Raw genomic sequence first — 72,089 nt, forward strand, 5'->3', positions numbered from 1 at the left:
CCCCCAAGCTCGTGGGAGACTCTCTTCTTTAATTTGCACAAAGTTAAATATTTCCTGCAAGGCAGCTCGTTTCTTATGAGCAGGGAAATATTTTTCAGAGAAGTAATAGATCATATCCTGGGGAATACGCACACAACAAGGAGCAAGAGTATTGTACCAAGATTTAGCATCACCCTTTAATGAGAACAAAAATAACTTGAGAATATAGTAATAGCGAATCTTCTCATCATGAGAAAAAAGGGTAGCTATATCATTCAACTTAGTAAGATGTGCCACAACAGTTTCAGTTTCATAACCATGGAAAGGATCAGATTCAACCAAAGTGATTAACTCTGGGTCGACAGAGAATTCATAATCCCTATTAGCAATAACAATAGGTGAAGTAGCAAACTCAGGATCACATTTCATTTTAGCATTCAGAGATCTTTCTTTATACTTGCATAATAATTTCTCTAGATCATCTCTGTCCTTACAAGCAAGAATATCTCTAGTTGCCTCCTCACTCATAGTATAACCTTCCGGTACCTTCGGCAATTCATATCTAGGAGGAATAGTTCTAGTAGGTGTTTTAGTAGTTTCAGTTTCAAGTTCATCATCAGATTCAACAATATCATGTTGTCTTACTCTAGCATTTGTTCATCAAGAAATTCACCTGGTGGCACATCGTCAAGCAAGGTACTATCATCATCATGAGTAGTATTCATATCAGAAGTATCATCATCAATAACTTGCGACATATCAAAATTAATAGCATGTTGTGGAGTTGCAAGTTTACTTATAATAGAAGGTGAATCTAAAGCAGAACTGGATGGCAGTTCCTTACCTCCCTCGTCTTCGAGGGAAAAATCTTATACTTAGCATCCTTCAGATTCTTCACAGTGATACTGTGATAATAATCCCAAGTGGGTCAACAAATATGGCTATGCTCCCCGGCAAATGCGCCAGAAAATGGTCTTGATAACCCACAAGTATAGGGGATCACAACAGTTTTTTAGGGTAGAGTATTCAACCCAAATTTATAGATTCGACACAAGAGGAGACAAAGAATATCTGAAGGTATTAGCAGCTGAGTTGTCAATTCAACCACACCTGGAGATTAATTATCTACAGCAAAGTGATTAGTAGCATAGTAGTATGATAGTTTTGATGATAGCAGTAGTAGTAACGGTAACAGTAACAGTGATAGCAGTGATATTGTAGCAGTAACGATAGCAGTATCAACAATAGTAACTTGGCAAGAAAAATATATTATAAATTCGTAGGCATAGGATCGATGACTCGTTGGATGATATTCATCATGAGACAGTTATAACCTAGGGCGATACAGCACTAGCTCTAGTTCATAAATATAATGTAGGCATGTATTCCGTAAATAGTCATACATGCTTATGGAAAGAACTTGCATGACATCTTTTGTCCTACCCTCCCGTGACAGTGGGGTCCTATTGGAAACTAAGGGATATTAAGGCCTCTTTTTAATAGAGATCCGGAACAAAGCATTAACACACGGTGAATACATGAACTCCTCAAACTACGGTCATCACCGGGAGTGGTCCCGACTATTGTCACTCCGGGGTTACCGGATCATAACACGTAGTAGGTGACTATAACTTGCAAGATAAGATCTAGAACATGGATATAATGGTGATAACATAAACGGTTCAGATCTGAAATCATGGCATCGGACCCAAAGTGACAAGCATTAAGCATGACAAAGTCATAGCAACATCAATCTCAGAACATAGTGGATACTAGGTGTTGGGGATATAACTATTTGTGTAAGCCGCCCAGGAGGGGCTGGGTTATACAAAGAAGACTCATGAGAGAGAAGCCCAAGACCAAGCATGAAGATGGCGATTCAATAAAGGGCTTAAGGCCCACAGGAGACTTAAGGCCCGTTGTAGTAAACCGCCATGATAGCATGACTTGTAACATAAGGTAGATTTAACTAGTCTCTGAGCCGGACACTGTTTATAAGCCGGCCAGGACTCTGTAGGCCACAAGGTGTCAACCCGTGTATATAAGGGGACGACCTGTTGGCGGCTTAGGGTAAGAAACAACTCATCGAGAGCCGGTCATAGCGTATCTTGCTCCCTGGTCATCGAAACATCAATACCAACCCAACTAGACGTAGGCCTTACCTTCACCGTAAGGGGCCGAACTAGTATAAACTCTCTCGTGTCCCTTGTCCCGATTTAACCCCTTCAAGCTTCCTAGTTGCAATGGCTCCACAACTAAGTCCTTTCACGAGGACATCTGACGTGACTATTCCACGACAGTTGGCGCCCACCGTGGGTCCAGCGCACGATGGATTTGAGTTCTTGAAGGGCAACTTCGAAGGGCTCAAGGGGTACGTAGTGGGCCGGATGACCAAGAGTCGTCGCGGCAAGATCTACATCGACGACGAAGGCTGGGGTCCCGACGCCGGCTCAATTGAGTACGGGTACCGGGTCCCCTTCGGTGGAATCCACGTCTTCATCGGCCGGATCGGTGAGCCGGGCCCTGAGCCGGACAACTCCATCGACCTCGTCGAGACGGCTCAGCGTGCGAGGAAGACCTGGACTCAACCGGTCATGAGGCGTGACTTCATGGGTTGCATCCATGGAGAGGAACTTTCTGAAGGATCTGAAGATAGGGGTGAGACGGCCGTCCTCTCAGACGGTGATTCGTCCGCCGGTTCAACAGATTCGTTGTACCAAGTGCAAGACAGCATGCTCAGGGGCTGTTCCGATGGCATCAGTATTCCAGACCCCTTGAGTCACCAAGACGGGCCGGAGTCTTCATGGCTGGGACTCAGCCCGGCTCAAACTCTAAAGCTGCTGCAGCGGTAACGTTTGGGTTAGGAGCAGCCGGGGCAGGATCCCCGTGCGCCCACCGGCTCAAGTGCTGATAGATCTCATGGACAAGCTTACGGCCCTGTTAACCGCCATGGTTATTCCTGTAGTCAAAGATGAGCATGACGCAGCGGTAGCACAGGTGTGCGAGGAGATAGCTCAGCCCAAGGAGGCCTTGGCAGCTGAGGATACTAGACTAGCTACAGAGCGGGCAGCTCTCGACGCCCGGGCGCAGCACTTGCAGTCGGAAGCCTACCAGCTCACGATGAGCCTAAACGCATCCAATGAGGTAATGAGGAGGAGACATCAGAAGACTCAGTCCCGTTTACCTCCGAATTACGACCCTCGGGTTCTTTTTGCTACACCCGGAGCCGGCCCAAGTAACCCGCCAGAGGCCAATCAGCTTATGACAGCTGGAATAGGAGGACCAACTCAGCCTTGGGAGACGGTACCACCTCACGTGAGCATGCCACTGCCGCATTATGTGCCAGTTCCCCCGGGTCACTTTTCCAACCCCATGGAGAACTTAATTGCAGCTTCAACACGTTTGGCGGCTCTTCCCATGGACGGTGATGACCCGGCGACAGTGGAAACCCGGAGAGTCGGAGAACTTCTTTAGACGGCCTTAGCTCAGTAGGAGACCTATTCTTACAGCCGGGACAGAATTCACTCAACTCCCCCGCCTTGGTTAGCACCGCCTCGTCAGAACCGGAGCCCGAGTTACATCAGACACATGGAGTCCGAAGCTTTGTCAAGCAACGCCCAACGCCATAACCAGCCCGGTGGCTATCACCCGGTGCAAGACCGAATACGTCCGGAGAACGAATGGGTGGCTCAGGCAGCAGCTCAACAAGCGGCTTATCAGGACATCCCGGAGTATCCAACGACTTCTGTTGAGGCGGGAGTAGCCACGAGAACCAGTGGTGTTCCTTGTTTGGTACCGGCTCTACGCAATGTGCGTCTGCCCAAGGACTTCAAGGGACCTCGAAAGATACCAAATTACACGGCCGACTTGCAGCCCGGGGCATGGATCGAGAGTTATGAGATGGCCATGGAGCTATTGGAAGTCAGTGACGCGGCGATGGCTAAATATTTCACCATGATGCTAGATGGAACAGCCCGGTCTTGGTTAAAGGGTTTGCCACCCAACTCCATTGGCTCATGGGAGGAGTTAAAGGCCCAGTTCATCCAGAACTTCAAAGACACCTGTAAGCAATCTATGTTGACTGTGGACTTAACAAATTGTAAGCAGGGGGAGGGCGAGTCCACCACCCATTGGGTGCGCCGGGTCAAGGAGATAATTCATTCATCTGACAACATGGATGCCGGCTCTGCAGTCCTTATGTTGGAGAAGAATTGTAGCTTTGAGCCACTGAGGCAGAAGCTGGGGCGCCTTAAACGTGACTGCAAGGATATGGGCACACTGATGGCGGCTTTAGTTAAATATGCCGATTCTGATAGTACCAAGGATCCCGCGTCTGACGATGAGAAGACAGGGAAGGGAAGAAGGAACGACAATGGAAAGGGTCAACAGCATAATCCGGGGAATCAAAACGGCAATAAGCGTAAGGCGGATGGTAAACCAGAGTTCGTGGCCAATGCCAATGCGCAAGGTAACAATCAGAGACGTAAGGGCAAACCGCCTTGATCCGGCAGGTCAGGCCCATCTCTTGAACAACTACTCAATGAGCCCTGCCCGAGACACGACACCAGGGAGTGGCCTGCCACGCGCCTGTGGAAGGATTGCGCGATCATGAAGGCGTTTAAGAATTCCAACACCTATGATGGCCATAATGGGTCTGGTGGTGGTTCAGGAGCTGGCGGTTTCCATGGCCCAGGTGGCGGCTCAGGGTCCGGCTTTTAGGGGCGTCAAGGAGGAGGCTATAACCAACAGCAGTCTGGTCAAGGGGAGCAGTAGCAGTCGGGTTATCAGAGCAACTTGAAGCAATAGAATGGTGGGCAGTATCACGTATTTACCACTAGCTTATGCAAACGTGACCAGAAGGTTCATAAGAGGGTCGTCAATTCTGTTGAGCCGGCAATCCCTCGTTATTTGAGGTGGTCAGAGCAGCCCATCGTATGGAGCAGGGAAGATCATCCTTTGCGTGTCGATAATCCGGGTCAGTTGGCCTTGGTGGTGGCACCTCAGGTTGGAGGGTATAAGTTCAGTAAAGTGCTCATGGACGGGGGTAGTAGCATCAATATCCTCTATTATGAGACCTTTCAACGCATGGGATTAACTGATAAAAATTTGAGAACATCCAACACTGTTTTCCATGGAGTAGTCCCTGGTAAGTCGGCTTACCCAGTTGGCAAGATTGAGCTGGAGGTGGCCTTCAGAGACGAATATGACTGCAGAGCTGAGGAGTTGACGTTTGAGGTGGTCAAAATCAGGAGCCTATACCACGCTCTGTTCGGGCGGCCAGCTTATGCTAAGTTTATGGCCCGGCCATGTTACGTTTATTTGCAGCTCAAGATGCCGGGTCACAAGGGCACCATCACTGTACATGGCAGTCGGAAGATAGCACCGGAGTGTGAAGAAGGCGACGCGGCTTATGCTGAGTCGGCCTGCGTAGCAGAAGAGCTCAAATTTTATCAAGATAATGTTGACCTGGCGGATATGACATCCCTGAAGAAGCCAACTACAGAGCATGACCCGACGTTGAAGTTTAAATCGGCAGCTGAGACAAAGCTCGTTGACTTTACCCCGGGTGACCCTTCTAAGCAGTTCAGCATCAGCAGCAATTTGGATCCCAAATAGGAAAGCACGCTCATCGAGTTCATCCATGAGAACCGGGACATCTTTGCATGGAAACCTTCTGACATGCCGGGTGTACCGAGGGAACTCGCTGAGCACACTCTTAATATTGATCCGAAGTATAAGCCGGTCAGGCAGTTTCTTCGGTGTTTTAACAAAGAGAGACGGAAAGCTATTGGAGAGGAAGTCGCCCGGCTCTTGGCGGCGGGTTTATCATTGAAGTTTTTCACCCGGAGTGGTTGGCTAACCCGGTGCTTGTCCTCAAGAAGAACGACACCTGGCGGATGTGTGTGTACTACACGGACTTAAACAAGGCTTGTCCGGCTGATCCCTTTGCTCTTCCCCGTATTGATCAAATCATTGATGCTACGACGGGTTGTCAACGTTTGAGCTTTTTGGATGCTTACTCTGGTTATCATCAGATCAAAATGGCAGTTAAGGACCAGGAGAAGACGACTTTCATCACTCCGTTTGGAGCCTTCTGCTATGTATCTATGCCATTTGGACTCAAAAGTGCCCAGGCGACTTATCAGCGGTGTGTGCAGAACTGTTTGCACGATCAAATTGGGCGTAATGTTCATGCTTACGTGGATGACATTGTGGTGAAGTCCAAAGAAAAGGAGACCTTGATATCTAACTTGAAGGAGACCTTTGATAATCTCCGGGTTTACAAGATGATGCTTAACCCGGCCAAGTGTGTGTTTGGCGTTCCTGCAGGCAAGCTCTTGGGCTTTCTAGTATCCAACAGAGGCATCAAAGCTAACCCGGAGAAGATTAAGGCGATTACCTCTCTGGCTAAGCCGGTGTGCATCAATGATGTTCAGCGACTGGCGGGTCGTGTTGCCGCCTTAAGTCGGTTCATAAGTCGGCTAGGTGAGAAGGCCCTTCCATTGTATCAGATGATGAAGAAAACTGACACTTTTGTCTGGAGCGAGGCCGCTGATGCTGCTTTTGAAGACTTGAAGAGACAATTGTCTGAACCGCCGGTTCTCGCGGCTCCAATTGATAAAGAGCCTTTGCTGTTATATGTGGCTGCCAATTCACGAGCCATCAGCGTTGCCATCATGGTGGAGCGTAAGGAAGCTGGCAAGGAGCATCCGGTTCAACGGCCGGTTTACTACATCAGTGAGGTACTCATTGAATCTAAGCAAAGGTATCCACATTGGCAGAAGCTTGTTTACGGGGTGTTCATGGCCAACTGAAAGTTGAAGCAGTACTTTCAAAGCCACCCTATAACTGTGGTAAGTTCTGCCCCTTTGGGAGACATCATTCAAAACAGGGAGGCCACAGGACGAGTCGCCAAGTGGGCCATTGAGCTTGGGCCTCACGATCTGAAGTATATGCCACGTGCTGCTATTAAGTCTTAGGCCTTGGTGGACTTTATCAATGATTGGACAGAGTTACAGGCCCCTAAGGAGAAGCCGGATAACACATATTGGACGATTCACTTTGATGGGTCCAGGCAGCTAGAAGGCTCGGGGGCTGGAGTGGTGTTAACTTCCCCTCGAGGTGACAAATTTCGTTATGTACTCCGGCTTATGTTCCCATGTACTAACAATGCAGCTGAGTACGAGGCCTTACTCCATGGTCTCCGGATGGCTAAGGAGATGAACTTAAGCCGAGTAAGATGCTTGGGCGACTCAGATCTTGTGGCTCAACAAGTGTCAGGCAAGTGGGATTCCAAGGACCCCCTTATGGCGGCTTATCATCGTGAGGTAGATGCTATAGCTGGTCACTTCATGGGTTATCAAGTGGAGCACATCGATCGAAGGAAGAATGAGGCGGCTGATGCTTTAAGCCGGTTGGGATCCCAACATAAGCCGGTGCCGCCCAACACCTTTCTCGATGTTTTGCATAACCCTTCTGTCAAGGTGCCTATCGAGGAAGAGCTAGCAGTGCCAGACCCGGAGGCATAGCTGGTAGCGGCTCTTCACGTTATCCCGGATTGGACAGTGCCCTACTTGGCTTATATTACCCGGGGTGAGTTGCCTGAGGATGAGACCTTGGCGAGACAAATCATCAGGCGCTCCAAATCTATGACAATTGTGAACGGCGAGTTACATCACCTAAGTGTCATGGGGGCATTTCAGCATTGTGTGTCCACTACAGAAGGCCAAGAAATACTTCGTGAGATCCATGAATGGGATTGTGGCCATCATGCCGGGTCAAAATCTCTCGTAGCTAAAGCTTTTCGTCATGGTTTCTATTGGCTGATGGCTCATGCTGATGCGGAGGATCTGGTCAGTAAATGTGATGGTTGTCAAAAGTTCTCACGATGAGCTCATGTGTCGGCTCAAGAATTGAGGATGATCCCAATCACTTGGCCGTTTGCAGTCTGGGGGCTTGACATGGTTGGACTTTTCAAAAGGTATAAAGATAAAAAGACACATCTGCTGGTGGCAGTAGACAAGTTTACAAAGTGGGTTGAGGAAGAGCCGGCCAGTAAGTGTGATGCAGCCACGGCGGTTCAGTTCATGAAAAAGGTGATTTTTCATTTTGGTTTCCCACATAGCATCATAACTGATAATGGCACTAATCTCTCCAAGGGTGCCATGGAAGAGTTCTGTCAGAGAGAACATATCCGGCTTGATGTTTCGGCTGTTGCTCATCCTCAATCCAATGGCCAAGCAGAAAGAGCTAATCAAGAGATCCTGAAAGGTATCAAGCCCCGGCTCTTAGTCCCCTTACAGCAGACTCTGGGTTGTTGGGTGGAGGAGTTACCCTCCGTGCTATGGAGCATCAACACTACGCCTAACAGATCCACGGGATACACACCTTTCTTCATGGTCTATGGAGCAGAGGCAGTCCTGCCAAGTGACATCCGACACGACTCACCCCGTGTGGCGGCTTACGTTGAGGCGGATAACGAAAAGGCTCGTCAGGATGCACTTGACTTGTTGGATGAGGAGCGAGACTTGGCAATAGCCCGCTCGGCGATTTACCAGCAAGACCTGCGCCGCTATCATAGCCGATGGGTTAAGAGTAGAACCTTTCAGGAAGGCGACTTGGTGCTCTGGCTCATCCAAGATCAGTCTAACATGCACAAGCTATCCCCGCCTTGGGAAGGGCCCTTTGTGGTCAGCAAGAATCTGCACAACGGGTCATATTATCTCATCGATAATCGAGAGCACAAGGACTCACTTAAGTCGGAGGAGGAGACCCGCCGGGCGTGGAATATAGCTCATCTCCGGCCTTACTATACTTAAGTCACCAGTTCTTAAGATGTATATACTTTTGACGATGTACATATTTTATAAAGCAATAAATCAGGACCTCTGTCTTTTTTCCCATAAAGAATGTTTTATGTCTTCTTTATCAGGTGACGGACACTACCAACAGGGGACAGATCATATCTGAATCTGGCTTTCCCTTTGGTCCGGCTTATGATCATATTTGAATCTAGCCATGGTCACTTGGGGGCTTCCTGTTCAAACATAGGTCGTATTCGAACCAAAGAGAACATAGCTGTCGATATCCACTTGATCGGCATACTGCCAAACCCACTTGGGGGCTTCTTGATCATATTTGAATCACAGCTTAACCCCTTTGGGTCTGACGTGGATCGTATTCGAATCAGCGTCATTAAACAACTCTTATGTTCACTTGGGGGCTTCCTGTTCAAACATAGGTCGTATTCGAACCAAAGAGAACATAGCTGTCGATACCCACTTGATCGACATCGCCAAAACCACTGGGGGCTATATGATCGTATCCGAATCTTAGCTTAACCCCTTTGGGATGGTTCTCTGATCGTATTCGAATCAGGAGCCTGTGAACGTTGCTTATAAGTATAGTTACTTTAACTATCATTGAAACCTTCTTGAGGAGATGGTTCTTGATTCTTCCGGTTTACTATTGATTACCCCAGGCTCTAAAAATGCCAGGTAAAATATCCAATGGACCGGAAAGACTATCAAAAGGATCACAGGTATGCAGTTGTGATTATGTTTTAAATAATCATAAATCGGCCTATATATGAGGTCTTTGGATCATGTTCCGGGTGATCAATACTCTATACACCCCTGGGGTAGTGAACCGCCCAGAAAACTTTGCCTGTTTTTATGTGCAGGATAAAGCAAAGCAAGTTAAACATCAAGGAAATACATGGTTAACATAAGCCAGAGGAATATAGTGATGGCGGCTTACAAAAGTAATCAGCACCATAAAGCATGACAAGCATTAAGAAGTTTTCTCTATCCTATTACAAGACTCCCCGAGTCTAAACAAGTGAAGCATTGTTTTTGCAAAAGTTATAACACGCCTGGCGGCTCATTCCTCCGGCTGGCTTGACGACTCCGGGTTATCCTTCTCCGCCTCTCCTTTGGTTGTTTTGTCCTGGAAGGTGGACAAGGCCCAGTCAATGCCGCTCAAAGCTTCAAATTCAGCCTCATCATCTATTAAACTGGCCGGGTCCACTTTAGGGGCAAAGGTATGCTTACGCGTTGGAGGGATCAGGCTGAGTTGGTCATATGGGACGTTTGGGATTCTCCAGTTCTCGCTATCATAGCCCGGCGAATACTTAGTAAGATCAGTATCGTTCCCAATGAGAGTCGCCAAGGGACGTGCGACTTTGACACAGACAGTGAAGTCTTGGTCGTTAAAGGCAGTGCCGTCCTCCTTCAGGCTTGGATATCCGAGAGAGAGATCAGCAAGGTCAAGTTCTGGCACCCATGCTCTTGCCCGACTTAATGCGGCCACGGCTCCGGCTCTCACAGATGCTCGCCTTAAATCCTGAATTCGTTGAGGTAGCACCGAAAGATGCCTCAACACATCTTATAGAAGGTGAGGTGTGGTATTTGATAAGGCCACAACGGCCAAAGCACGTTGTGACCCGGAGTACAGCTGCTCCACTAAGGTGTACACCGCCTTAAGTTTGATCAACATATTTTCCTTCAGATTGGTACTCCTGGGGCCTATATGTTCACAGGTATAACAGTAAGCCGGAGGTGACTATTACAATAACCCTTGGAAGATTACAATATGTAAGGTTTTTTAGAGTGACTTACCGAAGATGGCTGAGACCATTTGGGATATCTGCCGTTTTAAGTCGGACAACTCGGTAAGAGATGCTTCTGCTGTTTCGGCCCGAGTCACCAGTGAAGCCCTCTCATCAACCCAAGTTTTCTTCTCTGATTCAAAAAATTTCTTCAGCTTCTCTTGTTCAGAGACACTGAATTCAAACTTGGAGTTGGCTTTTTGAGTTTCGAGCTCTTGGGTTTTCAACTGGCTCTTCAGATCAGCAATCTCCGACTCAAATTGACTTATGGTGGCCTGCATTGACATCAGGTTATGGTAAGAATCATGGTAAGATAACATTCAAGTCCCAAACACTTTACAAGTAAAGATACTTGGCACTTGGGTGCTAATGTATGCTTAAAGAATTTTTTAACCTATCCTATCGAGTCATACATATTAAGTCTCAAACACTTTACAAGTAAAGATACTTGACACTTGGGGGCTAATGTGTAATACAAATTCAAAGTCTCATGCTATCACCGGGTTAAATGTATTCACTTTGAACCAGACAAACTAACATTAAGTAGATTTCTAAGTCTACAGCATATTCATTCATAAGCAATAGACTTGGAGGCTGGTATAGTAAGTAAGGTTCAGGAAAAAGCATAAATTATACCTCAGATTTGTGCTGTATTTGCTTCACCATGTCAATTTCCAGGTCACGACTATTGTGTACTTGGTTCAGATAGCCCGAGACTATATCACCAATACTTAGGTGAGCATAATCAGTGATGTCCTGTTTGGCTTTCCGATGTTGAGCAAACTCCTCCTTGGCAGTGCATTGGGCAAGAACAGTAGGCCGGCCCGGTTCAACATATTAACTTTTCACAATTTCAACTTCCGGGTCAGTCGTCTTGACCAGACTAGGAACTTCCGGGTTATCAGAATTGTGGATAACATCTTCTGCAGGTGGGTCAGAGGTTGGCACCGAAATGTCAGAAGCCGGTTCAGGTGGTGGCTGATGAGTGGAGCTGTCAGGAATGGATGAGTCAAGTGCCGATTCAGTGACCACCGGGTCTCAGGACAGTTTATTCTTCTTTGCCCTCTTGATGGGTTTCACTTGCAGGCTTTCAATCAAAGTGGAAGGATAAGCATCAAAGTATAAGTATGGAAAAACTTAAAGTAAGAAAGGTCATATTACCCGGGAGCCGTTTTGAAAGCCGGCATGTTTGATTGCATCGACTCGTCAGAGGAAGGAGAGTTATCCTGATAATTGGAGTCAGTTGAGTTGAGAGGTTGGCAAATTAAACCCGCCAAAGGTAAAGCGGAATGTAAATCGGAGATAACCTCAGTCCGACGCTTCCTGGTTACATCCGGTAAGCCGGAGGAGAGTTCTGCGTCTTGGTTGGCCCGAGTCTGCCTCCGGTTCTCAAGCTGTTGTTGCTTCAAAAGAAATTGAGGATCTTGGTAAGCTAGAGGATGTGAAAATCTTACTTTTCGGGTCACCCTTCAGATTTTTTGCTTTGGCAAAGGCTTTGAGTTGGAGGAGATTATAGTTACCTCTTCGTCAATTGCTTGACTCTTCCCTGTGTCCTCCTGAAAGGATAGAATGTCAGTAAAATAACGACAAAGGAGTTAAGAAAATCAAAAGATTACCTCTTCCTCATCCGAAGAAGAGTCATCCAATTTAAGCATATCGGAGGCGCTGGGTTTCTTCTTCTTTGAGGTGCCCGTCCTGGCGGCTTTCCTTTCAGTCTTCTTGGCCGCCCTGGCTTGTTTGGCAGCCTCATGGTCATACTTGACCTTCCAGAAATTATCACCGGCCTGTGGGAAAAGATAAAGAATCATAAGTACAAGAAGGTAACATATTAAAGAGTATTTATGAAGATTGGTAACTTACAGCAGGGGCCGGGTTCTTCTTGCAGAAGGGAAGTAAGCCGAAGGCATTACCAGTTACAGTGCCCTCCTGCAACAGTGACTGGACTGTAGCATCTACCACATCATCTGGTAAGTCATCAGGACTATGACGCATTGGTTCCTCCTTCTCGCCTGTGTAAGTACACATTAATCTGGAGCGGCGGCTTAATGGTAGTATCCGCCAGGTGACCCAGACTCGGACCAAATCGATGCCACTTAACCCGTTGCCTAAAAGGGCTTTGATCTTTTTAATGGTGGGATTAAGAGGCAGGCACTCAACAGCAGTCAACTTGTCCGCCAGATGATGGTTGGATTCAAGGCGCAGGGCGCGAAAGCCGGGCAGAGGGCTCTCATCAGCCGGTGACGTGTCTTGACCATGGAACCACGTTTGGTTCCAATCCTTCGGGTGAATTGGCAGCTCAGCATAAGGAAAAAGACAATCTCTCCGTCGCTGGATTGAGATGCCGCCAAGTTCAAGGCTAGGCCCATTGGCACGTTCATTCTGGCGGTTCAAATAAAAAAGTTCTCTGAACAAAAGTAGACTTGGCTCCTGTCCCAGGTACACCTCGCAGAAGACTTGAAAATTGCAAAGATTTGACACGGAATTGGGTCCAATGTCTTGAGGTCTAAGGTCGAAGAAATTCAGAACTTCCCTGAAGAATTTTGAGCCGGGAGGTGCAAATCCCCGGTTCATGTGATCCGTGAACACTATTACCTCCCCATCTTTGGGTTGAGGTATCTCTTTAGATGGGTGAGGGGCACGATAAGACATGACCTCTTTCTTTGGCAGATGGCCAGACTTCACGAACTCGGCAAGTTTGCTTTTGGTCACTGTGGATGGAACCCAATTGCAAGTCACAGGGGCTTTGGTTGCCTTGGGAGCCATGACAACAGTTGGCCTACGACAAGATAAGAAAGCTCCGGTTCAACTTTAACCCGGGAGAAATATCTAAATTATTTAAAGTGGCGGCTTAAGAAAGGGGCCTAATGATATAAGGGTGATTGTGCAAATAAAATTTAAGCCGCTACCGGTGTCAAGAGCAATTCAAGAATTCTTAAAGGTCATGAGAAGAAGGCAAGGCTTACAGTTCAGTATCACTTATTTAAACCAGACACCTGGACAGTGGTGTTTAAAGGGCATTTTCCAGAAGAAGCTTTCCGGGTGATAGAAACAAGTTTCACAGACGACAGCTATTATTCTGGATCAAATTATTGATTTGAAAGAAAAATTTTCTAGACTTAAAAACAGGGCGGAGAAGTTCATACACTTGAAGAGGGTTTCTAAACGAGGAAAATGAGATCTATTTCTATGCAAGATCAACACAAACAACTACCGCAGCAGTTCTGCATAGTTTTACGATCTAAACGGAGCATTGGAGGTGAAAACTAGCGAGGGTTTGCGTCGGGCAGTGATGAACGCCGACGAACTTAGCGGAGTTCCAATGCAGATCTAAGAAAGGGGAGGAGAGAAACTCACGGATGAGGACGAACTGCGGAGGTTCGCCGTTGTTTTCTGGTCAGAGTCAGGTTGATGCAGCGGCCTGAGTCGATGAAGACGAGGGGTTTGACGGTGGCGGTGGCGGAGCTCGAGTGGCAGAGAGGAGAGGAAGAAGACGATTGGAGGGAGAAAAATGAAAGACCTAAGTCGCGTTATTTATAGGGAGAAGATAACTAAGACGGCGCGGGAAACGAGGAGATAAGAATGACTATCCAGCGGCCCCGATGCCTCGATTTTCAGAACAATCAATAAAAGAAGAGATCCGTTGAAGGATACGATGGAATAAAAAATGAATTAAAGGAAGGATGACGTCACGCCGGGTTAAGACGGAGCCAGACGATGACGCCATGGCGGGTTAACAAAAACCCTCTGCATGGTCAGAAGACTGAAGATTTAATTCTTTAAAAATATCTTTAAGATTAACATGAACAGGTTCAAATCAATGTGGGGCCTAATGTTGGGGATATAACTATTTGTGTAAGCCGCCCAGGAGGGGCCGGGTTATACAAAGAAGACTCATCAGAGAGAAGCCCAAGACCAAGCATGAAGATGGCAATTCAATAAAGGGCTTAAGGCCCACAGGCGACTTAAGGCCCGTTGTAGTAAACCGCCATGATGGCATGACTTGTAACATAAGGTAGATTTAACTAGTCTCCGAGCCGGACACTGTTTATGAGCCGGCCGGGACTCTATAGGCCACAGGGCGTCAACCCGTGTATATAAGGGGACGGCCTGTTGGCGGCTTAGGGTAAGAAACAACTCATCGAGAGCCGGGCATAGCGTATCTTGCTCCCTGGTCATCGAAACATCAATACCAACCCAACTAGACGTAGGCCTTACCTTCACCATAAGGGGCCGAACTAGTATAAACTCTCTCGTGTCCCTTGTCCCGATTTAACCCCTTCAAGCTTCCTAGTTGCGATGGCTCCACAACTAAGTCCTTTCACGAGGACATCTGACGTGACTATTCCACGACACTAGGGATCAGGCCCTAACAAAACTAACTCGATTACATGATGAATCTCATCCAACTCCTCACCGACCAGCGAGCCTACGAAGGAATTACTTATTCCCGGTGGGGAGCATCATGGAATTGGTGATGGATATGTGTTGGTGATGACGAAGATCGAAGATCCCCCTCTTTGGAGCCCCAAACGGACTCTAGATCTGCCCTCCCGAGGAAGAACAGGGCTTGGCGGCAGCTCCGTCTCGTGAAACGTGATAATTCTTTCTCCCTTATTTTTTTATGGAAATATGGGATTTTATAGCATCGGTTTGATGGTCAGCAGGGCAACTAGGTGGGCAGCACCCACCTGGGCATGCCTGGGGGGCTGGTGCACCCTGGTGGGTTGTGCCCACCCAGGTGCCTCCCTCAGGTCCATCCTGGCTCCAGAAATTCTCTTATTTGATATAAAAAATCCTCGCAAAGTTTCGTTCCATTCCTAGAACTTTTATTTCTGCACAAAAATAACACCATGGTAGTTCTATTGAAAATAGCGTCAGTCCAAGGTTAGTTTCATTCAAATCATGCAAATTAGAGTCCAAACCAAGAAGAAAGCGTTAGGAAAAGTAGATACGTTGGAGATGTATCATGCTCCTATTGATTTTAATGACGTTCCTTTGTCTATTTGATTGAGTAAAATACTGGTACCATAGATGTGAATTTTGTCTCGCGAAACAATTTCAATAACAATGCTTATAGAGGTAATTTTAATCCTAGGCCTTTTCCTAGTAATTCCTCTAATAACTATGGTAATTCCTATGGTAATCCAACCTATAATAACAATAGAAACACCTCTAATCTTGAGAGCAATATTAAAGAATTTATCAATACGCAAAAAGCTTTCAGCACTTCGATGGAAGAAAAGTTGAATAAAATTGATGATTTGTCTAGAAGTATTGATAGAATTTCTCATGATGTAGAAACTCTCAAGATGAAAAATTTTGTGCCTAAAGTTGAAGAATCAATTAAATCTCTTTATGTTTCTATGGACGAAAGTAAGAAAAGAACCGCTATGCTTAGAGCTAAAAGAGAATTTTTAGAAAGGGTGTTTTCTAGTGATTACTATCATAAAAGTGATGAAGATCTTAAAGTGATTGGTGTTTCTTCTATTGATTCTTTGTTTAGTAAAATTAAGATTGATGAAAAAGGGACTGGAGAAGAGTCAACTTTAGTTAGAAGGCGTCCCTATGATTCGGAGGGTGAAAATCTTGTTGAAAATTTTGATGAAAGTGGGTTTGAAGAGGTCAAGACTTTAACTAGTGATGTGCCCACTATTGTGGATTACAAAGACTTTAATTATGATAGTTGCTCTTTGGTTGATTGTATTTATTTGTTTCAATCCATGATAAATTCACCCCATGCTTATGAACAAAATAAATCTTTTGCTAAACATATTGTTGATGCTATGATGAAAGCTTTTGAAGAAAAGTTGGAACTAGAAGTTTCAATTCCTAGAAAATTGCATGATGAGTGGGAACCTACTATCAAAGTCAAGATTAAAAATTATGAGTGTTTTGCTTTATGTGACTTGGGTGCTAGTGTTTCTACAATTTCGAAATCTTTATGTGATGTGCTTGGTCTTACCAACATTGAAGAATGCTCTTTAAATTTGCACATAGCGGATTCCACTATAAAAAAGCCTATGGGAAGAATTAATGATGTTCTTATTCTTGCAAATAGAAATTATGTGCCCATAGATTTTATTGTTCTTGATATTGATTGCAATCTGTCTTGTCCAATTATTCTTGTTAGACCGTTTTGCGTACTATTGGTGCCGTGATTGATATGAAAGAAGGCAATATTAAATTTCTATTTCCACTAACGAAGGGTAGGTAACACTTCCCTAGAACAAGAATTAGGCCACCATATGAATCAATCATGAGGGCATCTTATGGATCTATAACCAAAGATCACAACACTTAGATCCTACGTGTTATGCCTAGCTAGGGGCGTAAAACGATATCGCTTGTTGGGAGGCAACCCAATGAATAAAATTTATTTTTACTTTTTGTTTTATGTCTTGTGTGTTAGCACAATTATGCTACTGTTATGCTTGTGTTTTTTGTGTTTTAGTTAATGTTTGTGCCAAGCAAGGCCTTTGGGTTGATTTGGGTGAAAGTTGATTTGATCTTGCTGAAAAAAAGAAACTTATGCACTCATGAAAATAGTTTTAATAAATCACAGAAATGTGATTTTGAGTTGATTGTTTTTGGAGAAGATTAACATACAAATTACCGAGGTTTTCCTAATTCCCAAGATTTTTGGAGTTACAGAATTATTCGAAATATTCAGATTGCTACAGGCTGTTCTGTTTTTGGCAGATTCTGTTTTCTTTGTGTTGTGTGCTTGTTTTGACGATTCTATGGTTTTCTTTGATGATTTTTTGCCATAGAAAAGTTGGAATACAGTAGATATAATGCAAAAACAAAATAAGAATAGGTTTGCAACAGTACTTATAGTAGTGGTTTGCTTTCTTATACTAACGGATCTCACGAAGATTTTGTTGGAGTTTTGTGTGATTGAAGTTTTCAAGTTTTGGATGATCTTACGGTGGATGAAGGAATAAGGATTAGCAAAAGGCTAAGCTTGGGGATGCCCGAGGCACCCCCAAGATAATATCCAAAGAAGTAGCAAGCAACTAAGCTTGGTCACTCCCCCGAGTGGCATCCCCGCTTTCTTCTAACAACCATCGGTATTTTACTTGAAACTATATTTTTATTCATCACATATTATGAGTTTTTCTTGGAGCGTCTTGTATCATATGATTCTTTGCTTGTTTTACTTTGTGTTCTAAGTGTTGAATCCTTGCTGAACACACCTTTTTGAGAGAGCCAAAAATTATGCTATGCTTGCTCCTATGCTTCACTTAAATTTTTAGAGCCATGGATTTGGTCTAGTACTTCACTTATATCTTTTTGAGCATGGTGTGCTTTGTTAATTTTGAAGAAATGCTCTCATGCTTCACTTAGCTTTATTTGGGAGTTAGTAAAATTTTAAGAAATTCTCTCTTTCTTCACTTAGATTATTTTGAGAGAAAGAAAACAAATTATGCTCATGTTCTTCACTTATATTTGTTTGAGCTTATCAAAAGCAACATATAAAAATAGTCCCAAAGTGATAGATATCCAAGGAGGATATAATAAAAACTTTCATGAAGATCTTTGGACAAAATAAACTTGATTCTTAGTAATGGTTTTGAGATATAATGATATGATATGTGAGTCGTGTAGATGAGTAATTGTGCTTTAGTAAGAATATTTATGTTAAGGTTTGTGATTCCCTATGCACGCACGAAAGTCAATAGTTATGCAATGAAATTTATATCCTACTTATGGTGCATTAGTCGGTGTTACTTATGTTAATGCTTGGGTACGAGATTTTTCGTTTCTTGGTTGGTCGCTTCTCAATCTTTTTGCTAGCCTTCATTTTGCACTAAGTATGATCACTACTTGTGCATCCAAAACCCTTTAAACCAGTTTTGCCATATGAGTCCACTATATCTACCTATATGTGGTATTTTCATGCCGTTCTAAGCAAATTTGCATGTGCATATCTAATTTTCAAAATAAATTTCTCTTTTGTGTGCTATACCGCTCGTGAGGCGGTGAAGGGTGATCGATATTTTCCATGCTAGATGTGTTATTCTCACGATGAGTGTTTATTCACTTGTCATTGCACGAGAGTACGACAAAGGTATTAGGGATGCCAAGTCCCGAAATGAAAAAATGAATTTACTTTATGAAAGGACATGCGGTGCCACCATGTGTGGTTTTGGTAATTGATGACATTCTCTATGGACTAATGGTTGCATCGAGTTATATTTGAAGGATTTTTCCATAGGCATTTCTTGAAGTCCATGTGTTGGTTTCAAGGAGTTTATGGGTTGACCAAGGTGCTATTAAGGAATTATCCAAAGATTGGTCATGTGAGTGTTGAGCTTATTGCAAGCATGTCTTGAAGAAGAAGATTGTGTGATCATTCATATTTACCTTCAAGACATCATCCAAATGAAGAGAGTTGGAAAGATTCAAGGTTGATCAAGACTAAGTCAAGAGTGAATCAAGTTGATCAACTCACAAAGCATAGAAGATGTACCGAGTGGGACCAAGTGTTCCCATGGTATGGTAAGTTAGGGAGTCCTGGACTAGGGGGTGTCCGGACAGCCGGACTATCATCGTCGGCCGGACTCCAAGACTATGAAGATACAAGATTGAAGACTTCGTCCCGTGTCCGGATGGGACTTTCCTTGGCATGGAAGGCAAGCTTGGCGATACGGATATGTAGATCTCCTACCATTGTAACCGACTCTGTATAACCCTAGCCCTCCCCGGTGTCTATATAAACCGGAGGGTTTTAGTCCGTAGGACAACACAACCATTACAACAATCAGACCATAGGCTAGCTTCTAGGGTTTATCCTCCTTGATCTTGTGGTAGATCCACTCTTGTACTACCCATATCATCAATATAAATCAAGCAGGAGTAGGGTTTTACCTCCATCGAGAGGGCCCGAACCTGGGTAAAAACATCGTGTCCCCTGTCTCCTGTTACCATCCGCCTAGACGCACAGTTCGGGACCCCCTACCCGAGATCCGCCGGTTTTGACACCGACATTGGTGCTTTCATTGAGAGTTCCTCTGTGCCGTCACCGATAGGAAGGATGCCTCCTCCCGTCTTCAAGGACGGTATTTTCGCCAAAGGAGCCTTGGCCGCCGGCCAAACTATCCGGCTAGGTGGTTTTCTTATGACCGCCTATCCGGCCACCGCTTCGACAATGACCTCTCAGGTCGTCAAAAGCAATCTTCACGTCAGCTCGGAATTCGCCGAGCGGCTGGATCCAATAGAGCTCTCGTCCGTAAACGAGCTCTTGGATCGCATCGCCGCCCTGGGAGTCGCTACAGACTACAGTCAGATTGGGCTTAAAACCGATCTGAGAGAGATTAACTCTCCCCAGGTCACCCACCACGTTGCAGTAGTAGAGGAACAACGCGGCGACTCTTCTCCTGTATTGAAAACTAGTCATGTCCGGGCTCCCGAACCCTCCATGCCGGATTCCCGCAGAGGGACGGACTTCGATCAAGCACTGAACCTAAAGTCAGGCATCGGACCGGACTCGCTGGACAACGTCCAGCAATCCAAGCTTCCAAATTTGGAAACTTCTTGGCCCTTGAGCCTCGAGATGGGTAGGGTTTCGGACTTAATTCCACCCACCCGCCCAGACATATGCGATCTATCTCTAATCCGGCAAGAGCCCACTGAAATAGTACATCACTACTGGGCCAGATTCCTCCTGGTTATGAACATGATAAAGGACTGTCGAGAGGAAAACGCAATCTCAATTTTTTGCAATAATTGCACGGACGAGGGAATCTTGAACACCGTCAGCCGTCGTGAAATTACACGCTTCGCCGACCTAGCGTCCATAGTACGAAAGTACTGTGCGATGGAGAGTTTCCAGAAAACCGAAAATAGGTTTTGGGACAATCCGGCCCCAAATACAACCCTAGTCCGCACCAAAAGGGTGCATTATACTCAGGCACCAAGTACAAAAACCAAAAAGCAAAAACCCCACAAAGGGCACGGAACCGTACTGGAGGGATGGCTTAGCGGACCCTGTAAGATTCACAGTATAGAGGGCGCCATCCCAACACATAGCCTTCGAGCATGTTGGATATTACGGCAGGTGGCCAAAAGTGGCGAGGAGCTTTTAGCCCCGGAAAACCACTCCAACAATACCGGTACGGTATCAACAGTCTTCGAGACTTTCGCATCCAATAATATGCGGAAACGAACAATCTGCAGCCTCGCCGAAGTCTACCAAGTAGCAACAACAAATCCATGGAGCGACACAGCCATCACCTTCAACGCCAGCGACGAACCTAAATTCCGAACAGCCCGAGCACCAGCCGCACTGGTACTTAGTCCAATAGTGGACGGCTTTCGACTTACCAAGGTCCTCATGGATGGCGGCAGCGGATTAAACCTCATCTACGAGGAAACTCTTCAAAAAATGGAAATAGACTGGAGCCGCATTGAGCGAAGCAGCACAACCTTCAGAGGAATAATCCCTAGCCGGGAAGCGCGCTGCACCGGAAAAATCACACTCGATGTGGTGTTCGGCTCGCCGGACAATTACAGGTCCGAAGAAGTCACGTTCCAAGTGGCCCCGTTCAACTGCGGATATCACGCTATATTAGGACGAGAGGCATTCACAATTTTTCAAGCCGTACCCCATTACGGGTACATGAAGCTCAAAATGCCTGGGCCCGGCGGAATAATCACTCTCGTTAGTGATCCGGACATAGCACTCTGCGCCGAAAACAAGACAGCTGCATTAGCCCTGGAGGCACTATCCGAAGCCCTAGCGGCAGAAGAACTCACCGCGCTGCGCTCTACGGTGAATAGGGACGATGTGATACTCGATAAGAGATCCAAGTCCACCTGCTTTAAACCAGCGAACGAAATAGTAAAATTCCAGGTCCATCCAACGGACCCGACAAAGACGGCTTCCATTGGGGCACAGTTGAACCCTGATGTAGACGCCGCACTACGAGAATTCCTTCGAGAAAATTGGGACATTTTCGCCTGGCACCCTTCGGACATGCCGGGAATCCCATGCAGATTGGCAGAGCATAGCCTCAATATCCTAAAAGTATTCAAGCCAGTCAAACAGGCTCTTCGACGATTTTCCGAACCTAAAAGACAGGCAATGGGAGAAGAACTAGCCAAGCTATTGGAAGCCGGATTCATCAGAGACATCAAACATCCGGATTGGCTAGCAAACCTGGTAATGGTACCAAACAAGGACAAATCCTGGCGCCTATGTGTCGATTTTAAAGACCTCAACAAGGCCTGCCCAAAGGATCCCTTCCCCCTCCCCCGCATCGACCAAATAATCGATGCTACCGCAGGACACGATTCATTGTGCTTCCTCGACGCATATTCTGGCTACCATCAAATCAAGATGGCATAAGCGGACCAAGACGCAACGGCATTCATCACTCCATATGGACCATTCTGCTTCAACACGATGCCCTTCGGACTTAAAAACGCCGGCGCAACATACCAGCGCATGATTCAAACATGTCTGGCCACCCAGATCGGCAAAACAGTAGAGGCATACGTAGACGACGTAGTCGTCAAAACCAAACACGTCGAAACTCTAGTAGACGACTTGAGGCTCACATTCGACAACCTCAGAGCATATGACATCAAGCTGAATCCGGAAAAATGCGTTTTCGGCGTACCAGCCGGAAAGCTCCTGGGCTTCATTGTATCCGGCAGAGGAATTGAAGCGAACCCAGCCAAGATCCGAGCTCTGTCATAGCTGGATATCCCAAAGGACCTCAAACAAATACAAAAATTGACTGGATGCGTGGCGGCTCTAAGCCGCTTTATCTCCCGCCTAGGAGAAAAGGCATTGCCCCTCTATCGCCTCCTTAGGCGCACCGAACACTTCGAGTGGACGGATGCTGCCACTGCCGGACTCAAAGAAATAAAAGCCATATTGGCAACAAATTTGGTCCTGGCTGCGCCCAACCTGGGCGAACCAATGTTGTTATACATCGCGGCAACACATCAAGTTGTAAGCGCGGTACTCGTCGTTGAACGAGAGACAGAAGGGCATAAATTCCCTCTTCAAAAACCAGTGTACTACGTATCCACTGTGTTAACCCCCTGCAAGTCCCGTTACCCACACTATCAAAAGATAGCGTATGCGGTTTCATGGCATCCCGGAAGCTCCGACACTACTTTCAAGAGTGTTCGATAACAGTGGCCTCCGAAGTACCCCTCAATGACATTATAAACAACCGCGACGCGACGGGCAGGATTGCAAAATGGGCCATTGAGCTCTTACCATTCGATATAACTTACAAAACCTGGCGAGCTATAAAGTCACAAGTTTTGGCTGACTTTGTCGCTGAATGGACCGAAGCCGAACTCCCTAAAGAGTACGGCGCATACTCCAATTGGATTATGCACTTCGACGGCTCTAAAATGTTGGCCGGCTTGGGGGCTGGTGTCGTATTGACGTCCCCAACCAGGGACACAGTCCAATACATACTTCAAATAATGTACACTGACTCCAACAACGCAGCCGAATACGAGGCCCTTCTACACGGCCTCCGGATGGCAATCTCCATGGGCATTCAACGCCTAGAGGTGCGCGGGGATTCAAACCTTGCAATATCCCAAGTAAATGGAGACTTTGATACCAAGGATCCGAAAATGGCAGCCTATCGTAACGCTGCCTCAAACTGTCAGCTCGGTTCGAAGGACTCGAATTCCACCACGTAGCCCGGGATAATAACCAAGCAGCCGACGTACTGGCACGCATCGGCGCAAAACGTGATGCTGTCCCTCCAAACATCTTCCTGGAACGGCTCTTTAAGCCATCCGTACTATGGGAAGAGGAGTCCGGAAATAACAAACCGGAAGCAGCAACACCAACCGACATAGAGCAATCTGACATAACCGGTGATTCAGCCGATGAAATAACACCTTCAGCCCACGACATAATGGCAGTAATCGCCCCGTGGACAGAACCATTCCTAGCCTACTTGCTTAGGCAGGAACTTCCCGAAGACCAAAATGAGGCCCGCTGCATAGTCCGGCGATCTAAAGCCTACAAGGTCCATGAGGGAGAACTCTATAAGAAAAGCACAACCGGAGTCCTTCAAAGGTGTATCTCCGAAGAGGAAGGGCGAAACCTTCTGGCTGAAATTCATGCCGGACTAGGCGGACACCACGCCGCAGCTCGGGCCCTTGTAGGAAAGGCATTCCGCACATGATTTTATTGGCCGACGGCCCGGGCAGATGCTCAGGACTTAGTCCAAAGATGCGTCGGTTGTCAGCTCTTTGCTAATCAGAGCCATATGCCACCCACCGCCCTCAAAACTATACCCATTACCTGGCCGTTCGCGGTCTGGGGGCTTGACATGGTTGGACCCCTTAAAGGGGGAACCCACAAGCAAAGGTACCTATTGGTCATGGTGGACAAATTCACCAAATGGATAGAGGCCAAGCCAGTTAAAACGGCAGAGTCCGGACCAGTGATAGACTTTATATCCGGGGTAGTACACCATTATGGTGTCCCCCACAGCATCATCATCGATAACGGCACAAACTTCACGGCCGACGAGGTTAAATCATGGTGCAAACATATGGGCATTAAGCTCGATTACGCTTCAGTCTATCATCCTCAAACCAACGGTCAAGTGGAACGAGCAAATGGTCTAATAATGAGCGGCATCAAACCCAGACTAGTGCGGTCACTTACGAAATCTGACACGCACTGGGTAGAGGAGCTCGACTCCGTACTCTGGGGGCTGCGGACAACGCCCAACCGTACTACCGGATTCACACCATTTTTTATGGTATACGGCGCAGAGGCAGTTCTGCCCGGCGACATCATTCATGACTCACCTCGAGTGCGCATGTACGAAGAAAGAGAAGCCGAGCTGGATCGGCAGGACAGCATGGACGCATTGGAGGAAGAATGCGACGTCGCCAAGGCTCGTTCCGCATTCTATCAGCAGCAGGCCCGAAGATATCAAAGGAGAGAAGTACGGGCCAAGACTTACAACGTTGGCGAACTAGTTCTACGCCTGCCGGAAAAGAAAAAGGACAAGCTCAAGCCCAAATGGGAGGGCCCTTTCATTATCAATCAAGTCCTGACCGGCGGAGCGTACCGTCTACGAAATGCGTCAGACAACCGACTCGAGCCGAACCCATGGAACGCAGCCCGCCTCCGAAGATTCTATGCCTAGCGCCGGACTAAGAGTTCGTCCCCTTCCCCGTCTAAATTTTTACACTTCAGCTGTCTTTTGTTTCTCTTTCTTCTATCACCCCTTTTCCTAAAAAGCCCTTAAAGGCCTACTTGCGCATTGTTCGCACACACTTGATGTGCCATCCGCACTCATTATACCTGGGGGCTCCTTTACCAGAAGCTTAATTATAGGGGCTTCATGCCCATCACGTGTGTCAAGCTTCCACATGTACCTTTTATTCACCATTATATGCATCGATATGACTTAAGTTTTGGCCAAGCTGGGTTGCCTGGCTCCTGTGCTTACCCCTACGTTCCCGATTGTTCGTCTAGGAGGTAAAGGGAGCACCTCTGCGATTGTTACTGCCGGGTCAGCCGGATGTGTACCTCAGACTGGGTGAAGCCGAAAGCTAGCGTTCTTAAGGGAATATTCGGTCGGTGACTTGAAAGATGATTTTTTACCTAATTATTTATCTGCCCCCAGATGTTTTTCTGCTCTTTTCGCAGACCGGACATGCACTTTAGGGCATTGCCTCCCAGGGAAAGGAACCCTTAACGGAACTATTCTCCCTGGAAGATGTTTCTTACTAACCATGCAATATAACATAACTAGTTGGGCACTTGTCTGATAAAGCACTAATGACCCCTACGCCTGGTCTCCATGCATGCCCCGGTTGTTTCTTAACCAAGAGGGTATTCGGACACACCCCGGACTCTAGGGTCCCGAGGTTGAAGCGAAAAGGTCGGCAAAGACAAACGATCTACAATCCGGCTAGAAGGCATTTTACATGTCATTTTAACATACATTGTCAAATCGACTGACTGTATTCCTCCTCAATCCCGTCTAACAGGCTGTCTAATTTATAGTCCCGTTGGGAAAATTTAGCGGCCAACTCTACTTGGCCGTACACTAAACTCACAGGGATCTCCTTCCCATCGGGCCCCACAGGTCCGACCTCGTCCATGTGGTTGGGATCCGCCTTCTTGTACCGCGTCTTCACCATGGCCCAGGCCTCCCTGGCACCTTGGCGGCGGGCCGAAATCTTCCATAAACGGAAGCGCTGCCGCACTCCCTGAAGCTTCTCCGCAAGCTCCCCAAGGCCCTCGGGTAGGGAGAGGGCTGGCCATAAAGCCTGGACGACGCCATTCATTGCCTGCCGAACTCATTCGAGCAGTTGCAACACTCGGGAAGTTGATCACCCGTTGATACGGGCATCTCCTCCTCAGGGCGACCTGTGAGTATACCTACAAGACATATTTTGTCAATTGACTTCCTCGCCGAACTCTTCTTTTCAAAGGAGTTCGCTCAAGCACTTACTATAGATGCCGCGACGAAGCCGCTGATTCTCCTTAACGGAGCCAGACAGCTTGGCCCGAACACCTTTCAGCTCTTCTCTGAGCTGGGCGTGGGCATCCTGGAGCTTTTTCCTTTCCTGCTGCACCTTATTCAGCACCCTCTCGCCGGCTTTCAGCCGGCGCAGTAGTTCTTGCCTGTCCGGATCTTGTCCGGTAGCACCTGCAACGTCATTATTAGACTTGCGCGCACGCCGCACACTGCTTATCTATTTAAAATAATGTGTTACCAGGAGGGTCTCTGTGTTTCCTCCTGCGGCAGCAAGTGCGGCCTCGAGTTGGGCCTTGCACTCTTGCAGCTCCTGAGACAGTTGGGTATTCTTCTCTGTAAGATCCTGCGTTTCAAATGATCCTTAAATCAGTTAATATAACTACTTTAAGTCTCGGGGGCTACTGGCATATACAACTATTAAAATCTCTTACCCGTATGTCTTTTACATACTGCTCCGTGGCTCTGGTCAAACCATCTTGAGCAGCACGGAGGTGCGCGTCCCCCGCATTAAAGGCATTCAACGCCTCAGGGGAGAAGCACGCGTCATGAAACACTGTCCGGCGGCACCTGTGGTTCATGGCACTCTCCACCTCAGACTGGGTGGCGGACAGTCTGTCGGCATCCTCCGTTGGAGGAGTATCCGGCTCGCGCCTTGCGCTCACCTCCCCCTCCAGACCAGGTGCTGGAGCCTGGCTGGTAGAGGTTGGATCGGCAACCTCTATGCCCGTAGTCCGGCGGGCGCTTTTTCTCCTACAAAAGTCATGAGCATTCAAACGCTTCCTAGGAACGTTGCTCTAAATAATGAACGGTGAGCTATACCTTTACGGTGATGTTTCAATCCACGCCGCGCTCCTCTTCCGCCTACTGGGCCGGACTGGCCCTTGTTGGTCAGCCGCTGCGGGCTCGGTTTCCCGCCTTGAAGGCGCTTCCTTCAAAACACCATCATACATGGGGGTCAGAATTGAGCGAGGAAGAAATGATGGCGTCAGGGACTTCGGTCACAATCACCTGGGAAGCCGGATATAGTCCGGGATAGTCAGCCGTAATGGCGACTAAAGCATTATCCATGCTGAGCTAGTGGAACACCCCGTCGATTAGCTCCACCTTTATGTCCGGGTCCTCTTCGGAGGCCGGATCCTGGGATCTTTCTGGATCCTCGGGTTGCAGAGCTGGGCTAAGCATGCCCTCCACAATCCGACGCAGTTCCTACGTCAAAAACATAATATAAGAAGCTTAAACTTCAAAAGCATGGGTCAGACACACAGAGTGTTCGCCTACCCAACGCCGGGGATTATTCATGAAGAACCCATTCAACGGGTTCGTCTGAAGGAAGTCCTCCTTCTCCCCCTTGTACAGGCCGGACGGGATCTTCGCTAGGTCCTCGGCCGAACCCGGCCCTTTGCGGCCATGACGGGTGGCATTGTCCTCCCCGTTGAAATCCCACATAGGGTGGCCCCTGTATTGCAGCGGCTGCACCCCCCGCATAATGCATGTTGCCATGACTCCAATCATGGTCAACCCGGAATGGGCCAGTAACCTTATCCAGCCCATCAAATAATGGACGCTCTTGTCTTCCTCCAGTTGGGGGCTCCGTGGGCGCCAACTAAGGCGTTTCTTCGGAGGAGCATTACTGAACTCCGGGAGGCCGATCCGAACAGGGTCCGGCAGTGGAGCGTCTTCTATGTAAAACCATTCCGAAGGCCAGTCTTCGGACGCCTTCTTAGGGGTTCCGGATGGATATCCGGTCCCGGCGATGCGCCATATTTCGGCACCGCCCACTTGATATATGGACCCCTCGTGAGAGCGGGGTACAAGGCAGAACAACCTCTTCCACAGCGCAAAATGGGGCTCGACGCCCAGAAATAACTCGCAAAGAGCTACGTAACCCGCGATATGCAGGATAGAGGCAGGCATGAGGTGATGGAGCTGGAGTCCGTAGAACTCCAGGAGTCCGCGGAGGAACGGATGTATAGGAAATCCGAGCCCCCTTATTAGATAGGGGACGAAGCATACCCGCTCCCCTTTGTTGGGACTTGGGGTAGCCTCCGCTTGCTTCCCACCTTGGTAGGTGGCCAGCCTGGCTCGAACCGGGACCATGAAGGCCAGAGGAAGATATCCCTCCGCTTGGAGCGTCACCAGCTCATTGTGCGGGACAGAACATCTCCGCCAATCTCCCGGCAGAGGGCTAGGAGCGCGAGAGGAGGAGCTGCGTCGACGGTCCATGATGGAATGGATTTTTGGTCGGAAGTGCTCCGATGAGTACTCGCGGAAGGAAGATGGTGTGATTTGGATCTGGATTCTTGCCTCTCTTATAGGTAGATTATTTGCGCAGCTAGGGGGTAAAACATAAAAGATACCCTGGCTTTTCGCATTCGTGCGACGCGTGGAAGAAGGCCATTATTGGGCATGGAAGCCAAGAAGCGCAACATTGATAAGGAAGCCAGACACTATTTGGCAGGTACATGGAACTTAAAGGAGAACCCACCTTGCAACGCCCAAGATTACATATGCGCTAGACTTATCGTCATTGAAGCCTGGTTTGGGGGCTACTGAGGGAGTCCTGGACTAGGGGGTGTCCGGACAGCCGGACTATCATTGTCAGTCGGACTATCATCGTCGGCCGGACTCCAAGACTATGAAGATACAAGATTGAAGACTTCGTCCCGTGTCCGGATGGGACTTTCCTTGGCGTGGAAGGCAAGCTTGGCGATATGGATATGTAGATCTCCTACCATTGTAACCGACTCTGTGTAACCCTAGCCCTCCCCAGTGTCTATATAAACCAGAGGGTTTTAGTCCGTAGGACAACACAACCATTACAACAATCATACCATAGGCTAGCTTCTAGGGTTTAGATTCCTTGATCTCGTGGTAGATCCACTCTTGTACTACCCATGTCATCAATATCAATCAAGCAGGAGTAGGGTTTTACCTCCATCGAGAGGGCCCGAACCTGGGTAAAAACATCGTGTCCCCTGTCTCCTATTACCATCCGCCATCGAGAGGAATACCATCTAGTATTGATATTACAAGATTATCTAGTCACTATGTGGTATGTCTTCAAATGAGAAATTCAAATTCTAAATTGTCCATTAATTATCTCTTGTTGGATCCTCTTATTGCCTCTTGTTAAGTTTTCTTCATTGGTATCACATTATGGGGGAGTAATATGCTATGTATATTACTAGCCTAGAAAATGTGTACATTTGAGATATTGTCACCTAGTGTTGATATTGTAGATTATCTTGTTCCTAGGTGGCATGTTAGCTCTACAAGTTGCAATCTGATTGTGTGTGGTGTGAAGATGATGTTGGATATCCTTGCTATCTACCACCGGGAATTCTTTCCATCTACTTCTTGTCTTTTGACAATTGGTAGTCATTTATGTGTGGTAGAATTTATTGATCATCTTTACATTGGCTTTTGTTTTACTTGCCTTTTCTCTTGCCAAGGATTGTGTCAACTCCCGTTGTCTTACATACCACTTGTGGATCTTGTTTATTTCTTGTTCTTGTCTAGTGTTTTCTAGATATAGTGAAAGCGGTGATCCCACCTTGTGCATTTTGTATTCAAATACAAATCCTATATAATGCAAAACTCGTGGGGGAGCTATTCTATTTTCTTTAGAACACTCTTCTTGTGATCCTTATCAAGTGTGTTTTGGTGGAAGGCAAGCCATTTCTTTTTGGTACTTTGTGCCATCATGAAACTTTGTTGAGGGCTTGGTTTGTTTGGAACCATCCTCTCTTTGGGAGTTTGACATCTTTAGTTTAGTGTGTATCAATGGATATCTCATTCCTTGATGTATCTTTAATGATATCTTCCAAGTGATGATTTCTCCATTTAGTATCCTTTTCACTTGGCATTTCTTTGTCTTTTGGTTTCGGGTTTTGAAAGTCTTGAGCATGCATGTTTACTTCATGTATTTCATTTGGATGCTTTCTTTCTTTGACTCAATATATAGGGGAAACTCCACCTAGTCTCAATTTGGATGAGATGTGCATGAAATTCATTTTCATATCTATATGCACATATTTATGTGGAGTTTGTCCTATGTATTGGTGTTTCTAACTATTTGGTCCTGATGAGTTTGGGTACCGTTTAGTTTGTTTTGTTCTTCTAGGAACATTTGGAGATGCATTAGATGCTCGGCTCACTCACAAGGAAGGTGTTGTCACCATGTGCATATTGGAGTCAAGCTAGGATGATCAATGAACTACTATCTACCTTCAATTGGTATCTACTACATCCTTCCATATATCTCGGTAACAAGTATCTATTCATGCTTTCCTCTCTTGCATTCAACCTTGTGTAGGTTGTATCTTGGCATGATATTCATTTCATATCTTGTGATACTTGTTTCCTTTCTCAAAGCATCCCAACGATGATCTCTGTTGCTAGTTGTGATGCCCTTGATGGATGTGTGTTTGGACTTCATTTATATACAATAAGACCATATCTAGCCAAGTGCTATGCTTTCAAGCAAATATCTTATTGGTATATTTATGACTTCCTTGTGGATATCTTGTCCTTTCATGGTGTAACTATTTCGGGTGTACATCCTTATTTGTAGATATATATATATCATCATGATTTCGTCTACATAGAACCTTATACACTTGAGAGAAATTACATCTCTAATTGATATCCTTTCTTTCACGTCCACCTTGTCTTTCTTATGTGATTTCTTTGGTGGCTCCGTGAAAGCTTTTGCCTTGAGTGCGTGTCCTCTATCGTTGCATCTTGATGCACTCTTGTGTGGTGAAGATTATTTTCCTCATGCTTATCTTTACAAGGCTTTTGCCATCTTAATTGGCATCCCTCGTCTTGATGAGGCTTTCATCTTCTATCTTCACCACGGGTTGTCACAAGCATAAGTTCTTTATATGCTTATTAGTAAGCTTGTGAATCCATTTGCTAGTTGTGTGTGGGAATGATAGGCCTTGCACCGTGTGCCTCATTCTTTCAAGACTATGTTGATGCTTAATGCTCATCCTAATTTTAGTCCTCTCAAGTGCTTCGCCATGACTCACACACATCATTTTGGTTGAGCCTATTCTTAAGTTGCCTCTTTTACATGTTGCTCAACCATGTGCTTGTTGCAAGCGCTAGGCTTTGTTTCCTATATTCTCACTTGCACTGGATGTGAGTTTCTATTGATTTTGGGGGAGCTATGATCCTATTTTGTGCACTTTGTATTCAAATACAAAAATTCTTATGTGTGCACAAATCATGGGGAGCTTCTCTAGTTTCTTTAGAACACTCCTTTGCGTTTATCATAATATCTTTATTCTTGTGGCATGTAGGATCATTGGTTTAGTTGGTTCAATTGATATCCGTTGATTGCTTGCTTCAATTGGTATCTTCTGATTGCTTGTGTCTCTCTTTGTTATGTCTTTGTGTCATATCTTTTTGTTGCAATCTTTGGGCCTCAATATAGTTTGTCTTCCTTCAAGTATTGGCAGTTGGATATGTGTATTGCATTCCACTCTCTTGTTGAGAAATACACAATTTATGGAGGAACACCTTTTATTTTGGCCTTCTCAGCTTTTCACCCATTTTGGCAATCGATGCCAATGGGGGAGGAGTTTCAGAGAGTTTTGTGGAGAAGTCTTCTGAGTTTTCTCCTTGCTTTGGTTTTGGTCCTAAGCATTTGCATCTCATTCTCCTGCATCATTGGTTGTTGCATTGCATTGTGATGCATAATTCCTTATATAAACTCTCTTGAAAGTGATTGTCATCAATTACCAAAATGGGGGAGATTGAAAGGACATGCGGTGCCCCCATGTGTGGTTTTGGTAATTGATGACATTCTCTATGGACTAATGGTTGCATCGAGTTATATTTTAAGGATTTTTCCATAGGCATTTCTTGAAGTCCATGTGTTGGTTTCAAGGAGTTTATGGGTTGACCAAGGTGCTATTAAGGAATTATCCAAAGATTGGTCATGTGAGTGTTGAGCTTATTGCAAGCATGTCTTGAAGAAGAAGATTGTGTGATCATTCATATTTACCTTCAAGACATCATCCAAATTAAGAGAGTTGGAAATATTCAAGGTTGATCAAGACTAAGTCAAGAGTGAATCAAATTGATCAACTCACAAAGCATAGAAGATGTACCGAGTGGGACCAAGTGTTCCCATGGTATGGTAAGCATTGTCCATTATGCTTTGTGTACTAACCCATGGTCTACGTGAGAGTTCTTTGTGGGGTTAGGTATGTTTCCATGGTCTTGCGTCAAGAGGAAGATCCCTACAACCCATGGAGGATGACATCAAGTGGTGATCGTCATCAAGTTTGCAGTGTGCAAGTTCAAGTGGAGCAACACAAAGAGTGGCTCACCCATAATGGAGTATGGGGGAGCAATCAAGTTTGAATCTTGCCATCCATTGTGGTGTCAATGGACTTGTGAAGATGTGCCGAAGAGTCGCTCACCCATAGTGGACTATGGGGGAGCAATCATCTAGTCTTCATCGAGCCAACGCAATCAAGAAAGGTGGTCCAACTTGAGGGAGTCAAGATCGTCATCATCTAGCTCAAGTGGACCATGTGCAAGGCAAAGGTTTGCCCTTGATAGGTTTTCTATTTTACCGTCTCATGGTGGTAGTTGGGAGACCGGGTTATAGGATCGATAGCCGTACTATCAAGGGGGGCTCTCAAGTGAGTAGCTTGATCGTATCGTTCATCGAGAGCTCAAACCATTGCATCCTTGCATCATGTTTCTTGGTTCTTGTTTGGTTCTCTTTGTGAGTCGTAGAGCTTATGGTCATCTTGATGACAAGCTTGAGTTCATCAAAAACGGAGTTTGCATGCATCTTCTATGATGTTTTCGGTGTTGGAGGTTTTACCGGTCTTCTCCGACGAAGGGTTCTCACCATTTTCTTTTGGGCCTTTTTTCATTTGCTTATTATTGGTATTTCTTTCAAGATTGTGTTAGCCCTTGTCGCTAGCTTTCCAACAAACTTGGTTTCATCGAATTCGGAGTCCGTTTGCAAAAGTTGTGGCAGTTTTGGTGTTCTGAAAAGGCTGCAGCGGTACTACTGCGAATTGGAGCGGATGTAATTTTTTACTACCGTTCCACAGCAGTACTACCGCGGCTCCTAGAGCGGTAGTACCGCTCCGGACCAAAAAACTCGTCCCAAGTCCTGCGGAGGTAGGTACGGAAGTATATTTTTTGTACCGCAGCGGAGGTGGGCCGCGGAGCCACTACCCACCAGCGCCCTAGTGCCTTGTGGGCACATGGCTGCCCTCCTTTGGTAGTTCTTCTCTCCAATATTTATTATATATTCCAAAATAATTCTCCGTAAAATTTCAGCTCATTTGGAGATGTGTATAATAGGCATCTCTGACATGGCTTTTTTAGGTCCAGAATTCCAGCTGTCGGTATTCTCCCTCTTTGTGTAAACCTTACATATTATGAGAGAAAAGGCATTAGAATTACTCTGGAAAGTGTTATAAAGCATAAAAACACAATAAATAACAGTAGGAAAACATGATGCAAAATGGACGTATCAATATCACACACATCTTGTTAAACTGAACCGTTTCTATTATGTTCCCTAATCGAACACAATTCGTCCAAGCGAACCATATGCTGTATATCGCACACACCTTGATCTGGCTTACCATTTCTATTGCATTCCCTAATACCAAACAGTTCATCCGAGCAAACTGTATGCCGTATATTGCACACACCTTGATATAGCTGCCCATTTCTGTTGTTCTGTCTCATCACAAACAGTCCATATGGATTAACTGTATGTCATGCATCGCACACGTAATTATAATATGAACCGTGTTTGATGTATCTGCCATCGCAAATGTTTTGCATCTTTTTTGATGGTTTTTTACATCACCGTTTACGATTAATGCATCGCACACAGTTTCGTCGAAGGGTCTCTGATTGTAGTGTCGCGTTAGCAGCATCCTGCAGTAGTGATGCAAAGCAATATGACAACGAATGCTCAAGTCATGTGAATAGTAATGATGGAAGTTGCATGACAATATACTCGGAATGGCCATGAAAATGCCATGATAGGTAGGTATCGTGGCCATTTTGAGGATATGGGGTGTTTTATGTGTAGGAGAACAAGAGAAGGTCCTCCCATGGGTTTGGATGTACCTGTGGAGTATGCGCCAAGTCTCATTGTGACACTGGGCAATGCACGGTGCTATAGAGGCTAGCAAAATAAGATGAAATGGAAGTGCAAAGGCTTCGAACTCGCATTAGTCATAAATAACTCAAACACTACACAAAAGCATCGTTGTGTCATACTCCCTCTGTTCCTAAATATAAGGTGTATTAGTTTTTTAAAAAGTCAACTGTTGTCTAGGTTTGACCAACTTTACAGCAAAATATATAAAGATTTATAATACTAAATATATAAAATGTAAAAATATAGTCCATGATGAATCTAGTGATAATGATTTGGTATTCTAGATATTGATATTTTTGTCTATAAACTTGGTCAAACTTAGAGAAGTTTGACTTTTTGAAAAAATAATACACCCTATATTGAGGAACGGAGGGAGTATTGCATAAGAATCAAAGGCTAAGTACACCAAGGGGATAGTCTAGCGAATATTAACCCCGTTGCGCGTCCCGGATCAGCCAAAGATGTTGGGTTCATTATCAAAAAGCCTCTATAATTACTCAACCTCTACTCCAGTCACCACTAGAGTCCCCAACTTAAGTTATTAGGTGAAAGAAAGGCAAAAGTTCAAAGTACTCCTTTATTGGTTTTAGATAAAAGAACATGGCAATGTATTTCATAGGATCACAAGATTTCATCATGCTAGGTGAAACTAAAGCAAAACAAGCATGTCAAAATAGCGAAATACACGATTGCACGAAAACCCTATGATAATGAACATTGCATAAGACCCTACTCATGCAAACATAACCTCCCCAAGCTTAGAACTTTGCAATACCAAACTCGAGAAAATTATGAAAGAAAAGAGAAAATGCAGTTTTTAAAGCAGAGTGCAAGAAGTGGTTGCCTCCCCAAGCTTAAGTTAAAGCAAGGCTTAGACACTTTTACCGTGGAGGTTTTTCACATAACCTCTCCTTTATTGGACATGAACCTTGCTTCGTACATTTCCTTGTTGTAGTCCGGTGGTTGTCCTCCAATAGAACCTGCTGAAAACAAAGTAAAAGGGAAACACAATATTTTTGTGCTTTTTGAAGTTTTTCATTTTGTTTGTAGCACAAGGGATTAGCAACAGAATTGGTAAAAAAACATTTTCCTTTTCATTTTGGTAGCGCCCTAGTGCCTTGTGGGCACATGGCTGCCCTCCTTTGGTAGTTCTTCTCTCCAATATTTATTATATATTCCAAAATAATTCTCCGTAAAATTTCAGCTCATTTGGAGATGTGTATAATAGGCATCTCTGACATGGCTTTTTTAGGTCCAGAATTCCAGCTGTCGGTATTCTCCCTCTTTGTGTAAACCTTACATATTATGAGAGAAAAGGCATTAGAATTACTCTGGAAAGTGTTATAAAGCATAAAAACACAATAAATAACAGTAGGAAAACATGATGCAAAATGGGCGTATCAATATCACACACATCTTGTTAAACTGAACCGTTTCTATTATGTTCCCTAATCGAACACAATTCGTCCAAGCGAACCATATGCTGTATATCGCACACACCTTGATCTGGCTTACCATTTCTATTGCATTCCCTAATACCAAACAGTTCATCCGAGCAAACTGTATGCCGTATATTGCACACACCTTGATATAGCTGCCCATTTCTGTTGTTCTGTCTCATCACAAACAGTCCATATGGATTAACTGTATGTCATGCATCGCACACGTAATTATAATATGAACCGTGTTTGATGTATCTGCCATCGCAAATGTTTTGCATCTTTTTTGATGGTTTTTTACATCACCGTTTACGATTAATGCATCGCACACAGTTTCGTCGAAGGGTCTCTGATTGTAGTGTCGCGTTAGCAGCATCCTGCAGTAGTGATGCAAAGCAATATGACAACGAATGCTCAAGTCATGTGAATAGTAATGATGGAAGTTGCATGACAATATACTCGGAATGGCCATGAAAATGCCATGATAGGTAGGTATCGTGGCCATTTTGAGGATATGGGGTGTTTTATGTGTAGGAGAACAAGAGAAGGTCCTCCCATGGGTTTGGATGTACCTGTGGAGTATGCGCCAAGTCTCATTGTGACACTGGGCAATGCACGGTGCTATAGAGGCTAGCAAAATAAGATGAAATGGAAGTGCAAAGGCTTCGAACTCGCATTAGTCATAAATAACTCAAACACTACACAAAAGCATCGTTGTGTCATACTCCCTCTGTTCCTAAATATAAGGTGTATTAGTTTTTTAAAAAGTCAACTGTTGTCTAGGTTTGACCAACTTTACAGCAAAATATATAAAGATTTATAATACTAAATATATAAAATGTAAAAATATAGTCCATGATGAATCTAGTGATAATGATTTGGTATTCTAGATATTGATATTTTTGTCTATAAACTTGGTCAAACTTAGAGAAGTTTGACTTTTTGAAAAAATAATACACCCTATATTGAGGAACGGAGGGAGTATTGCATAAGAATCAAAGGCTAAGTACACCAAGGGGATAGTCTAGCGAATATTAACCCCGTTGCGCGTCCCGGATCAGCCAAAGATGTTGGGTTCATTATCAAAAAGCCTCTATAATTACTCAACCTCTACTCCAGTCACCACTAGAGTCCCCAACTTAAGTTATTAGGTGAAAGAAAGGCAAAAGTTCAAAGTACTCCTTTATTGGTTTTAGATAAAAGAACATGGCAATGTATTTCATAGGATCACAAGATTTCATCATGCTAGGTGAAACTAAAGCAAAACAAGCATGTCAAAATAGCGAAATACACGATTGCACGAAAACCCTATGATAATGAACATTGCATAAGACCCTACTCATGCAAACATAACCTCCCCAAGCTTAGAACTTTGCAATACCAAACTCGAGAAAATTATGAAAGAAAAGAGAAAATGCAGTTTTTAAAGCAGAGTGCAAGAAGTGGTTGCCTCCCCAAGCTTAAGTTAAAGCAAGGCTTAGACACTTTTACCGTGGAGGTTTTTCACATAACCTCTCCTTTATTGGACATGAACCTTGCTTCGTAGATTTCCTTGTTGTAGTCCGGTGGTTGTCCTCCAATAGAACCTGCTGAAAACAAAGTAAAAGGGAAACACAATATTTTTGTGCTTTTTGAAGTTTTTCATTTTGTTTGTAGCACAAGGGATTAGCAACAGAATTGGTAAAAAAACATTTTCCTCATAAAGATCAGTTCATCTACCTAAGCACCTCGCTTAAGTCAATGAACTAAGTCTAAGAGTCTGTAGTGCTCCTAGATTATAAGTGAAGTGCAGGAGACACAAAATATAAAACACGAGTGTGCTACCCCTAAGTGCCTATTTTAAAAGAGGGTTCTCACTTAAGGTGAGACACTCACTACTAAACAACTTTTATTTGAGCAAGGCTCAAATTAGAAAACATTACGAGACATTCAGAGTTAAAACTTATCGAATAGAAGCAACCAAGTGGCTTGTGCGGATCTTCATACATTTGGCACCATACCATACACATCACGACATAAGGTTCAAGTCCCTACGAAAATAGCACACAAAATAAAAAAGCATTGACTCAGCATACGAGCAGAGTTCGTATACCCAATTAGAAAATAAAATTAAAAAAAGCATAGGTAGCTAAAGATTTCTTGGTCAAGGAGCTTCTAAGGTAATTAAATAAAAGAATGATACGTCTCCAATGTATCTATAATTTTTGATTGTTCCATGCTATTATAGTATAGATCGTGGATGTTTTAGATGCAATTATATGCTATTTTATATCATTTCTAAGACTAATCTATTAACCTAGTGTCAAGTGCCAGTTGCTATTTTTGCCTGTTTTTGGTATTCCAGGAAATCAGTACCAAACATAGTCCAAATGCTATGAAACTTTTTGGTGATTTTTTTCTGGACAAGAGAGACCCTAGAAGCTTCGGGGGGACCACAATGCAAACAAGGAGACAGCAAGGCGACAAGGTGCATCTAGGGGGGTAAGCATGCCCTGATGCCTTGTGGGCCCCTCGTGGCTCCGTCTGACCTAATTACACTTCCATAAATTATCAAATATTGAGAAACCAATAGAGAGCCACCAAAAATACTTTTTCCGTTGCCATAAGTCTTTGTTCTTTCGCGATCCCATCTGGAGGCCTTTTTCGGTACTCTGCCGGAGGTGGAATCGATCACGGAGGGATTCTACATCATCCTTGTTTCCCTACCGATGATGTGTGAGTAGTTCACCACAGACCTACGGGTTCATAGCTAGTAGCTAGATGACTTCTTCTCTCTCTTTGATCTTCAATACCACGTTCTCCTCGATCTTCTTGGAGTTCTATCCGATGTAATTCTCTTTTGTGGTGTGTTTGTTGGGATCCTATGAATTGTGGGTTTGTGATCATATTATTCATGAATATTAATTGAGTCTTCTATTAACCTTTATTATGAATGATTTTTATAGCTTTGTATTTCTCTCCAATCTATCCGTTTGTTTGACCAACTAGATTGATTTATCTTGCAATGGGAGAGGTGCTTTGTGATGGGTTCAATCTTGCGGTGCTCTATATCCCAGTGACAAAGTAGGGGACAAGACACGTATTTGTATTGTTTCCATTAAGGGGAAAACAGGGTTTATTCATATTGATTGGATTTACTTTGTCTACATCATGTCATCTTGCTTAAGGCATTACTCTGTATTATACTTAATACCCTAGATGCATGTTGGATAGCGGTCGATGGGTGGAGTAATAGTAGTAGATGCAGGTAGGAATCGGTCTACTTGTCTCCAACATGATGCCTATATACATGATCATTGCCTTGAATATCGCCATAACTATGTGCTTTTCTATCAATTGCCCAACAGTAATTTGTTCACCCACCGTATGCTATGTGTTCTAGAGAGAAGCTATGCCCCCCCCCCAGTCTAATTTTATCATATATAAAAACACAAAAATGCCTTGTTACAATTTTATTTATTTTATTTTGGTTTGTATTTATTTTATCTATCTACCACTATGAGATTTAAATCCTTGCAAATAACTGCCAAGGGGATTGACAACCCTCTTGTCCCCGTTGGGTGCAAGTATTTGCTTTTGTGTGTGTAGGTGCTGCTAACGAGGTTCTGTGTGGTTCTCCTACTGGTTTGGTAACCTTGGTTCTTAACTGAGGGAAATACTTATCTCTATTGTACTGCATCATCCTCTCGTCTTCGACGAAATCCCAACGCAGCTCAATGTAGCAGGAAGAATTTCTTGCGCCGTTGTGAGGGAGACATCTCCAAAACCTATCAAGTACCTTCGCATAAAATATCATATACTTGCTTTTATTTTCATTTGCCACTTTATTTGCATTTTCCTCTCATTTTCATCTCCCCCACTTCTCAAACAATTTTACAAAAAACACAAAAATGTTTTTTATGCTAGTTTGTTTGCTCTGCCATTATGGCCAGTTATTCACTTGTTGCTTGTACCCCCCGAGAATGAAGTACTAAATTTTAAACAACGAGGAGGTGAAAGTTTAAAATATGCATGGCATAGGATTTGCGATGCGCAGAATAGATCAACTCGTAAACAATCTACTTCTATTCTTCTTCGCAATTTTTAAGTGGGTGTTACTACTTGGTTTGGATTTGTGATAGACACTATTACCGGAGGGAGTTTCTTGAGTAGTCACCCTATGGATGCTTTCAATGCTATGGGAAATTTAGTGGGATCACCCCCTATTACTATTAATGAAGCGACATTGACTTTGGAACATGTTATGCAAAGGCTAGAAACTATTGAGATTAAAATGCCTACTATATAACATATTGAAATTCTAGATCAGAAGATCCATAATCATATCACCCAATTTGTATCAAAGGTAGGAACTACTTTGAAAGTGCTAAAAGAGAAGGAACCGGTAAATAATGAGAGGATAGAACAAAGTCCCGCTAGAATTGATAGGTTGGAAGAAGTTATTAATAATTTGGGTTCCGCCTTTTCTTCCTTTAGAACTATTGAAAGGACTCCTCCTAATAAGAATTGCAAGTTTATGTATGTTCCTAAGAATAAGCTTACCACTTCTCGCAATGGAAGTGAAGATCTTAAAATGATTAGTACACCCCGACTTTATTAATTTAATAAAGGAACCTATCTATGAAAATAAATTCCTCACTTCGTCCCTAGGAGTGTGATCGTTAAAAACATATATGCTAAGACTCCTAGGAAGCGTGGTTGTGTAATTGAGGAGATTGAAACCGAAGATGATAATACTTGCAACAATGCCTTACGCCTAGCTAGGGGCGTAAAAGAATAGCGTTTGTTGGGAGGCAACCAAATAGTTATATTATTTACCCTTTTTCTTTTCTATTTTGAGTGTTCACACAATTATGCTACTGTTATAATTGTGTTTTTATGTTTTAGTTAGTGTTGGTGCCAAGTAAAGCCTTCGGGATGATTTGGTTGATAGTTGACTTGATTCTATGAAAAAATAGAAACTTTTGCTCAGTACAGGAATTTCTAAAAACCACTAGAACATGCTTTTGATCTGAATATTTTACACATGATTGATATACAAATTTCCCACATTGTCCTAAGTTTTTAGAATTTTTAGATTTATAGAAGTATGATCATTATACAGATCTTTACGGATTGTTCTGTTTTAGACATGTTCTGTTTTCGTTGCATAGGTTGCTTGTTTTGATAAATCTATGGATCATATCAGGGGGTATAAGTCATGGAGAAATTAGAATAAAGTAGGTATTATGCAATATAAATATGAATGGGTTCATAACAGTACCTAAAGTCTATGATTTGCTTGTTATACTAGCGGATCTCACGAGGTTTCTGTTGAGTTTTGTGTGCTGAAGCATCACGGTGGATGAAGGAATAAGGAGTGGCAACACCCTAAGCTTGGGGATTCCCAAGGCACCCCAAGGTAATACTAAAGGATACCCAAGTTCCCAAGCTTGGGGATGCCCCAGAAGGCATCCCCTTTTTCATCTACAAACCATCGGTAAATTACTTGGAGCTATATTTTTAGTCATCACATGATATGAGTTTTGCTTGGAGTGTCGTGTATTATAGTGGTCTTTTCTTTGTTTGCTTTTTAGTTTGCCACAATCATGTTTTACTGGACACACCTTTTGAGAGGGACACACATTTATTCATGTTTTGTTAGAATACTCTTTGTCCTTCACTTACATCTTTTGAGCTAGGTAGTTGATCTAGTGCTTCACTTATATCTTTTAGAGCACGGCGGTGGTTATATTTAAAAAAGTAGTTGCACTCTCATGCTTCACTTATATAAGTTTGAGAGTTTGATAAATAGTAATGCCAATATGCACGGGTTATGAAATTTGTCCTAATATGATAGGTATTCAAGACAGATATAACAAAAACTTTCATGTAGATCACTGAATATGATAAGTTTGATTCCTTGCAATAGTTTTGCAATATTAAGATGGTAATATGTGGGAGGTACTAGTGCATAATTTTGATTTAGTAAGAATATTGGTGTTAAGGTTTGTGATTCCCGAAGCATGCACATATGGTCTCTAGTTATGCTAAGAATTTGGAGCATGATTTATTATAGATTGTCTTCCTTATGAGTGGCGGTCGGGGACGAGCGATGGTTTTTCCTACCAATCTATCCCCCTAGGGGCATGCATAGTAGTACTTTGTGTCGAGGGCTAATAAACATTTCGCAATAAGTATGTGAGTTATTTATGACTAATGTGAGTCTATGGAATATACACACTCTCACCTTTCCGCAATTTGCTAGCCTCTTTGATACCGTGCATTACCCTTTCTCACCTCGAGAGTTGCTGCAAACTTAGTCAGTGCATCCAAACCTCGTGATATGATACGCTTTATCACGCATAAGCCTCCTTATATCTTCCTCAAAACAGCCATCATACCTACCTATTATGGCATTTCCATAGCCATTCCGAGATATATTGCCATGCAACTTCCACCGTTTCGTTTATATGAAAGACATCATCATTGTCATATTGCTTTGCATGATCATATAGCTGACATAGTATTTGTGGCTAAACCACTGTTCATCAATTTTTTACATGTTACACTATCATCTTGCGCATCCTGGTACACTGCCAGAGGCATTCATATAGAGTCATATGCTTCAATTTTATCGAGTTGTAATATCAATTTGTAAGTAAATAGAAGTGTGATGATCATCATTATTAGAGCATTGTCCCAGTGAGGAAATAAAAAAGAAAAAAGAGGGCAAAAAGAGCCCAACAAAAAATGAGAGAAAAAGAGAGAAGGGGTAGTGTTACTATCCTTTCCACACTTGTGCTTCAAAGTAGCACCGTGTTTTTCATATAGAGAGTCTCCTATGTAGTAACTTTCATATAATAGTGGGAATTTTTAATTATAGCTTGGCTTGTACACTCTGATGATGGGCTGCCTCCAATGCCTGAGGTCTTCATGAGCAAGCAAGTTGGATGCACACCCACTTTGTTTTCATGTTGAGTTTTCATACACTAACAGCTCTTAGTGCATCCATTGAATGGCAATCCCTACTCCTTGCATTGACATCAACTGATGGAATCTCCATAGCCCGTTGATTAGCCGCGTCGATGTGAGACTATCTTCCTTTTTTTTACTTCCCCTTCTTAATCTCTACCACCGCATTATATTCCACCCTAGTGCTATAACCATGGCTTGCGCTCATGTATTGTGTGGGGGTTGAAAAAGTTGAAGCGCATTAAAAAGCATGAACCAATTGCTCGTCTTGTCATCGGGCTTGTGCATGACAAATACTTTGTGTTAAGAAGATGGAGCATGACAAGACTATATGATTTTGTAGGAAAAACTTTCTTTAGCATTTTTATTTTGAAAGGCATGATTAATTGTTGGTATGCCTTAGTATTGATGTCTTTATATCAAATTATAGACTATTGTTTTGAATCATTTTGATCTTAATATTAGTACCATAAAAGAAAGATTGCATGATGAACATGTTAGGTAGCATTCCACATCAAAAATTATGTTTTTATCATTTACCTACTCGTGGATGAGCAGGGATTAAGCTTGGGGATGCTTGATACGTCTCCAATGCATCTATAAATTTTTATTGTTCGATGCTATTATAGTATCAATCTTGGATGTTTTATATGCAATTATATGCTATTTTATATCATTTTCTGGGACTAACCTATTGACCTGGTGCCAAGTGCCACTTGTTGTTTTTTGTCTGTTTTTGCTTTTCCAGGAAATCAGTACCATACGGAGTCCAAACGCTACAAAACTTTTTGATGATATTTTTCTGGACAAGATAGACCCTAGAAGCTTTGAGAGGAGACCATAAGGAAAACGAGGAGACGACAATGCAACAGGGCGAACCCAGGGGGTTGGTGCGCCCTGATGCCTTGTGGGCCCCTCGTGGCTCCGTCTGATCTAATTCCACTTCTATAAATTCTCAAATATTGGGAAACCAACAGAGAGCCACCCAGAATATTTTTTCCGCCGCCGCAAGTCTGTGATCTTCTGCGATCCCATCTGGAGGTCTTTTTCGGTACTTTCCCAGAGGGGGAATCGATCACGGAGAGCTTCTACATCATCCTTGTTAGCCTACCGATGATACGTGAGTAGTTCACCACAGACCTACGGGTTGATAGCTACTAGCTAGATGGCTTCTTCTCTCTCCTTGATCTTCAATACCATGTTCTCATTGATCTTCTTGGAGTCCTATCCGATGTAATTCTCTTTTGTGGTGTGTCTGTTGGGATAAATTGAGGGTTTATGATTAGATTATTCACGAATATTAATTGAGTCTTCTCTTGAACTTTATTATGCATGATTGTTATAGCTTTGTATTTCTCTCCAATCTACCCGTTTGGTTTGGCCAACTAGATTTATTTATTTTGCAGTGGGAGAGGTGCCTTGTGATGGGTTCAATTTTGCGGTGCTCTATATCCCAGTGACAAAGTAGAGGACAAGACACATGTTTGTATTGTTGTCATTAAGGGGAAAATGATGGGGGTTATTCATATTGATTGGATTTACTTTGTCTACATCATGCCATCTTGTTTAAAGTGTTACTATGTTTTATACTTAATACCCTAGATGCATGTTGGATAGCTGTTGATGGGTGGAGTAATAGTAGTAGATGCATGCAGGAGTCGGTCTACTTGTCTCGGACGTGATGCCTATATACATGATCATTGCCTTGAATATCGTCATAACTATGCACTTTTCTATCAATTGCCCAACAGTAATTTGTTCACCCACCGTATGCTATATGTTCGAGAGAGAAGCCTAGCTCTAGTGAAAACTATGGCCCCTGGGTCTAATTTTATCATATATAAAAACACAAAAGTACCTTGCTGCAATTTTATTTCTTTTATTTTGGTTTGTATTTTTTTTATCTATCTACCACTACGAGATTTAATCCTTGCAAATATCCACCAAGGGGATTGACAACCCTCTTATTCATGTTCGGTGCAAGTATTTACTTTTGTGTGTGTAGGTGCTGCTAACGAGGTTCTGTGTGGTTCTCCTACTGGATTGATAACCTTGATTCTTAACAGAGGGAAATACTTATCTCTACTGTACTGCATCATCATCTCGTCGTAGAGGAAATCCAAACGTGGCTCACAATAATAGTTAGGAGGCTTTTATATTTAATTTAGTATGCACGGGCCTTAAAAGTCCAAGTGGTGGAAAGCATATTGGGCGGGCCCAATAGGAGGTGGCGCCCCTTCCGCCTTGTAGATGGAACGAGTAGGCTGAATAGGAGGGGGTTTCCCCTCCTCATGGCTGGCCAAGGAGGGGACTTTCCCTCCTTGTGTGGTGTCCCCTCCCCCTCCTCCAACCTATATGTACTAGAGGTTTTGGCACTTTTGGACACACAAGTTTTTGGAGCCTCCTCTAGTTCTCTAGTCTAGTTCTAGTTGTTACAATTACAGCTAGATCTAGATCCTCTAATCCTCATAATTAGAAGCCCAGTCTGGTTCTAATGTTCTCCCTCTAATTCTCGAGTGACGATTAGCTTTGGATGGTGAAGCGCTGCCGGATCACAAAGATCATTGATGTCCTGTAAGTGCACATGCTATGTAGCAATTTCGTGATAAGTAAGGTTTGTTGATCCCACAGGGAGCAAATAGGATGGCACCACAACCCCCACAGCTGTGTTGTCACTAACACAACCACACTCACACCCAAACCGGAGTTTGGAAATAGTTCACTTAAGTAGGTTGCTAGGGAACCGTAAAGAGAGAATTAAACTGAAGTACTAGAGAGAACGGAAATACTGAAATAAATAAAGGAAATAAACTAAGAGAAGTATGTGATGTTTTAGATGAGGTTGCTGCCATAACTGAGGGAAATACTTATCTCTACTATATTACATCATCCTATCCTCTTCGAGGAAATCCCAACACAGCTCACAAGTAGCAAAGAACAAAGGAAATAATCGGTTAGAAACTACCCCATCAACCCAAGACGTCGAAAATGAATCAAATGGGGGTATTTTTTCTCATATGACCGCTCGTATGACCAGGTGCGGTTGTTTGGTACGCCTTCTTTTGCTCTAGAAGTCCTTGCCCAGCGTAACCCTCTCATACTAGTTTGCTGCTACTTGTGAGATGCGTTGGGATTTCCTCGGAGAGGGGAGGATGATGCAGTACAGTAGAGATAAGTATTTCCTCAGTTAAGAGCCAAGGTTACCAATCTAGTAGGAGAACCACACAGAACCTCGTTAGCTGCACCTGCACACACAAAATCAAATACTTGCACCCAACGCAATCAAGGGGGTTGTCAATCACCTATGCTGTTCTCGTAGTGGTAGATAGATAAAATAAATTGCAAAACAAAATAATGGAAATAAAAATGCAGCGAGGTATTTTTGGATTTAAAATAGGATAAAAGTAGACTCGAGGGCCATAGTTTTCACTAGAGGCTTCTCTCTCGAACACAAAGCATACGGTGGGTAAACAATTTACTGTTGGGCAATTGATAGAAAAGCGCATAGTTATGACGATATTCAATGCAATGATCATGCATATAGGCATCATGTCCGTGACAAGTAGACCGACTCCTGCCTGTGTCTACTACTATTAGTCCACTAATCGACCGCTATCCAGCATGTATCTAGGGTATTAAGTTAATAAAAACAAAGTAACACCTTAATCAAGAAGACATGGTGTTCAAGGCAATGATAGACTTGCTGCTCTGGAATTCAGAATTCCTCCAACACTTGGTACAGATATTGTGCTTACTTCACTCCCCCCAATCTTACGATAGTTTTATCATGGATTACAACATGAATGGGATGGAGATAAGTGCAAACGAGTTATTTGCTATGCTCAAAATTGTGGAAGATGGAATACAGAAGGACAAACAAGTGTTGGTGGTCAATAAGACCAGTAGTTTCAAGAAGAAGGGAAAGTCCAAGAAGAAAACTTCAGGCGCCGGTAAGACCGTGTCACAGAAGAGGAACAAGGGCAGAAAGCGTGACTGCAAGAAATACATGGCGGGTAAGAAGAAAAATGGTTCTTCCGGTAAAGGTATAAAAGTTATAGAAAGTTAATGATATTTTACTTGTTAATTTCCTGGAAGTCATGAGTATTTGATATTGATCAGTTGCTCTCATTTGGGACACTGTTGGAAATATGTCCTAAAGGCAATAATGTTGCATTATTATATTTCCATACCTATAATTAAGAGTTTATATTCTATGATATAACTGCTATGACTGTAGAATATGTGATTCAGTGAAGTACTCATATGCACATGTGCAATGATAAATGATAAAATATAATTCATTGTCTCGCCTCTAAGACTGGCTCAGTGCTGTTGATGATCATGTTTTCTGGATCTTAGGATATCGTTAAGTTAAACAATAGTTCTAAAACAACTTTGAGAATCTGACGTTAGAAGAACGACCATATTGAATCGACCCAAGACTTATTTGTTATACTTTGAGATACAATAGTCAGAAGTCAATTGTTATTACACAGAGTCTTAATGTGTGAATTAGTTCCTTAGACCACGAGAGTATCGTAGTCATTTCTTATCGTGCGATAAACTTTGGGGTTGCTCCAACATCATGTCTAACATGGTGACCATAACGACAACTTATAGGCTCATCGGAAAGTTTGACAAGGGACTAGAGAACTCAGGATTGGGGTTTGCGCCTCCGACAGTGGATAGATATTCTTAGGCCCCTCTCGATGTGACGGCATCCATCATCGTCTAGCCAGACACTTAACTCTGTAGGATTTCAACTAACAAAAGATAGAGCATTTAACTACAGACATAGATGACAAACAGTGAAACACAAATGTTTTAAAGCAGGCTCATCAATGTCCCAAGATAACTCTTGAGAAACTAAATAACTATCTTTGGGGACCACTGGGTGGATATGACATCACGTAACCTCTCCTCTGCAATGGATGCATCTATTGATTTTCTCTGCCACCTTGTGATGTGACATTCAATCTAGTATGAAAGAGTCCTAGTACTGAATTTTGATGCACTCTTTATTTTATGAGTTGGTTAGGGTGATTGCGCCCGTCAATTCAAGTCATTTTGTTGTTATATTACCTTTCTCATGTGAGTGCTTTGCGGATTTGTATATTATGTACTATGTGATCACAGTGGTGCTCTTGAATGCCAGCAAGCTTGCAATAATTATTCATTCATAAATTTCTTATGATGGAAGACTGTTAAGGTCTCTCATTTTCCCAACTGGGTGTGTAATAGTATAAGTAGTAGTTGGAGTGATATCCATCAGCTTTACTTGAAAACTGACTCACATCATTTTTTTGACATGTGTTTGTCTGCAGCATTGATAGAACATGCCTGAGTGATGTGGTGATTGTCACGATGTACTATTAAACACATGTAGCACTGGTCTGCGGCATTGACAGAACATGACCAGACACATATGCAAGAAGAAACCTATGTAGGAATCGACATCAGACTATTTGCCAAATAAAAGGTAAATTTTGTGATGCACCAAGAATGAATAAAAATAACCCATGTATAGCAAATGTCATGTGTCCAATTGGCATGCCTCTAAGACCATCCTCATTTGTTCACTGCCACACGAAGATAGTAAATATTTGCAAGGTCCAACTATCTTTGCTTGTTCCTGCAACTTACCATCACAATTAATTTGGCAGCACTTAGTAAGTCAACTCTGTGGAGAAAATTTATGCCTCCTCCACTAAGCGCCAATAATATTTTCCATCTAAAACATGAACAAAGAAACCCTAATAACAACTTAATAAAAAATTTGGTACCCATGAATCAATCGCCAAGTTTGGGAGGTATAAATCTTTTATTGAAGAAAATAAACACTCTTCCACTAAACCAACAAACTAAGAAGAAATCGATATAATTGAAAGGTTAAAAAGGAGAATAGCTAACTTGGGTAGCGGCATGATGCATGCGAGGTGTAGCATGTATACGCATCTGTTCATATTATCCATGCAGCCCCCAGGCCGACTCTTTGCAGGCTCGTCGACACCGGGCATCGACACTCCTCATCCATGGTGAAACCTTCTCCAAGAGTCCAACACCGCGGCCACCTTCCACCCAAGATGGAGAGAAGAGGGGAGGGGTGCCCCTTTGGATCACATTGTCACAAGTGTGTGTGGGTCTGGTTCGGGGCCATCGACCACTGACTCCCATGTCCAGCGGGGAAGAGGAATGACATGTTGGTAGGAGAGATCAGGGAAGAGGACACAAAGAAAAGGTTGAAGGAGAGGGCATCGTGATGCTTCCCACAACTCCTGTTGCACCGCTCAACCGTTGTACCATCGATAGCTAGGAGAGATGAGGGATGAGGGAAGAAATTAGGGGAAGAGGTTGCATGGGAGGAGAAAATCAGCTGAGGAAGATTCGCAAAGGGTTACATACTCACTCGGGTCAAGCGGTGGAAGAAGAAGATCAAGGCCAGCCCGAGATATTTTGATGGCCTTGTGCATTAAATCCCATGGATCCATAAAATCAAAAGTTTTTCTCAGAAAAAGTAAAAACAAAACAAAAAAGCAACCAAAGCTTAGCTAACCAAATTGGAAAGAAAATACACGTGTCAAACATAGAGAAAGCATCCACCAAAGCTTCAAACACATAGGAGGCACTCTAGCTTAGCCACTATAATTCTTTTATATATTTAACATCACCAAAAAAAATTTCCACCTATATATTATTTATCAAAAATACCCGGTATTGCCTAATAAACTCCGAAGCCCTTTCGGTGACCCCGAAATGCTTCTGGTTCCTCTCGAAACAATTTCTAGTATTAGTGAAACTATTTCACAAATAATTTTTCATTACTCCTGTCCTACTAACACTCAGTACATCATGATTACCTTAAGCTTGTGACCCCGTAGGTTCAGTAAAACATAGACATGAACAAAACACTTTTTGTTCAATGACCGATAGCGGAACCGTGGACGTCCATATCGATCCCTATGAGTACACTAATGACATTCGAGTGAATGTTTGGTTATGATGTTCTATTCCCTTTGATTCACAATACTTTACAAAACCCGATGTGAGATGTATCAGTATCCTCTTGAGTCATACACATGCTCACTACATCGGTCTCCTCATTACTGATTTTGTTCTTCTTTCCCGTTGACATGTTTCAAATCCCCGTGAAGTAGTCACTGTGAACATTGGAAAAAATTGGAGCCAAATTTAGAGTGCGAGCCGTCTATGAACAATTTATACGGTAATATATAGATCCAAGTAAACTAGGTAAAATTGTGTCATTAAGTTAGTTGGCTTCAGTTATGTGAATTCAGTATTTAATAAGTCTCAGAGGAGCTCACGTAATTTAGGCGTGCTGATGAGTCTTTCAAGAAATCATTTCGTTGAAGATTCAATAGTTATAACAAACTATCTCTTAGGTTGAATGCAAAAAAATAGTTCCTTGCAATATTTTTGCACATGTAGTACAAAGTAGTAATTATTTTTCTATGGTTAATGACTAATGATGCTAACCATTAAGTGTCTCCATAGCTTTACTGTCTGTTTGTTTGCTTTGTCCTATCAGCCAGATCCTTATTTCTATGATTGACAATGAAACACTGCTAGATTTAAGTGTTTTTCCTGCTTCATTACTCTTCATTTTTCTAAAGTCCCTTTACCAACTTTGTCTTACTAACCATTTTTCTGATTCCATGTGTGCCATGATATTATTTGTTGTTTGTTGTGTCGGCAACTATACTGAAGGAATATCATTACACCGTTGCTTTACATTTTAAGCTTGATCCCAAGTTTTCTATATCATCGTACTTTATTTTGCTATGGGGATTAAGTAGTTCCTTCCAATCCATCTTAGTTACTTTTTGTCTATCTTCATGCCTAATTTCTTGCATTAAAATCCCCATCCTAATGTATGCTTAGCTTCTTTTTCATTATGTTTTTAACTTTAATAAAGTTCATAATTCTTATAGACAAGTACTACCCCCTATCAAGAGAGGAATATCGAATCTTCTAGCTTGAAGAAAATTAAATAACGCCAAGTGAAAGAAGAATATTAACACAACTCCAGGCAAAAAACCAGCCCCACAATTATGCTCTCATCCGAAGAAGAAGGCGACGAAAAATAATGTTGATCAAAAGCAAGTCATCCCAAGGACTTGCAAGTTTCAACCAAGTCCACAAAGCTCTTATTCTTATCTAGGTCTGTGAAGCTATAATTTGGCAAACAACGATCATAAAGGGATCTCTTTGCAATAGCTCGAACTCAATGTCGCCACCACTTCCTTCTCTTACTTAAGAAAAAATACACATTTACAAATAGGCTCACGATAGGCGAGGCATGCCGCCGTGCTTTCTGCCTGCTAGTTAATAATAAAAGGCTCTAATAATAGTTAGGAGGCTTTTATTTTTAATTTAATATCAATGGGTCTTAAAAGGCCAAGTGGTGGAAAGCATATTTGGCCAATTGGGCCCAATAGGAGGCGGCGCTCCCTTCCCCCTTGTAGATGGAAGGGGAGGCCGAATTGAAGGGGTTTCCCCTCCTCATGGTCGGCCAGGGGGACTTTCCCCCTTGTGTGGCGCCCCCTCCCCCTCCGCCAACCTATATACACACTAACTGTATTTTTTCTAGAATGGATTTCTTATGTGGAATACTAATGGATATGGCCTCGTTGCTAAGTGCTACAAGATCTAGTGCTCTAGAGGTTTGGCACTTTTGGACACACAAGCTTTTGAAGAGTTTTATAGTCTAGTTCTAGTTGTTCCAATTCGAGCTAGATCTAGATCCTCTAATCCTTATAATTAAAAGACCGGTGTGGTTCTAATATCCTCCCTCTAATTCTTCGGCGGCGATTAGCTTTGGACGGCGAAGCGCTGCCGGATCGCAAAGACCAAATGCTTGCAAACTGTGGAGAGGTCATGCTTTCGGTCATCTGTTTGAGGGATTATTCATGGGTGGTTGGAGGGATCATTCATCTATGGTTCAAGGAACTTCAAGAACGATTTACAACGACTCTTCTTCAGTTGCAACTCGGAGTTGGTAACGATGCAATCCAAACTACATTTTTATAGTGTTCCTGGTTGATCCTAGGGCGAATTATTTTTCTACTACGTAGACTTTGGTCGTCCACGAATGGTATGGTTAAAAAAGTAAATGATCCAATCAGTTTAGCAAGAAAATTTAGCAAAAATGGAGAAATAGAAGTGGCGCTCACCTCGACGACAAGCACGTCGGCCGAGAAGCCAGCATAGAAAAGTTCCATGGGAAACTCTGACATTTTCCACTTGAACATTATGGAGAGCATCTATTGAATGGGCTTTTATTCAAAGAAGGCTCCCCGAATCACCCGGGTAGGTTTCTTGATGTAGGGTGGAACCCTAATGGTCGATATTTTCACACTTAGGGGGGAAAGAGAGCAAATCAATGGGAAACACAAGATGAACACTCAAATAGACAAGATCCAATCACACATGTGCTAAATCCACATACACATAAAGGATATACAAGGATCCAAAGTCAACGCAAGAGGATACAAAGGTAATTAGTTGATCCCAACCCTTGAAGGAGAGAGGTCTTGAATCCTAGAAGGATCTTCGAATCCACTTGAGGGATCTTCTCACATGGAGGTGTTGAACTCCATGGGACTGGTAAGTGGATGAGCAAAGCTCTATCTCAAATGAGCTCTAACCGCTAACCCTAGAAGTAGGAGGGGTAGTCTATTTATAGTGCTAGTACAAGTTGGGATGAAAGGAAGTGATACATGGGCCTTTGGCCCGGTCTCTGTGCACAAGCAGGTGCCAGATGTCCGGGCCCTGTAGCACTTCGGTTGCTGGCCTGCTGCTGTGGTTGTGGCCTCCAGGCACAAATGTCCGGGCCAAGAGCTGGATGTCGGGCCGCTGTAGACTTGCAGCGATTCCTCTCGTCATTCTCCTTCATTCGTGTACTTGGAGACTTGTCCATGATCCCGAGCATCTCCGAGAGGGTCTTCTTGATACCTAAACACACATAGCATTCAGATTAAGGTAGTAGCTATGTCTCACATGGATCATACGAAAGCTCATTAAGGAGAGATGTCACTTTGGTCTCAATAGCTCTTGCATGTGCTCGTGTCATCGATCCACTTGGCACTTGAGGAGACGAAGGTAGGTCCATGGGGATGACCGTAGGATGCTCCACATCATCTCCCTCCCCCCTTGGGAAAGATCCAACCTTGGATCAAAAACCTCATCACCATGGAAGGGAGAGAGATCCTTGACATTGAAGATGTCGCTCATGTTGTACTTGTCATGTGGAATGTCGATCTTGTAAGCATTGTTGTTGTAGCATGCTAGCACCTTGAATGATCCATTGGCTCTAGGTAAAAACTTGGACTTGCGCTCGTTGGGGAAGCGGTCTTTGCAGAGGTGTAGCCAAACAAGATCTTTGGGGCTGAACACCATGGGGTGCTTGTTGATGTTGATCTTGGTTGCGAGGCATTGTACTTAGTGCTTGATCATGTGCCTTGTATCTTCATGCGCCTTCTTGAGATAGCTTGCTCGTGCACTCGGGTCCATGTTGATGCGCTCTTTTAGTGGTAGCGGTAGAATGTCCAATGGAGACAATGAGTTAAAGCCATAGACAACCTCGAAGGGGGACTTTCCGGTAGTAGAATGTCGTGTTATTGTATGTGTACTCGACGATGGGCAAGCATTCCTCCCACTCCTTGATGTTCTTCTTGATCAACACGTGGAGGAGAGTAGATAGCATCTAGTTTGTGACCTCTGTTTGGCCATCAGTTTGTGGATGGTATGCCGATGAGAAGGGTAGCTTGATTCTGAGCTTGGCGCATGGTGTCTTCCAAAAATAGCTAAGGAACTTGATGTCACGGTCCGACACAATCGTCTTGGGCACTCCATGCAATCTTAAGATTTCCCTACAAAAGAGATTTGCAACATGTGAAGCACCGTCTATTTTGTTGCAAGGAATAAAGTGTGCCATCTTAGAGAAACGGTCCACAACGACAAATAACGAATCTTTGCTGCCTTGAGTTCCTGGCAAACCAAGCACAAAATCCATACTAATGTCTTCCCATGGTGGGTATGGAATAGGAAGTGGCATATATATTCCATGGGATAGAGCTTTAGACTTAGCTTTGCGGCATGTAGAACATCGGTTGGTGTAGCGTGAGACGTCACAACACATCTTGGGCCAAAAGTAGTTCTTGGAGGGCATAGAGAACTTCTTGTCACGTCCAAAGTGTCTCATGAGTCCTCCACCATGAGCCTCTTGCAAAAGCAACAAAGAGAAGACTCGGGTATACAGAGCTTGTTAGCTTGCATTAGATAATCATCCTTGATGTAACATCGCTCCCAAGATGTATGCGTTAGGCATTTGGCATAAGGAATAGAAAATGAAACCTCATGCGCATACAAGTCTTTAATGTGCTCCAATCCTATAACATTCAATTCAAGTTGAGTTACTATCAAGCATTTGCGGGATAGAGCGTTCGCCACAACATTTTCCTTACCCTTGATGTCCTTGATCACATAAGGAAAAGACTCAGTGAACTCACTCCATTTGGCATGTCGCTTATTCAACTTTGTTTGACCCTTAAGGTATTTAAGTGTCTCATGGTCCGTATGGATGACAAATTCATGAAGACAAATATAATCTTCCCACACATGCAAGACTCTCACTAAAGCATATAACTCCTTGTCATAAATGGGGTAACTAAGTTGCACTCCAGAAAGTTTTTCGCTAAAGTATGCGATTGGGCACTTCTCTCATATTAACACGCCACCTATGCCATTACCATTAGCCCGCGATGCACTTCAAAAGTTTTATCAAAGTTTGGTAAGGCAAGTAATGGAGCAAGCGTAAGAAAGTTTTTAAGCTCATGGAATGTGGTGTCTTGGGAAGGTCCCCAAACAAATGGTGCAATCTTCTTACTCAGTGCATGCAATGGTGATGACATGGTGCTAAAGTCCTTAACAAATCGATGATAGAAATCAGGCTAGGCCAAGGAAATTATGCACTTGTTGCAAATTGGTTGGTTGTGGCCAAGTTTTAATTGCGTAAATTTTACACTCATCAACTTGAACACCCTTAGAGGACACAATAAATCCCAAGAAGACAAGCTTGTCAACACCAAAAGTGCATTGTTCCATGTTTGCATAAAGTTGCTTATTTCTTAGAACTTGCAAGATGTCCCTAAGATGGATGACATGATCTTCAAGAGATTGACTAAACACAAGTATATCATCAAAGTATACCACAACACATATGCCAATATATTTGTGAAGAACATAGTGCATCACACGCATAAAGGTGCTAGGTGCTTGAGATAAGCCCATAGGCATGACTAACCATTCATACAAACCGAATTTGGTTTTGAAAGTCGTTTTCCATCCATCACCCTCTTGCATGTGAATTTGATAGTAACCACTTTTAAGGTCAATTTTTGAGAAAATTGTGGCACCACTAAGTTCATCTAGCATGTCATCAAGGCGTGGAATGGGGTGTCGGTAGCGAACACTGATAGCATTTATGGATCGGCAATCGGAACACGTGGAAAAACTACCGGATTTCTTGGGCACAAGAATAACTGGAACAACACATGGACTTAAGCTCTCACATACATACCCATTTCCCATGAGATGTTGCTCTTGTTGCCAGATCTCTTTGGTCTTGCCAGGGTTGACGTGGTATGGTGCCCAGTGAAGGTGCATCGGGAATGAGCTCGATGTGATGTTCAATTCTGCGAAGTGGAGGAAGTCTGAGAGGTAGCTCATCAGGGAACACATCCACGAATTCCTGCAATAAATGAGACAACACCAAATGTAGATGTCGTGAAGTATTAGTCCTCACTGCCTCTTCTTTGCACACTAGTACAAAGTGAAGAACACTCGATGGGCTCTCACTCACATACCTCATGTCTCTTTTGGTGGCTAAAAGCACTAAGTTTTTCTTGTCTCTCATCATGGAGTCACTCAATTTTGGCTTGTGGCGCTCACTCTCTTTTTGGTTGTTCGCTCTCTCACTATTATATCCATGATGGATTGAAGCTTGCTTGTCAGCGATCACTTGACTTGGCAACATGGGTGGAAGCACGTACTCCTTGCCCTTCATCTTGAAGCTATAGTGATTGGTCTGTCTGTTGTGGATGACACCGCGGTCAAATTGCCAAGGCCTTCCTAAGAGGAGATGGCATACGGACATGGTAACCACATAAAACTCCAATGTGTCTTCATACGCACCAATCTTGAAGGACACTTGAATGGTTGTGGAGTCACTAAGCCATTGGACCTTGTAGGGGCGACGGTGCTTCTTCTTCGAACATAACTCATCGCTTATCAAATTGTGGCAACTTCCATCATCGGTGATGACCTTGACGGAACGTCCATCGATGCTCGCTTTGGTATGGAAGATATGGCATCATTGATCTTCATCTTGTTGGTATTGAAGTGTCAAGACCTTGGAGACAACGAGAGCGGGGCTTGAGTCATTGTCACAAAAGACTTGAGCGTCTTGATCTTCATTCACTTGATGGTGCATGGCCAAGTGCTCTAGTGCTTCCATTTCTTCTTCGCTCATGGAATCATAGGTGCCTGAAAGCACAAGTGCTCCCTGGGTGATTTTGGTAATTCATGACAACATATCTCTTGTTGGACTAATACTTCTACCTAGTGCATTTCAGATATGTTCAACACTAGAGTGGCATGGACATGGATAAGAGGATGTCGAACCCCTTCAAGATGATAAGGACAAATATTGGCAAAAGCTCAAGACTCTACATTTTCCATTTTAGTGATCCAAGATCACATTGAGTCCATAGGAAAGCCAATACTATTAAAAGGGGATGAGGTGTTGCTTAATGACTTGCTTGCTCAAAGTGCTTAGTGATATGCTCCAAAAACCTCAGCCACTTTCTCACATCCACATATGTCCCAAACCTAAATGTCAAACTCGGCCCCACCGATTTGATCTATCCGGCACCACCGAGTTTCATCTAATCCAGCCACTGCCAAACCCTAGTCACTTCGGTCTCACCGTTGGGATCTCGGTCTCACCGAGATGGGCTTGCAAACTCTCTGTGATCTATTGCAACATATTTGGTCTAATCGAGTTTGTTCAATCGGTCCACCGAGTTTGCTTGACCAATCCTCTGTTTACTTATTACCAAAATCGGTCTCACCGAGTTTGAGTAATCGGTCAAACCGAGTTGAGGTTTTACCCTAACCCCTGCACATCGGTCCCACCGGGATGACTATATCGGTCCCACCGAAAACTCTAACGTTCATATTTTTACCTGGATCGGTCTGACCGAGTTTGCTGATTCGGTCCCATCAAGTTTGGGAATCTGTGTGTAACAGTTAGATTTTGTGAGGAGGCTATATATACCCCTCCACCCATTCCTCATTCGAGAGGAGAGCCATCAGAACGTACCTACACTTCCACTACTCATTTTCTGAGAGAGAACCACCTACTCATGTGTTGAGACCAAGATATTCCAATCGTACCATATGAATCTTGATCTCTAGCCTTCCCCAAGTTGCTTTCCACTCAAATCATCTTTCCATCATAGCCAAATCTGTGAGAGAGAGTTGGGTGTTGAGGAGACTATCATTTGAAGCACAAGAGCAAGGAGTTCATCAACAACACAACATCTATTACCTTTTGGAGAGTGGTGTCTCCTATATTTGTTAGGTGTCACTTGGGAGCCTCCGTCAAGATTGTGGAGTTGAACCAAGGAGTTTGTAAGGCAAGGAGATCGCCTACTTCATGAAGATCTACCCTAGTGAGGCAAGTCCTTCGTGGGCGATGGCCATGATGGGATAGACAAGGTTGCTTCTTCATGGACCCTTCATGGGTGGAGCCCTCCGTGGACTTGCGCAACCGTTACCCTTCGTGGGTTGAAGTCTCCATCAACGTGGATGTACGATAGCACCACCTATCGGAACCACGCCAAAAATCTCCGTGTCTCCAATTGCGTTTGCACACTCCAATCCCATCCCTTTACTTTCTTGCAAGTTGCATGCTTTACTTTCCGTTGCTCATATACTCTTTGCATGCTTGCTTGAATTGTATAGTGTATGCTTGAAATTGTGTTAATCTACCACCTCAACTTGAAAAACTTAAAAATTGCCAACTTTGTTTGTTGAGGGTCTAATCACCACCCCCCCTCTAGACACCTCTTCTCGATCCTTTCAATGTCGTCATCATTGGAGATCACGATGCGCCTAGTGGGACATTGGTATGTCTTGTGGCCTTGTCCTTGACAAGTGAAACATTGAATGTAACTTGTCTTGGTGGTCTTATCTGTTGGAGTAGTCGATGATGAAGCCTTTGGCTTATAGTTGCTTGTAATACGAGTGCGACTCGAAGATGTTGAAGGCTTCTTGTAGCTTGACTTGTCACCGTTGCTTGGTGAAGCTTTAGTTGTTGTAGAAGGCGTTGTAATCCAAACTTGATTGTATGAACCATAGATCTTGCAAGAGTACTTGGCGTACTTGAGGTCATCTTGCACTTATCGCTTCGCCTTGGTGGCTTGGTGCACAAGCTCGAGGAGGTTGGTGTAAGGTTGGAAATCGGTGATTTTCTTGACGGGATGGTTGAGTCCATTCAAGAATCATACCATAGTTTGCTCCTCATCTTTCGTGACATTGGCTCGTATCTTGCAATTTCCATCTCTTTGTAGTAGTCTTCAATAGACTTGATGCCTTGCTTGAGGAGTTGCTTGAAGAGATCACGGCTATAGTGTGTAGGCACAAAATGCACTCTCATGATCTTCTTCATTTGATCCCATGTTGTGATGGAAGGATCGCCTTTCTCGCGGCGCCGCTCGAGGGATTCCATGGCGATCTTCGTTTCCTCTTCGTAATTCTGAAGACGAAATATCTTGTCGACCTTCAATGCCCATGAGAGGTAGTCTTTGGGATCACTGCTTCCAGAGAACTTAGGCATGTTGAACTTGAGTTTGCTATAGCATTGCTCTTCATTGTGTTGGGGGTGCTGACGATGTCGCTCTTGTCGTGGAGGTGGGTTTTCAAACACTTGGTCCTCGTGCTCCGCTTGATTATCTTGATGTTGAGGGCGTGGGATATGTGTCTGGTTCCTCACTTCTTAGCGCTCCTCAAGATGTGCGGCTTCCTGTTATTGCTCTCAGCGAAAGGCCTCTTCTTGTTCATGCACACAGTGGTCAAGCTCGTTGACGACATGAGTTGCTTTGCATGGAGCATGTTGAGCTTCAAGGGCTTGTTCCTCACGGTGTTGTTGTTCTTGTGGAGAGCATCGCAGTCTTGGTTTTCTTGTTCTTGGCATTGTGGAGCTTGCTCTTGGTGATGGTTGCGTTCATGCTCGTGAAGGCAGTCTTGTAAACCATTTCCATGGAATGGCTTTTATGGAGCTTGATGATCTTCATGGTCTTGGCGATGATGTGAATGAGCTCGGGGATACTTGCATCTGAAGATGTATCCAAAGAGTGTCGGCTTGAGTGGCGTCGTCTTGCTGATGACAATGTTGAGGAATCACGGTTGACCATCATGGTGCGAAAATCTTCCATTTGAGTTGTCATCTCGGTGTCCAGGTAGTCCTGTGTTCTTGCTTCGGATTGTCGCAAGTCGATGATGAGTTGCTTGATGTGGTCACCCAAAGCTTCATTCTCTTGATGCAATGCTTTGTGCATCCCAAACAATTGACTCTTGGTGATGTAGTTGTACGTCTCCTCTTCTTGCTCATCGAAGAGTGGGTTGGTAGAAGTGCTCGGCCTATCCATCATTCTTAATCAAATTGTGAGTGGAAGCAAGGAAAGAACTAAACCAAATGTACCTTAACCAATGTTGAAGATGGATCAATGATCACCAATATGGTATGATTGAAGTAGCACAATTGGTACCGGATATTGACAATCTCACACCTACACAAGTAAAGCTTTTGGAGTAGCTTGGTGAGTATGGTGGCACAAAATTTATGCAATTATTAGCAAGATTCAATATTGTTGAAAGAGATTCACAAATTCGCAAGTGAAACCTAGACCAGTGACAATGAGTGGCACACGGAAACACACACACGGATAGATAATTGGGGTTGTGCAATGAAAAAATGAGCACAAAATGTGGATTCCATGAAAAATGCTTGTGTTGCACAACTCTAGAGAGATGCTAGCACAATTGCTCAATAGGCGAGATACGACACTTGTGCACAAAACCTATGAGAACGAAACATAATGAATTTCTATCCAATTATTCCATTTATGTATGGTTCTCGGCGAACTCTCACGATGAGCAAAGATGATCAAGTATGGCAATTTAATATGCAATGCAGCGATGTTATGGCTATTGCTTACAAGCTCTTTGTTTGTCTTTTCTTTTGCTTAAAAGCTTTTCTAACTTTTGATATTTTCCTTTGGACACTTATGCAAAATGATCGCACCAAGATAGCAATGGTGTATATGCGGGAACAAATTATGACAATGATACAATGATCTATGCACGCTATGATAGCTATGCAGAATGTGTATCACTAAAGTGCACAAGTAACATTGTCCGACAACACTCAATGGCTAGTCTCAAGAGATAAGTGATGCAAAATTGGCTCGGGGGGTTAACAATGCAATGGTAAGGGAGATGTACAAGTGATGTCGGCGAGGTTACTGTCCTTACTTACGGTTGCAGTGTCAAAATGATGAAGTGGTCGTTGTCGATGTCAAATCTATGGTGAAGTTGAGCGGCAGCGGTGTCGATAGTGAACCGTTCCTAAGTAGTCGAAACATGTTAGGAAACTGAAACCATGAACTCAATTTCTTAAATGGCAAAACGTGGCATAAATGTGGTTTGTTGGGGAATTCCATGGTCGTATGCGGAAGAGATGGTGGAAAACCCGGTCAAACATTGCCAAAATTAGGTGGTGGTGGAGATGTTGGCTGCGAGGCACCGGATGTCTGAGTGTCGGGCCGGATGTCATGGGTGGCGATCCATGGATGAACGTGGGGAAAAGAAAAATTCAGGCAAAAGTTGTGAGAATTTCATGGATGGGAACTGGGGAAAAGTTGTGGGAAGCTAGATCCACTAGTAAATGACAAATTGATGGAAATCAACTAAACATCATCAAACCAGCAAATCACAAAAAATGGCATGGCTCTTTTTGTGGGGATTTTTTTAATTTGACAAAACACACAAAATTGGGGCTAGAAAGTGGAGGGGAAGACTCCTATGTGTGAATCAACCTTGGCTATGATCCAACATGTTGTAGGGTGGAACCCTAATGGTCGATATTTTCACACTTGGAGGGGAAAGAGAGAAAATCAAAGAGAAACACAAGATGAACACTCAAATAGACAAGATCCAATCACACATGTGCTAAATCCACATACACATAAAGGAGATACAAGGATCCAAAGTCAACACAAGAGGATACAAACGTAACTAGTTCATCCCAATCCTTGAAGGAGAGAGGTCTTGAATCCTAGAAGGATGTGACAGCTCGGATTTTGCCTTCTCTCTTTTTCCGGACTTGATTTGTCTTTGCTTTGGATTTGAGTTTTAGGAATCAATTCAAATGGACTTGTCACTTGGGCATGCCCTTGAATTTCACCCAAGTGACCCATCTACCTCTCGTTCAACCTCATTTCTCTGAAAACCCCTAAAATGCCCCAATGGATATTTTTCATAAAAGAAAAATATTCATTTTCCTTCTGAAAACTCATTTCAGAAACTAGTACTCCAAAGCAACCCCTATTTTTATTGCTCCAAAAATCTTGAGATAATTCCTGAATTTTCTTTGAACCTTGACCCACCTCCCTGAGCAAAAATATTACATGACTTTTTGTAATATTTTTGCTACAGAAAATCATTTCCCTTCTGGCACAAAAATGCACTTTGTACAGCAAGTGTATTTTTCCTTGATCCTTTGGAGATGGTTTTTCTTGAACCTCAACCCTCCTAAGTAACCCTTAACCCTAGGAGATCAGCCCTAATGACCTTCTAGAAGCCCCCCAAACTTGGCGACCAAGTTTCGGTCCAGAAACTTGCCAGCAAGCAAGAGTCACATCTGGTGGGCTTGGCATTGAGTCTTCACCTTTCCTAGACTAAACACTACATGGACTACAGCACAGACAAGGTTTGGCTGCGCATGGCTATTGTTTTGACCATGCCAGGGTGGTGACCGCATGTGGACACGGGGCTTGGCATGTGTTCGACGCGCTCTGCGTCGCGCCAGTTCCTCTGTTCAGGGCATGCTCGAACTAGAGCTCGCCGATGACTGCCACGCCGCGCCACCAGCTTCGTCTCTTCACCCTTGACCCCTCCTTGGTGCTCGTCGATGCAGGAGACGCTACAGCGAGCACGGGCACGTCGCGGCTGTCGGTGTCAAAACCGGCGAATCTCGGGTAGGGGGTCCCGATCTGTGCGTCTTAGGCTAATGGTAACAGGAGGCAGGGAACACAATGTTTACCCAGGTTCGGGCCCTCTCGATGGAGGTAAAACCCTACTTCCTGCTTGATTGATATTGATGATATGAGTAGTACAAGAGTTGATCTACCACGAGATCATAGAGGCTAAACCCTAGAAGCTAGCCTATGATGATTATGATTGTGATCGTCCCTCTAAGGACCAAACTCTCCGGTTTATATAGACACTGGAGAGGGCTAGGGTTTACATGGAGTCGGTTACAAGGAAGGAAATATAATATACGGATTGCTAAGCTTGTCTTCCACGCAAAGGATAGTCCCATCCAGACACGAGACGGAGTCTTGAGTCTTGTATCTTCATGCTCCAACAGTCCGGACAGAGTATACAGTTCGGCTATCCGGATACCCCCTTATCCAGGACTCCCTCAGTAGCCCCTGAACCAGGCTTCAATGACGATGAGTCCGGCGCGTAGTTTTGTTTTCGGCATTGCAAGGCGGGTTCCATCTCCGAATACTCCGAAGTATTTATTGAACACTCAGACCGTGTTCGGATCTGCAAGATGATCTTCACGTACCACTGTAGAGAGGATGGCGTTTAACAAATGTAATTTGCTGACAACTTTTTAGACAACATGACATGTCATTACGGTCGGGTCATTATTCAAACCATTTTCCCACAACCATCCACAACGCATATTGCGAGGCGGTTTCCTTGACACGTCTTGACAAAGCAGAGATCGTGTCCCCTTATTACGGGATTTCCATCAATACGGGTGTGGGTAACCCAACCGCGCAATCAATCGTGGCATTTGGGAAACAAGCAATTTTCAACGGGAAAGTGGGGAGGCGCATCGTCCGTCGCCTCTATAAAGAGATAAGGATTCCCCATTTTCACCCACGCCTTCTTCCTTCTCTGCTTATCCATTCCCACACCCTCGAGCTCCAGCGCCCTGGTTCACGCCTTCTCCGCACAGCCAAACATGTCCGGAGCAGGAGGCAAGTGGGTGACCTCTACCATGAAGGAGGTGCATATCACGAAGCTCCGGGCGGCCGGGTACTTGGCCGCAGACATCACGCACCGGCTGCCGAACAAACGGCAGGTCACTCCAACTCCGTAACCCCATGAGAGGGTTGTCTTCCTCGCCCACTTTATGCATGGACTGGGATTTCCACTTCATCCCTTCATCCGCGGACTCATGTTCTACTACGGGCTAGATTTCCACGATCTAGCCCCGGATTTCGTCCTCAACATTTCGGCGTTTATCGTCGTATGCGAGGCCTTCCTCCGCATCAGGCCTCACTTCGGCATGTGGCTACAAATCTTTTGCGTGAAGCCGAAGATCGTGAGTGGCCAGCAAGCGGAGTGTGGAGGCGCCATGGTGGGCAAGATGCCCCACGTCACCTGGCTTGACGGATCCTTCACGGAGACCATGAAAGGGTGGCAGTCAGTGTGGTTCTACATCACCGAGCCGCGCGACGCCAACTGGGCGGCGGCCCCCGAATTCCAATCCGGAGCCCCCATGCGGCTCACCTCCTGGGAAAGGAAGGGCCTGGCCTGGGGCGAACCTGCAGAGCTAATCGGACTCCAGAACTGCATCAAGAATATGAAGGACAAGAAAATCAAGGTTGTCAATGTGGTCCAGGTCATGCTTGTCCGCCGGATTCTTCCGTGCCAAAGACGGGCTTTTAATCTGTGGGAGTTCGTCCCGGCCGAACACCAGATGCTTCAAAAGCTTTACGGCATGACGCACAAGGGCGCCTGGAAGGCGCTGTTCAAGGCCTCCGAAGTACCTCCTCCTATATCCGAGGATCGCGGGCTCCACGCCGCCCCCCCCCCCCGTCCGGTGAGTTTTCTGACTTCCACCAGATTCAGTTCTTCCCAATGTATTCATGGGGGAATCTTAAGTCATCGTGCGCATTTGATCAGGAGTATGTGGAGACGGCGCAGTGGATCGACTGTCTAGCTCCACTGCCAGAAGGCCCGACGGATGCTCTCCTAACGGAGATGCTAGTCCCGGCGCCTTACAAGGCGCTGGATAATAAGGCCGAAAAGAAGACCCCGGAGACCAGGGAAGGTCTCCGGCATAAAGTTGTACCGGAGGCCTCGTCCGAAGACGACGAGGCACACTCCTCTCCCAAAGGGGAGGAAGAAGAGGAAGAGGATGCCCCATCCGGAGAGGATGGGGGGCCTAAGATGGCGGGCCAGGGGACCGAGAAGGGTCCCCGGCGCAAGGCCGCTATACCCTTGTCGTCCGAAGACGACGAGGCAGATTCCTCCCGCGGAGGCGGGGGGAAATACGAAGGGACTCTACCTCCCCGTACTGGGGAGGAGAAGAAGAGGAAAGTCGCCCCGGAGGGGGAGGCTAGGACGCCCAAGAAGGGAAAGGTGTCCCTTCTGGATTACTCCGCCACTGCCGCCCATAGCGAGGAGGAGTGGCTGCCTAGGGGGAAGCCCCTAGTAAGATCGTAAGTATTCGCACTCTTTTATATTTTAGTGCGACTTTGCTTCATAGTCCTGTTATAACGCCGAATATGTATGCAGTCCAGTCAGGGTCCATCCCGAGGTATCGTCTTCGGATGGGTCCTTGAGTGATTCAGCGATGAACTCGCTCCCGACGGCCACTACTCCTCAACCTGCATATGACACGAAGGTGTTGTCCCAAAGGCTCCCAGAGCAGGGGGAGGTGACTCTGGAGACGCCCCAAGGCGGAGTTCCAGATGCCGGACACGCAGGGTACAAGATCCCCGCGGAGCGTGTCGATGAGAGCCACAGCAAGCCGGGCTCTCAGGAGGATACCGTGCTTGAACCTTCAATGGTTCCGAATGCGGGCAGGCGGCCCCTCGCTAGGGAGGGCGAGCCGTCCGTGCCGATGACTTCCGCTATGCCAGAGGCGCCGGATATTCTGCTGGAAGCGCTTCGCGGCGCTTCCATGGATGAAGAGCACCGTACTCTTATGAGTGCTGTGATTCAGAAGGTTCTGTCTGCCAAGAGCGGACTAACCGAAGCCTGCACTAGCCTCCTGACAGGCTTTGAGGTAAGTAATAAAATGTGTGAATTTACCACCCGATAGGTAGTAGCCCCTGATACTCTGTTTGGTGTTCGGAAAGAAAAGCCAAACAGAGGGTCCATTATAATCCGCAGGAGTTTAATAGTAAGTGTGCATGTGAATAAGCAGGCAGTGATGCTTGCTGCTGCTGTCCGCACAGCCGAGGTCGCCGAACTGAAACGGGACCTAGAGCAGGCGCAGGGAGAGCTCGGCCTCACGAAGAGCCAGCTCGAAGAGAACAAAGGTAAGTGGTACCCTGTTCGCATATAATGAAGGATAGATAAAATTGGTTATTCTAACGACAAAGCGTCGTGACTTTGTAACAGGGGCCACCACCGTGGTGGCGTCTCTGAAGAAAGCGCTGTCCGAGGCTGAGGACAAAGCGGCTCTAGAGCGCAAGGAGCACGAGAAGCAAGATGCTAGAGTGGGCTAGGTAGAGCAAGAGCTCCAAGAGCTCGGCAAGAAGTTCGACTCCCTGGAGCATGATCTTAAGATGAAAGAGACTTAGCTTGCGAAGGCCCTTGTGAGTGTGAAAGACGCCAAGGCCGAAGCCAAAAAGGCACAACAGGAAATCCAGGCGGCCAAGAAGATAGCGGCAGGTAAGACATTCTTTATGCAAAGCAAGCATGTGGAGGAGGCGTTTCTTTTACTTACCCGAATTCGGAGCTCTCTGATGTCTACTACACAACCTTCTTCTTGTAGACGTTGTTGGGCCTGCAAGTGCATCGGTTTGTAGGACAGTAGCAAATTACCCTCAAGTAGATGACCTAAGGTTTATCAATCCGTCGGAGGCATAGGATGAAGATGGTCTCTCTCAAACAACCCTGCAACCAAATAACAAAGAGTCTCTTGTGTCCCCCAACAACACACCCAATACAATGGTAAATTGTATAGGTGCACTAGTTCGGCGAAGAGATGCTGATACAAGTGCAATATGGATAGTAGATATGGGTTTTTGTAATCTGAAAATATAAAAATAGCAAGGTAACTAATGATAAAAGTGAGCGTAAACGGTATTGCAATGATAGGAAACAAGGCATAGGGTTCATACTTTCACTAGTGCAAGTTCTCTCAACAATAATAACATAGATAGATCATATAACAATCCCTCAACATGCAACAAAGAGTCACTCCAAAGCCACTAATAGCGGAGAACAAACAAAGAGATTATGGTAGGGTATGAAACCACCTCAAAGTTATTCTTTCGGATCGATCTATTAAAGAGTTCGTACTAGAATAACACCTTAAGACACAAATCAACCAAAACCCTAATGTCACCTAGATACTCCATTGTCACCTCAAGTATCCGTGGGCATGATTATACGATATACATCACACAATCTCAGATTCATCCAACCAACACAAAGTACTTCAAAGAGTGCCCCAAAGTTTCTACCGGGGAGTCAAGAAAACGTGTGCCAACCCCTATACATAGGTTCATGGGCGGAACCCGCAAGTTGGTCACCAAAACATACATCAAGTGGCACGTGATATCCCAATGTCACCACAGATAAACACGGCAAGACATACATCAAGTGTTCTCAAATCAAGAACTCAATCCGATAAGATAACTTCAAGAGGGAAACTCAATTCATCACAAGAGAGTAGAGGGGGAGAAACATCATAAGATCCAACTATAATAGCAAAGCTCGCGATACATCAAGATCGTGTGAAGTCGAGAACACGAGTGAGAGAGAGAGAGAGATCAAACACATAGCTACTGGTACATACCCTTAGCCCCGAGGGTGAACTACTCCCTCCTCGTCATGGAGAGCGTCGGGATGATGAAGATGGCCACCGGTGATGGGTTCCCCCTCCGGCAGGGTGCCGGAACGGGCTCCTGAGAGGTTTTTGGTGGCTACAGAGGCTTGCGGCGGCGGAACTCCGGATCTATCTTGATATTCGATGGTTTTAGGGTACGTAGGCTTATATAGGCGAAAGAAGTCGGTCGGGAGGTGCTCGAGGGGCCCACGAGACAGGGGGGCGCGCCCTCCTATCTCGTGGCTGCCTCGAGGATCTTCTGACGTGAACTCCAAGTCTCCAGGATCATATTCTTCCAAAAAATCATGCTGCCGAAGGTTTCATTCCGTTTGGACTCCGTTTGACATTCATTTCCTTCGAAATGCTGAAACAGGCAATAAAATAGCAATATGGGCTGGGTCTCCGGTTAATAGGTTAGTCCCAAAAGTAATATAAAAGTGTATAATAAAGCCCATAATCATTCAAAATAGATAATAAAATAGCATGAATGCTTCATAAATTATAGATACGTTGGAGACGTATCAGCATCCCCAAGCTTAATTCCTACTCGTCCTCGAGTAGGTAAATGATAAAAGAAAGAATTTATGAAGTGTGAATGCTAGCAGGTGCACAAGTTTGATCAATGATAATTTCAATCACCTTTTCTAGCATGATAATATGTCATAACAGTAGATCATCTCATAAAACTTCTCACGATAAAGTAACAAGCAATTCACATGTCAAAGCATAGACCATAAACTTTCTTGAAAACTAGCAAATTTCATTCTTAGTCATCAAACAATTGCAATTCATCTTATTTTCAGGAATAGAAAACTCCACGTACTCAACTATCATATAGTCTTCTACAATTGCTAACACTCACGCAATACTAATGGTTATGGAGTTTTAATCGGACACTCAGAAAGATAGGGGCTTATAGTGTTGCCTCCCAACGTATTCACCTTTGGGTGATGTCAACAATAATAGTTCATGCTAACTTACATCCAATTGGATATATATATCAGGATCTTCCCAACACGAGGTGCTTGCCAAAGGATAAAGTGAAAAAGGGAAAGGTGAAGATCACCTTGACTCTTGCATAAAGTAAAAGACATAAAGTAAAAGATAGGCCCTTCGCGGAGGGAAGCAGAGGTTGGCATGCGCTTTTAGGGTTGGATACACAAAATCTTAATGCGAAAGAACGTCACTTTATATTGCCCCTTGTATATGGACCTTTATTATGCAGTTCGTCGCTTTTATTGCTTCCATAACAAGATCGTACAAAGCTTATTTTCTCCGCACTAATAAGTCATGCATATTTAGAGAGCAATTTTTATTGCTTGTACCGATGACATCTTACTTGAAGGATCTTACTCAATCCATAGGTAGGTATGGTGGACTCTCATGGCAAAACTGGGTTTAAGGATATTTGGAAGCACAAGTAGTATCTCTACTTGGTGCAAGGAATTTTGGCTAGCATGAGGGGGAAAGGCAGGCTCAACATGTTTGAATGATCCATGACAATATACTTTAACTGAGATGTCGGAAAACATAAACCATTACGTTGTCTTCCTTGTCCAACATCAACTCTTTAGCATGTCATACTTAATGAGTGCTCCCAATTATAAAAGATGTCTATGAAAGTGTATTTATATGTGAAATCTCTCTTCCTTCAATATTCTTTCATGAATTGTTCAAATGACCAATACAATGCTTGCTAACCTTCAATAAATTTATAACCTCTACTTCTTAGACGTGAAGTCATTACTCCCCATGGGATAAGCAAATGAAACATATATAATTTCAGGTTTATGACATTCAACTCATTCAACCATTTACTCATAGGATATAAGTGAAGCACACAAGTAAATGACAAACTACTCCAACAAGATATAAATGAAGATCAATGAGTAGCTAAATAATCATGTAACTATGTGAAGACTCTCTCTCATTTAAGAATTTCAGATCTTGGTATTCTAATCAAACATCAAGCAAAGCAAAACAAAATGACATTGCAAGGATAGCACAACTCATGTGATGAAGCAAAAACTTAGGCTCAACCGATACTAACCGATAGTGGTTGAAGATGAAAGGAAGCTTAGATGCTTGAGACTTCTTGAAATATTATATTGGGGTGCCTTGGACATCCCCAAGCTTGAGCTTTTGTGTCTCCTTAATTCCTCTCATACCATGGTTTCTCTTTTTATCAAAAGCTTCATCCACACCAAACTCAACAAGAACTCGTGAGATAGGTTAGTATAAACCAATGCAAAACCTTATCATTTTCTACTGTAACAAATCACTAAAATTATTATTCAACATTGCATACTAAATGCCTCTGCATATTTAATACTCCTATCCTCAAATAGAATCATTAAACAAGCAAACATATGCAAACAATGCAACCATAACAGCAATCTGTCAAAACAGTATAGTCTGTAAAGAATGCAAGATTCATAAAACTTTCCTAGCTCCAAAAATTATGAAATAAAATTACCACTGTAGTAAATTTATCATATCTCAATATGCAAAAAGTTTCAATATTATACCATCCTCTGAATTTTCTAGGGAATTTTTGCAACAGCGGTAAACTTTCTGTTTTCAAACAGCAACATGTATACTAGCAAAATAAGCATGGCAAAGGCTATCCTTGACTTTTTTAATGAAACTAAAGATGCAAAAAATTAATCTAAATAACATCAAACAAATACTAACAATAGAAAATGACGCTCCAAGCAAAACACATATCATGTGGTGAATAAAAATATAGCTCCAAGTAAAGTTACCGATGAACGAAGATGAAAGAGGGGATGCCTTCCGGGGCATCCCCAAGCTTAGGCTCTTGGTTGTCCTTGAATATTACCTTGGGGTGCCTTGGGAATGCCCAAGCTTAGGCTCTTGCCACTCCTTATTCCATAGTCCATCGAATCTTTTCCCAAAACTTGAAAACTCCACAACACAAAACTCAACAGAAAACTCGTAACCTCCGTTGGTATAAGGAAATAAAACCACCACTTAGGTACTGTAATGAACTCATTATAAATTCATATCGGTGTAATATCTACTGTATTACAACTTATCTATGGTTCATACCCTCCGATACTACTCATGGATTCATTAAAATAAGCAAACAACACATAGAAAACAGAATCTTTCAAAAACAGAACAGTCTGTAGTAATCTGTATCAAACGTATACTTATGGAACTCCAAAAATCATACAAAATTAGGAAGTCCTTAGCAATTTGTGTACCAATCTATATAAAAAGGAATCAGACCATAAGCACGTTTCTGTGAATTAACAAAACTAATTTACTGGGTGCAAAAGTTTCTGATTTTCAGCAGGATCAACACAACTATCACCGTAAGCTATCCTAAAGGTCTTACTTGGCACTTTATTGAAACAAATGCTATAAAACATGATTAATACAGTAGCATAATCATGTGGACATACAAAAACAGTAAGTATAAATATTGGGTTGTCTCCCAACAAGCGCTTTTCTTTAATGCCTTTCTAGCTAGGCATGATGATGACAATGATGCTCACATAAAAGATAAGAATTGAAACATAAAGGGAGCATCATGAAGCATATGACTAGCACATTTAAGTCTAACCCACTTCCTATGCATAGGGATTTTGTGATCAAACAACTTATGGGAACAATAATCAACTAGCATAGGAAGGTAAAACAAGCATAAGTTCAAAACTTTAAGCACATAGAGAGGAAACTTGGCATTATTGCAATTCCTACAAGCATATATTCCACCCTCATAATAATTTTCAGTAGCATCATGAATGAATTCAACAATATAACCAGCACCTAAAGCATTCTTTTCATGATCTACAAGCATAGAAAATTTATTACTCTCCACATAAGCAAATTTCTTCTCATGAATAGTAGTGGGAGAAAACTCAACAAAATAATTATCATGCGAGGCATAATCCAATTGAAAACTAAAATCACGATGACAAGTTTCATGGTTATCATTATTCCTAATAGCATACAAGTCATCACAATAATCATCATAGATAGCAACTTTGTTCTCATAATCAATTGGAACCTCTTCCGAAATAGTGGAATCATCACTAAATAAAGTTGACACTCTTCCAAATCCACTTTCATGTTCATCACAATAAGATTCAACATCCTCCAATATAGTGGGATCACTAATTCCTAAAGTTGACACTCTTCCAAACCCACTTTCATCAATATAATCATCATAAATAGGAGGCATGCTTTCATCATAATAAATTTGCTCATCAAAGCTTGGGGGACAAAATATATCATATTCATCAAACATAGCTTCCCCAAGCTTGTGGCTTTGCATATCATTAGCATCATGGATATTCAAGGAATTCATACTAACAACATTGCAATCATGCTCATCATTCGAAGATTCAGTACCAAGCATTTTAATGCACTCTTCTTCCAGCACTTGAGCACAATTTTCCTTACCATCAAACTCACGAAAGATATTAAAAAGACGAAGCGTATGAGACAAACTTAACTCCATTTTTTTGTAGTTTTCTTTTATAAACTAAATTAGTGATAAAACAAGAAACAAAAAGATTCGATTGCAAGATCTAAAGATATACCTTCAAGCACTCACTTCCCCGGCAACGGCGCTAGAAAAGAGCTTAGTTGACGGGGTGTGAGTGGTGCCGCTTACCTAGCCTCCCCGGCTGTCGGATTTCGGGTTCCGACAGACCCTTGAGGCTCGAACACTGGGGTGCACGCGGAGATTTCTCCCTCTACCTACCTGCGCCCCGCCGCCTCGCTAGGATCTAAACTACGAAAGGAACAACACAAGAGACACAAGGTTTATACTAGTTCGGGCCACCATTGTGGTGTAATACCCTACTCTAGTTTGTGGTGTGGTGGATTGCCTCTTGGGCTGATGATGATGAACAATACAAGGAAGAACAGCCTCGCGAGGGCCTATTCTTGGCTGGGGCGATGAACTGCTAGGAGGAGTTCAGTTGCCCTTCTCTCTTGCTATGATGCTACTTGATTCTAGCTCCTGGATTCTAGATGCTAGATGCCTCTACCCTGGGGGTGGCTAGTCCTATTTATAGGCAAAGGCCCTGGGCCTCTTCCCAAATATTGAGCGGGAAGGGCGCCAACAATTGGCCATTTTGAAGGGGAACACCTGGTACACTTATCCTGACTAAAGTTGGTCCTCGCCTGTCAAAGGCTCTGGTGGTGACGCCTGCTTGGGCTCCACAATGACTTCCTTCCTGCCGTTGGGCGGGTCTTGGTCTTGTTGCACCGAAATAGATGCCTTTGCTTGATGCTCTCGCCTCCGCTTGCTCCC

This window comes from Triticum aestivum, chromosome 5B (assembly GCF_018294505.1).
Source record: "Triticum aestivum cultivar Chinese Spring chromosome 5B, IWGSC CS RefSeq v2.1, whole genome shotgun sequence".
Classification (NCBI taxonomy): domain Eukaryota; kingdom Viridiplantae; phylum Streptophyta; class Magnoliopsida; order Poales; family Poaceae; genus Triticum; species Triticum aestivum.